This window comes from Coloeus monedula, assembly GCF_965178545.1.
Source record: "Coloeus monedula genome assembly, chromosome: 2".
Taxonomy (NCBI): domain Eukaryota; kingdom Metazoa; phylum Chordata; class Aves; order Passeriformes; family Corvidae; genus Coloeus; species Coloeus monedula.
This window is the reverse complement of record NC_138782.1, coordinates 68,526,929-68,599,017: the sequence shown is the minus strand read 5'-3', so window position 1 is coordinate 68,599,017 and position 72,089 is coordinate 68,526,929. Positions and strand designations below refer to the sequence as shown.

The window sequence follows — 72,089 nt, the reverse complement described above, 5'->3', positions numbered from 1 at the left end:
TAAAAAGACCTGAAAAGCCTCTGTGGGAGTTTGTAAATGTAGACTGCACCAAAATACAGAATGAATATCGTCAACGTTTCAGTGAAATTACAGCTTTACTGTCACCCACAATGTAGAGTGTGGGAAGATCTCTTAGAAATCTGAGGTGATGCAAGATAAAGTTTGAATCTCTGCTCCTCTTAAAAGGTGAGGTTAGAGACATTTTGCTCTAATAGGCCATTTTTTGACCCTTCACTCTATTTAAGTCTAGCTATGCCAAATCATTGTCTCACTGCTTATCCTGTTAACTTAGACTGTGACTTTTGCTTTCTGTAGTCTGCCTGACTTTTTTGACCACTCCAGTTTACTGGACAGGGATGAAAATATCTGTAGCACAAGGGAAAACATGTAAGTGTGGAAGCTTCTATAGGAGTAGGTAGAAGCAAATGTCTTAAGAATTTTAAGAAGCACACATTGCTGTAGCACACATGGCAGATAGGAATATGAAAGGTTCTTTCCCCTTTTCTAGAACAGAAGAGAATGGGAAGTCCTTCTTTCATAAGCAGAAGGATGCCCACAGACCTCTTCCTAGTGCTCTCTCATCCTGAATGAACCTGACCTGGTACAGGAGATCAGCAAGTCTTTAAGAGATTGTTTTGTTGCCTGTTCTGAATTTTGTGCTGTTCAGTTGTCTCACTTTAGTTGGAGCTAAGAGTACCATTTTGGTCAACTGGGAACATCACAAGATGACATGACTTTTGACAAACTCTAGCAGTCTTTGAAGTAGGTCGTGTATAATGTAGGTAATTTCCCAAACTGTTCTTAATGCATATGCTAAGCAAACAATCGGAACAAAATTGAGGTAACCCATCAGGTTCAGATTAGCCTTCTTGCAAGAATGTTAACAGAGGGAATTTTTGTGATGTCTAAGGCTCTTTATTGTAGTGGTATAGCAAAAGGTAGCACTTTCCTTTCTTTGGATGCTATTTACCATCAAAAAATCTAGGAATAATCTGAAGGGTAAATAGTTAGGCTACTTATAAATGGTGGTAGGAATATATGCCAACATTGCAGTTTACAAAGGATAGTATTTGCATATAAATCCAAAGAACAGTTTACATAAAAATTTTTAAAAGGCCGATTCATCAAAAATCAATTACAAAAATGCATTAGGATTAAATAGAATCTAAATGTTATGGCTGGACTTAAGTGGCTTGATTATACTCTTAAATATCTGGCATTGAGTTTCCATAGTCCTAATAAACTGAATTTCTATTTCTTCCAAAAATTGTTTCTACTGTTTATCCCATTTGAATAAATATTAGTGCTTGGACTGGCTGGCAGGGGGAGAGAGGCAAAACTCTTCCACTGAAGTCACTACTGGTGAAAGATCTGAGAAGCATCTGCCTTCTGGACCATGACACGTGCCTGGGTGAGGAACTGTGTCTTCAGCAATAGCTAAAGCTGGTCTGCTCACCATCTCCCAGGAAGAAAAAATTTAAGGTTCTCTTAGTGCAGTCTTATGTTAAAATATTTTTAATGAAAGATTATGGATTTCATCAGTTTTTCTGATGTGGGTGTTCTGGTTTTTCCTCATCTCTTCTCATAATCTTGTTCTAAGGCCACCCATTCTTCTTCATGCATGCTCGTGGAATATCCTGAGTAATAGAGGATCATTGTTACCTTGCCAATAGCTCTTCATCTTTTTGGATTATGTGTCTTTCACTTTAACCACAAAGTGTTTTTCTGAGCTAAAACCTTCTCTTCAGTGTTAACTTATGAATGAAAGAAACTGTATTTTATAGGTCTGTGATTTACATTCTTTCTTTTTCTCATAACTGGTGTACTTACTGCTTCTTGCCACCAAAGCAAAAGCTTTCCTCTTTGTCTCCTTTGCTTTTTTGCTTTCAGTTTTGCTTGAATTTGCACTAGGAATAGGAAAGTGGGAGAGGTACTTGTGAATCCTTGCAGCTCTCATCAGAGCTCCACGAAGGGGCTGCCAACTGTGTTATTCACTTCTCTCTGCTGTCCCAGGTTCTTCTTCCTCCCTCTTCCTTGACCCAGCTTCCTTTGGTCATCTCTCTTCCTTTCCCTATCAGTTTCTCCATGAGGTACATAGCCCAGAGTTGCTATTCTCCTTTATGCCTCCACCATTCTCCTCCCTGTCCTCCTCCCTTACTGTTATTATTTTTTTCTCTCCACTTGTTAGGCATAGAAAGGTCAGGACCTTGTCCTCTGGGCTTTCTTGAAATTTGGATGCTAGCCATAAGTTCATTTCACTGTGGAAGAATGTTAGAGTCTATTTAAGTCAGTGGAAAGAGTCCAATAATTTCAGGGAGGTTTCGGTACTGGCCATGAGACCATGGCTGTGTCGGTCAGAATTTCTTTCTGTAGCAGCCTTATCCAGGAATCCAGGGGAATGCCATGGCTCACCCTCATTCTCCAAAACACTTGCTCACTGTTATAGTCAGTGGTAACTATAGCAGCAGTGAGAAACTCTTTCTTAACCTGTTTCTTGAGCTATTGGAAGTATTACTTTTTCAGTGATTGTCATATTATGAATTTTTGCTCCCTTTCCACAAAAATCCCCTTTTTTTAAATTAGAAAGTGGCCAGCTGATTCATACAATCCATCTGCACTTTTACAATGATGCCTCATGTACCAAATCTTCCTGTGGTATGCAATTTCCTTAGTTTTTAATAAAGAAAACCAGAAAATGCTTATTCTTAATTTTTACTGATACTTACCCAATTGTTTCCAGTTTTACTTTCTCCGTATCATATGGAGGTTAACATTTTTAAAGAAGTATCTGTGTCTGGTTACATTGCCCTTTAGTCAACCCCGTGCTAAGTTTGAGGTATTCAACAATTTTAATTGTATCTAATAATTAGTCCCAACATTCTGACCATTTCTGTAACTCTTCACTGAACTTCTTAATTTTTAATTTAAATTTATTAAATTTATTTCTATTATTTTATTATATTAAATTTATTTCTATTCTTTATTATTATTTCTACTCCTTGAAAGTAGTTTAAAAATTCTCGACCTATTAGCCAAATAGTCCTATTCAAAGTTCAATATTTGACTGGTAAATTTGTGTAACAAGGTGGGCATGATGTATTAATATTTTTTTAATGAGCTATTGAAGAAATTACTTCACTTATCTTGGAACTCCTAATTTTCTTCTTGGCACATAATATATGTGCCATAATATGCACACCTGAGTATTCATGAGTTCTTGGCTTAAGTTACACAAGATTTTTCCTTTGTAATTTTTTTTTTTTTTTGACAATTACTTCTGACCTCAAGATGCAATTTTTCCAGCCTTTAAGACAAAATCAGAATATCCTCTGGAGTCCTTTATTTTTTTCTGATAATTAGAATTTTGTGTGTTTTTAAATCCTTGGGGTTTATATGCTGGATCTGTGCTTTAAAGTTATGTCAATGAAGATAGTATGAAATCTGCACAAGTTGATCCACAAATTACATTTTGTTGGTTGATATTTATAATCCTTTCCTTTCATTTTACTGTGATTTCTCAGCTGCAGAATTTTTTTTTCTAATTTCTTATCCCTGCCAACTTAGATGTTCAAAGTAATTTAGTTTATTTTTAAAAAATCAGCATGATCCTTCATCATGGAGAAAAAGAGATCACTGCAACATTGATAATTTTGCTATTTTAGACAGTCAAAGAATGGTAGTATGAGGCAGATAAACCATTTGTTCAGTGTTGTCTATGAATTGGAGCCATAGATGACAGAAGACAATTGCTCATGTCGAAACCAAATCCTCAAATAATTTATCATATCTAATTTAGAATCCAAGAGAATTGTAAAGAGGATGAGACAAAGGAGATAATAAAACATTTTGGAGAGATCTCTGATGTTATCTTGTTCAGGCAAGCAAATGGTAAATTGTCCCATCTGCTTCTAAATTTCAGGCTTGGATGGAATTCCTGAATTAAAAGAAAAAACCCAAAAACCCCAACAAGCCCCCCCCCTCAACAAAACAAAAACCAACCAACCAAAAAAAACCCAGCAAAAGTAGACTGATTAAAAATGAATGTCCAAATACTAGCAAAAAGTAGTAGATTGGGTCATAGAATAATAGACTAGCCTAAGTTGGAAAAGATAGGAAGTTCATCTGCATAAAACTTTTGTGTGAAAGGGAGCCCTAGTGACATTATCTAGCACCCTGTCCACCTACAATGATGGAGACTATCAAATAACTGGGAGATTGTTCCAATTCACTGTGAAAAAATAATTTCTTGTATCAAGATGAAACCTGTCCTTATGGAGCTTGAGCCCATTGTCCCTCATCCTCTCCATGTGGGTGTGATCACTTGCAAAGTGACCTTCTGTCTGCTTTGTAACTGCCCTTTAAATACTAGAAAATTGTGATGAGGTCACCCTTGAGTCTTCTGATGACAGAAAAGGCCGAATTCCTTCAGTTTTCCTTGTAAGTCAGGTTCTTCAGCAATTGAATCATCTTTGTGGCTCTCCTTTGGACTCTTTCTAGTCTTTGAACGTCTTTTTTTGAATCAAGGAGTTGAAAACTAGACACAGTGTTTGAAGCACATCCTCATGTTTGTTGGCTAATACCACTGCAGATAACCTTCAGAGATGTAATTAAGAGTTACACTCCTTTTACTATCTTGAAACTCAGCTAAATCTTGGCTTTTATATACTTTGCATTAATAGTACTTTTGCAACTTTTTCTACAAGACTCTTTACACACACACACATATATATATATGTGTATATATATAGTTTGCAGGAGGATTTTGAGAAGGAGGAGTACTTACAGTTGATGAAATATTTCTTCTTTGTCCTGTTAATTTCTGGTAAGCCTCTGCTGAGATGTAAATGCCCTGATACTGCCATTTTCCTTCTTTAACACATGGACCACAAGGGAAGACTGTGATAGCAAGCTGAAATATTCACAGACCATGAAACTTTGGCTGGGCTGATTCAGAAGCCAATGCAGAAGACTGTTATTCTTTCTAATGGAATCGATATGCAATGCCAAAATACACAGTTAAGACTGGAATTAGCTCTATCTCCAAATCTGCTGCAGTACCCCCAAAATTTGTGTGTTTCCCTGAAGAATGATATAGAGAGCAAGGTGGGGGAGAAGAAAATCTGAGTTCTTGTTAATTGTCTCCCAGACAGACCAGGCAATTGCAATCCCCATTTCATCATGTTAAACTACATGGCTGTGGAGAAGGGAAAGAAGGAAATAAAGTTATGGCAAAACTATTTTGGGCAGTGACACAACCTAGAAGTATCTCAGAACTTAGCAACTAGATATATGTTACAGATCCTTCCCTTTCACTATTGCCAGAGCCTCAGTCATTCACTAGGGCTGCAGTGCCCAGGTGCTGTCTAAACACAGAAAGGGCAGTCCCTGTCAGTTTACAATCACAGAATAAAAATAATAGGAGTACGCAAGAAGCAATATGCTAAAAAAATATGTATTTTCCGAGTCAGAATTTGGAAATGTCAAATGAACTTTTCTTTCAATACCAGCTTTCAGACATCTTAGTAGGCACTCATATACTGGGATTGGGCATATACCCCAAACACAGGTTTTAATACACATAGTAATGTATTTTCTAACTTACTTGGTGTTTAACTTTTCAAACCATAACTCATGTTTCTTTAACAACAGAAAGTTAAAAGTATGCAAATAAACGTATCATTCTAATAATAAATGAAAATAAAGGCATTGTTTTATACTGAATTCAAATGAATTAATTATGGTCATCACTTGTGTGCTGGGGTGATGTTATGAGGCCGCTTTATTCCTTAACCATCCCCTCAATGCCCAAGGACGCTGTTTCTTTAGGATGGGCCCAAGGGGGCTCTGGGGGGGCTCGGCAGGGCTCAGAGGGAGTGTGCCGGGAGCGCTGTGCTGCTTTGTGGGTTTCCTTTGTGTTCCAGCTGGGAAAAGGTTCTGTTGGCTTTTTCTTGCTCTTCTTTTCCCTTTCCTTGCCCTTGCCCTTGCCTCACTGCCTCCCTTCCCTCCTCACCGGTCCATGGGGTGGCCCCAGTGGGCCCACAGGGTAGCCCTGGCTGGTCCGAGCCCACATGTCTGTTCCCTCTCCGGGAATTTGTTGTATTTTGAAGTTTTTTTTTTGTTCTACCCTATTTTGTTTGGTGTTAATAAATAGCTTGTTTTTTTCCACTTTCACTTGCTGTGACCCACTTGTCACATTGACAGAGGAAAAGGGGAGGCCCTTTTCCCTTCAGAGGAGACACTCACTCCGGAGTGTTTCCTCCTGAAGTTTTGTCTCCAAAACTGAGACATAAATTTGTCTTCTGGATAAAAATACTTCCCTCACCTATGTTCATAGATTTCAGTTTTGATGGGATTTTAAAAGCCAAGCCTTAAATTCTGCTGTTAAGCAATGGACAAAAGATCTTAGGAAAGAAGTAGAATTTAATGAATTGGACTCTTGAAGATATCAACTTTAAATGAAGTTCACTAAATGTATCCACTCTGAAGATTTCAAATCCATCTAGAAGTAGAGAAGGAAATGCAAAACCATCTATTTTACATGGAATTTGGAATAATTTCTACCAGTTAGAGTAGTCTCCAGAACGCTGATCCCAGGGAAAACCATGGAGCAAGTCCTCTTGAAGGACATTTTGGGGCAGGGGAAGAAGGAAGTGATTGGCAAGAGACAGCATGGATTTTCCAGGTAGTGATCAATCATACCTTACCAAGCTGACAGCAGTGGATGCTGTTTACCTTGACTTTAGCAAGGCTTCCAACAGAGTCTCCTACAAAATTCTTGGAACTAAGTTGAGTCATTACGCTGTGAATGGGTGGACAGATAGTTGGTTAAAAAGCAGTTGGATGGTTGGGCTCAAAGGACAGAGAGTAATTAGAGGATTGTGTTTACCTGGTGGCAGTGGAAGGCCACCAGTGTCTCTGACCTGGGACCTGTTGTTTGACATCACAGGAGCACCCCAGCCTGACCTCAGCACTGAGCCTTCTGTAGCAGGGCTGCAGCAAGGACCTCCCAAGCATTATTATCATATAGCTGTTGTGTAAATGTCAGTGTCTGCATTCTGTAAAGGATATGTTTAGAAATTATACTTTTTTTTCCTTTTGAAAGACTGTTCTAATAATGTAAGTAAATTTTTAAATTGCTTACAGTCTTACAGTAGGCACCAGGCATGACTGAGCTCTCTTGAGGCTGAACAATATGTTACTTACACCTAAACATTTAATCTGGTGTAGAATCTAAAGAGTTCTTAAAAATGAGGATTTGATTTTAAAGGTCAGAGAAAAAGAAAACAAAATCAAAGTAGGAGGAATAGATCTATTTACTAATAAAAGAGACTTACTAAGTGGCAACCCTGCTTCCTAGGATTTGAACTTATTTGCCAGAATGAGCTCTGAATCAGAAAAAATCATTGTGAAGCCAGCTGAACACAAAAAGCCAAATTCAGCACTCAGATGTATTCACACAGCTATCATTTACTGGAACAGGATTGGCTCAGAGCATGGAAGTGAATAAGCCTTTGCCAAGCAAAGAAAAACTGAGACAAATTTCAGAAACCACATCATAGGAACATTTCCCCATTGTGCCTGTGGTTGTGGTCTGGTGGTCTGCTGAAGTGAGGGAGAAGAGAAAAGCATGAAATCGGACAGGAAAATGTGTCTGCAGGCACCAAGCAGCAAGAGGGCTGCAGCATAGTGGCAAGGTGCCTCACCGACTGTAACTCCTTCTTAAAAAGCTGAAACTACATTTTAAAAAAGTTTATTAATTCTTTACAGTCATTTGAAGAATTATGGGTGGATGTGCTATGTAAAAGTGATACTCTGCTTGTTGAATCATAGATATGTTCCTCCTGATCAGGCATTTTGCTTTACTGTACTGTTTTTTCCTCTCCGCATGTGTGACAATTGGTAACTTGTGTTACAGGAAGTCAATCAATAGACCTGTTTTCATTACATTACTGAAGGTTGCTTTAAATGGTTTTATTAACAGTAAGGAAAATGAAACTAACTTAACATGAAAATATAACTTTCTGTGTGATCAATTAAAAGTTATTTAAAACATTTTGAAGATTATTGAACTGAATTAGGCTGTATAAATTCAGAAAGGCCAAAAAACCACAAAGTCTAAATTTGCTTAGATCTTCAGGACAAAATACTAAATCTAAAACAGTTATTTATCTAATGAGTGTTTGATTCAGGTTTTGGGGGGACAGTGGAGAATAATTTTGAGAGAAATTCTTATTCTGTAGAATTACTAAATTACTACTAGACAAGCCGGAGTTAATTTCATTCACATTCCTGCCTTTTTTTTTTCCTAGGCTGCAAAAGATTTTTCTGGTATTTACAGTGGGACCAGATAGTTGAAAAAGCTTCTCTTAGTAGTGCTCCTGAGCAGACTTACAGATAGCACTTAACAAGTGTAATGGACCTGAGGAGATGGTGCTGCAGTGTAAGCCATTTCAGTACAATCAACAGAGAATTCCTTTCCTTGCTACTTTTTCAGTGGGGAAAAGCCCAGGGTCAGCAATGTGAGTTTTAAACTGTGGAACTTCATTATTTATTCAAAGGATAAATGAATCCATTCACAATCTAAATCCTCTCTGCTCTGTAGATGCAAGGTTTCTGCAATAGGAAGCTGGTCCCAGGAAACCAAAACAGGATCCCTGCCTACCCAGCAGGGGCTGGAATGTTTGTCCTTTGGTATCGAGCTCTGCCTAACAAAGTGCACAGTACAGCGAACATCATACAGTCTGCATGCCAACGCCTGTGGCCACTGATCTGGCTACAGATAGAAGTCCTTGGACCCACACTAATTATTCATGTCCCAAGTAGGAGATTACCAGTAAGAGCAACAGCAGTTCTATCTAGTAATATAATGATGTGATGGTGGCAGAAATACTTAAGAAGAAATAGGTGTTTCCATTACTTTAGGCTTTTGCTTCAGCCCAGCACCATAGTGCCTCATATTCTGAGCCCTGCTGAACATTCAGCTTGTGTCGGACTCCTACAAAGAACAGAAACCCACAGCCCACTGAAGAAAGCAAGCAGGCAGCTGTACAGGGCCCAGTGAGCCATATGAACCTCTGACAGCTCAGATAGACCGAACATTTGAGCTGGCCATAAAGTTCCCGCTTTTCCACCAACGAGGACAGTGTTTGGCCAGTGCTGCATACTTGTTAAAGACTGGCTGTACACTTTGCTATGTGTGCTGTGTCTGTATAGGTAATTTAATGAAAAGTCACAGCATCCTCTCTTTCTCCTTTGTCTACTGATGATACATTTCTGTCCCATGTTACAACTTCCATTGTAATGATACAAAAAAATTAGAAGCATGAAAAATTGATGGGGCTGTGTTAAAAACCTGGCATATTCAGATATGTTATGTTTAATAAAATGCGATGTGAAAAAAACTCTTTTTCTTTGCTAATGAAAAAGAACTGTACAGATACTGTAGTTATGGTTTGGTCTGCTCCAACACAGATCCTTGATGGTCTTTTGTATGCTTCCCTCATTTTTGCATTGTGCTTCTAGCTAAGATTTCCTTTAAATTCTGAGTTTTTGGCATTGTTTAGTGCTATTGTAACACTTGAGGAACACTCAGCCCTTGCTGAACCCTGAGCATGTCTTTGGAGGGCAGAGAGAACAAAAAATGAATTATAGCTACACAGTGATTTCTCAATGCATTTTAATACAAGACTGGATACAAAGAAAACAGAATCTATGGCTTGAGTGGCAGGAAAGAAGCGGTTGCATCAAGGATAAAGGAAAGGCAGGGAGGCTAGATATGTGCTTGAATTGAGAGGTTATTTCTGCCACATGGATTTTGCAGTGGTTGCTGGAGGCTTGAAACAAAACACCACCTGAATTTGGTTATTTAAAGTGATAGTGGCAGCTCCTTTAATGCAACAAAACACACTGTGTTTCTTGTGTAAATTTTGATCACTGTGTAAGTGACTTGACTAACTTCAGTGAGGTAGCATATGGAAGAAAGTTCCACTAGGAGGAGAAAGAGAAGGGCCATTCAGAGCTCCCTCCGAGTGGTTATTCAGAGTGACACACTGTGAGAATGTTAAAAGGTGGAGATGTAGGTTTTCAGAAAAGATAGTTGATTTTTGGGGTGTCTTAAGTATTTTTCAGAAAACTTTGGTGGGACATGCTTTTTAGGAAACGCTGTGTATTCATGCCCCATGCAGCTCCTTTGTGTCTCCTTTGCACACATCACTCGACTGCCAGACCCTGCTGAAAATCTCAGGCTACCTTCTTGCATCAGTTCTAGATGATGAGAGAAGCCTCCCAAAACTAATTAAGAGAGCCACTTTAGCATCACAAGAATCCTCTGTGAATAAAATATTCCAACTTCTGTTTGTGTACCCTTCCTCTCCAGCTAATGCATCTGTTCGGTGTGTGCCAGTTTATCCTGTAGTGCTTGTCCATAACAGCAGGAAATTGAAATTTGAAATTCCTATATAAGAAAGCTGAATAAAGAGTTTGCATTCTTCCAGTTCAACTACTTTTGAAAATAAACCCAGGAAATTGAAATTTGAAATTCCTATATAAGAAAGCTGAATAAAGAGTTTGCATTCTTCCAGTTCAACTACTTTTGAAAATAAACTCTCAGTATAAGGATGCCAGAAAGCACAGTAAAACCTGCAGCCTCTTGCAGACTCAGAGCAGATACTTTGGCTGGAGTAAGAGCTAGGATTTTTGGCAGAAAGAGAGAGAAGGACCAACATGAAAAACCAGGAGAAAAAGAGAAAAAGGGTTGGGGAAACTACAGTGAAAGAGGTAAGCTGAAGACAGAGTCACAATGAAATTAAAGTTGGCATTAGAAATATATAATGACATTATTTTCCCAGTAGTGCAAAGCTGTGAGCCTGCTGATGGAATAAACTCAGTGCTTAATGCCATCTGCTCTTGCTGATGGAAACAGTGTCTTGCTGGATGTAGAGGGTGGAACATTCCTGAACATGTTAATGCTATAAGCTCTTCATAGATTAGCATGGTCTGTTGCAGAAATGCTTGAACTAGAGCAGGAAACAACTCATCGCAGCAACTTTACAAGAGTCCTTGATGGTCTGCTGCAGATCTACTGCACGCAAGTGAGCAACTGACACAGCAGTGCTCTGAGAACACTGAAAAATCTTATCTGCAAGCATAGATCCTAATTGTGCCTGCAGGCAACATACTCAATTTACAAAGCTGAAAGCCCTTTGAAAGTTGGCCCTTAAGGTCATACCCTCTCTCCTAAAGTCTGTCAAGGAATTTTCCCCTACAAAATATTCCAGGAGGGTTTTGTAGTGCATGCTTGCCTTGTCTTGTTCTCTTTTTGATATGGCAGAAACAGCAACCTTTGTGAGAGTTCATATAATCAGATTTGCATTTTGTTTAGCCAGACTCACTGCTGCTATTTTGAAAATAACTCTCAATATAGTTTTATACTCCAATTCATTATCACAGTATTTGGTCATCTTTCGGCTAAAAAACAACAGCAAAGAAGTTCCTGCAGGAATTCAGAATCCTTGGTATTCTCTTTTCTTTGGCATTTTTCTTTTCTGTGTGATTTTTAACTTTTGAGATTCTTTTGATTTGGTTTACTGATTTTTTTTCTTCAGATTCCTGCAATACAAGTTGGGGGTGGCATGGATTAATATTTATTAGTACAAAGCAGTGTGGTTCTTAGATGAAACAAGGAATCTTTTCTGTTTAAGGTTTTGCTGTATTTCCTGAAAAAAGTGAGGTTAAAATACTTTCTAATTTTTTTTTTTCTTTCACCATTACTAGATTCCTTCAGTGAGGAATGCTTTGTCCCCATACTGTCACAAACTTTTTCCTGTGCTTTTCAGCTTGGGACTGGTATAAATCAGCTTTCTCCATAGTAGACATTTTACCCTATAAATTTTTGCATACACGTAGCATCTCTCTTCAAATGTGTCACACTGTTAGTATTGATGTTTTTCAATTTAATATTTTCCCATAACTTTCTCAACCTTCAAAGTTCTTTAATTTACCTATTTTAACTCCGAAAACTCACTGATTTGCATTCTTCTTTTATTTTTATTAAGTATCCTACTGGGTAAATCTGAAGTCATTTAGAACTGTAAATCGCAAACCTGATAAAGGCAAAACAATTTGTTTACAGTATTTGCATTAACAAAAATTGTTCAGTGGAACTGGATTATAAACCATCTAGTTTATACAATAGTGAAGTCAGTTCTTTTAGATTATTCCAAGGGCCTAAGAATAACAAACAAGGCAAAAACTAATTCTTTAACTGAGCGGCTGCTAGCTAAAAGAATAAACAAAACAAAATCAGAAAGGATTTAGTAGCATGGTGGTAAATGGATAGAAGGCATGTAGGCAATCCAAAATTTTTTTATTTGTCTCCCTGTTTTTGCTTATTTTACACCACTGAGTTAGTCCATTGAAATTCATGCTTCATTTATAATATTCTAAATGATCGGTGAATCTGGCTAAAATGACATTCAAAATCTTTGTAAGTACCAATCACGTAAACGGGAGCCCAGAGGAAACACAAACTGAATTGCCTAGGGTGAGGACCATGTTAAGAAATGGAGTCATAGACTCCATGTTAAAGTTCTCTTCTGCCAGGCCTCCTTTGGAATGTAACTGCTTACCTCTTTTCCCTGACAGACTGCAAGTGACAGAAGTGCTCCACTGTTCAGGGCCTCTTGCAGCAACTGCCAGCGTTTGCTTCAGCACTGTCTACATATGGGTCATTAATTTCCACATCATCAGTGTTGAGAATGAAAGTACAATTGACAATTGATTAAAACATTCCGTTTAGTGAACTCAAAGGAATCTCATAAAGTTGCTTCCATCCCTGTCTGGGCCCTCAGCAGTTGGGTGTGGGCAGATGTTGATCTGTTGGCATGTGAAACACCCTGCTGTGCAGAACTGGGCAGTGCAAAACCATCGTACTTGGTGTTTGTGAGTTTTCATTGGCAATAAGGACTGTAATGTACCCTGCAGATGTAGGGAACATGAGCTGGACCAATGTAAAAATAACAATGGGAAAATGATCCATCTGTTAACAAAATCCAATTCTTATCGTAGAGCAATTCTCAGGAAAATTCCTGGGTTAAGTGTGGCCTTCTTTTGCTATATTACAATACATTATTGTGGGTAATTGTTTTGAAAGCTTTTGTGGGACAATAAGCATCAAACTCAGTTATCTATAAATGGCATTTAGTCTGAGATATTCTTGGGCACACTGTGTCGTATCCAGATGTTCCAGAGTAGTGTAGGCCTCGTGTTTGTCCTGTGTCACATCTGCCAGACACATGCGAGTGTCTGAAATGCCCTAAGGCATCCCAAATGGCAGTAGGTGTCTGTTTTAGTCTGCTGCATCAATCCTGTTGTGTTACTTTCAGGTGAGCTCAAACTGAAGCTGGATTTAAGCCAACTAACTTAGGAACTAACTTCAGTTGAAGGAAAGTCTTGTCAAAGGGCTGAGCATCTCCTATATTTCTATTCTATCTTTCTCATAGTCTCATGAATAGCCTAAGTGCACCAAATGGCCCTAGTCACCTGTAAATATAGGCAGTCTCACCATGTGCAATTAATGCAATTAAATTTTATCCTTAACATCTACTTAATTTCTGTTTAGGCTCCTACATCCTGTGCATGAAACCATACCTGTCACTGAAGTCTACCGTGTTAGTTCAGTCTATTTGCTTTTCACCAATACACTCATCCCTCTTAACTCTGAGGCACTTAACGCGGAATTTAATTACGGTGTGGGATCAGAGTGGTGAACACAGAAATCAAACAAATGAAAATGAAAGACAATCAATTTCTACTCTTTATTTTTTAAATAAAATACAGTGGTTTATGATTTCTGATGGGAGGATCAATTTAGCCTTGGCAGTGTCTTATTTTAACGAATAAAACCCCTGCTGTCATACAAGCTTTTTCCTCCAAGTTACATCTCTGTTAGAATCTGCTGTTCTTATCAATTTTGAATTTTCCCAGGTAAACTCAAATTAGAACCCATAGTTTTTGTTTTCCAGGAATAAAAAAAAAAAAAAAAGCTATTTTCCTATATTAGGAAAATACTTCTTCATAAGTGACAGGAAAAAGAGGTGTGGATGTTTGGCATATTAGCATCTGACTGCAGTAATATTTTAAAATACAAATGCACAAGGTAGAAATGTGATACTTGTCAGGTTCCTACTACAAAAGCATATTTCAAAGCTGCACAGTTCAAGTCACCTTGAAGAATTCTTTACCCAGCCCCAGGAAGAGCTCCAGTTCAGTGCCCATCAAAAGGGTGTGAGTTTCATAGCGGGAACACAGACCTTAGTTCCAGGACTCTCAAAGACAAATGGAGTAAGAGCTTTAGAATTTGTCAATAGGAACAATTTTATAATATTGTAGTGAAAAATTAGGAACTGATTTCATTCCATGTTTTACTGAGGTAAATTTGATTGTTACTATGGACCAGTGAGCCACTCGAGCTTGATAATTGGGCACCATACTGCTTTGGTCAAGGTCCCTGAGCTGTGTCAAGGATGGTCCACAAGAGGTATTCCATAAGAATAAATCCATGCCCTGCAGCTGCTAGAAGAGGTAGGATCAGCAGGAAGAGTTAGTGGTGGCTGGAAGGGTCAGACGAGCAGATGGATATCTCTGATATGAAATCATAGTGCTTTGGTGGCACACTCCTTCAGTGCAGCTCCCCCTTACTAAGATTCCTGGTGTCCAGATAGAAATTTATACTCTTGATGATAGAAAATTACCATATAGACAAAGAAACTATTTGTAAAGAAATATTATCTTATCCCTCAGTTTTTGTCACCTTTTTGCTCCTAATTCATTCTCCGTAACAAAGATTACCAGCCTTTCTCAGCAAAGCAGTCTCTTGTCTTGAAGTCATCCCACTGAAACTCTATAGGAGTTCCTGGGCAGAAAGATGTTATTCATTTCAATAAATAATTTAGAAGATGAGGGGTGCTTGTGGAGCAGTCTGCATCTCCCAACAATCATTGAGACAGCAGCATATGCGGCAATTTGACTGTGACATTAAAACTGTGTGCCCTGGGCTCTCAGGCAGGTGACATTGCTAGACTGATATTGCCCAGCTTCTGACAATTTTCCAGCTTGTGCAGCTGTTGAGAACATATGGGCCTTAATGTTTCTGTGCTTAGTGAGTCTTCCTCTTGCTTTCTCTTACATAAACACACACAGACCACAGCCTGCCTCTACTGAGCACACTGAATATTAAAATAGCAGATTTGTTTTCAGAACAAGAAAGTAATGGATTCAACTCTTAATTATTGAATAGCTGTGTTGTCTTCTAACAAATCTGAAACTACTGCCAGTTCTGTGATCTACTACTTTGATACTGGCAAAGATCTTATTTGTGAGTGCATTCAGCTGCATACTTATGAGAGTCTGAAAACCCAGAGCTAAAGAACAACTTGCTTCTTCCTGATTATACTGAACATTTTACAGATATGAAAACATTGCATTTTAGTTGACGACCAGAATTTAGCTAGAAACGTACATGCTGCAAATTTCAGTGCTAATTAAACAGAATTTTTACAGCAAGAGAAAGTAATATATCCTATTCTTACAAATATGGGTTCAGTCCAATCTGTCTTTTTAATTGCACTGCAACAGATTATTAAATTATTCAAATAAATAATAGAAAAAAACTTCAACTAAAATCCTGCTGAAGGGGAAAGTGCCTTGTATAAAAATGGCTTCATATTATTTTGTTCTGCATTCTGATAAATACATAGCCATCAACATCCTTGCTTCAGTATGACAGAATTGTTCACAATAATAGCTAGCTATTTGGGTCTCAATATGAATACATATTTAAAATGTTGATAAAATTGCCATCATATTTTTAAATGGACAGACCATGATAAACTAAATTACCCTGCAGCATTATTTAATAATTCAGCAAATTTAAATCTTGATAATTTTAGTAATTAAACTCCAAAATGAAGCACATGCATAAACCAGCTATTTCCTCATGCCCCAATTCAAGACAAAAAGAAAATTCAAGTCTTTTGGCAAATTATGCTTTGGATGGAAGAACAATATCTAACAGCTATTGAATGCTAGTCCTTCAATAGCCAAGCTATTTTGAGAACCACCTGAGAGGTGTTTTGTTGACAACTGGAGGAAAAGTTGGGAATAAGGCAACCAGATCCTAGAATCACATAGAGAATAACTGCTAGGAAAAACCCTGTCTCCACACAAATGGGGGTTTTGATCTCTGAAAGTGAAAAAAAAAAATTTTGAACTCGTGGTACTAAGATATGGGAATAAGATATGAACCTGTTGATTGTTTTGGCAAATCACGCTAGTGCACTCACCTGTGCAAAAGCTCAGCCTTGGAAGCAATTACTGCTTAACAATATGGAGCACCAGAAGGGCTAACCTACGGAAGAAATTAGATCAGGGATAACTGGAAGACTTGAGGACCTTCAGCTTTGGGAGAAAGCATTGAGACCTGCAGACTGGAATATCATTCCATATTTAGTTATGTGGTTATCTTATTCTCCTTTCACCTTGAAATAAAAGTTTGCACCTTCTTACAAGATGTCAATTGTTTTTCTAACTGGGATTTTTAAGGCAGGCTATCCATCCCAGATACAGTAGATACCATGTGTACCACAGAAATTTTACATTTAAAAAAGCTGAATCTGTCTTTTAATACAACCTCGTTCATAGCCATGTCTTTCTTCGATACATGGCCAGGGGTGGTATGTGTCAAATAGAACCCTGGTTTACAAAGAGAATAGTTTCAAAAAAGGAAACGAAATGAGCTAGAATAAGATCCAGCAAAACTTTAATGGTGCAGCATTGCATATGTGCACTCCACAGCTTTGTACAAAATCCATAATGGAGGTACACTTCTTACTGAGTATATCCAAACATTAAATCTCACATAAATGAGACTTTTAGAAATTATCTTTCAAAGTAAGCCCTTACAACTGAGATAATTCCCATTTCCTACATTTATCCATTGTTTGCTCCACCCTGCACCGTGATTTAAAGTCTAAGTTATTTCAGTACTAAATCTGATTTTGAGAACTTTGTTAATGCAGGAAAGTCCTTAAAACTGAGCAGGGCACACTGCTTATTATGAAAGCAAATATAAAACAAGGTAAAAAGACAAACAAACACCCAAACTGAAAAGGCAAATTGAAAATCTATGTCAGTGTAATGATCACGGTAAAACAAATGTCTCAATGAGGTTGTTTCAAGAACAAATCAGATTACATATATAAAGCATAACCCATATTGAAGCATTAATCATATCACTATCTCTTTTGTACCATTAATATTTTGTACAGACCCATGTGCATTTTTCTTCCATAAAAAACCCTTACACATGTGAAGGATGTACCACTGTTAAGAGCAACTCCATGTTGAGAGTTCCTTCCAGCTACTGCAAATTATCAAATATATCTTCTAAAGAGAGTTTACTAGAAACGTCTGTAGCAAGACTGAATAAGTTTGTGCATACCCATCACGCAGTGCATGGCTTTCAATAAGGAGTTTTCATTTCTATGTGATATGTTTCTTTTTCAGATTGTTTCATCTTCTTTGATTTGAGGTTTAAAAATCACCCACGCCTGTGGCAATATCTCTTTGTACTGTTCACTTCATTGAGATTGATCTTCACAGCCTTCAAAGAGGACACAAGAAGTGGACATCTTTGATTTTCCTATATGTCAGCTCTCCCCAATACAATGAAGGAGAAGACCCCAGTCGTTGAAATGCAAAATCAGAACATTTAGAGCTGGAAATAGCTTTCATTATGTCCTATCATCTATGGTTTTGCTGTATCAGAACTGTTGTCTTTTGAGGGTTTGTGTCTCAGTTAGTTATAAACAACTCAGGCCATACAAAGACTGAGAACGAAAGGAAGTTTCCATTCCCTGGCAGTTGGAAAATATTTTCCTTCATTCAAGAGCATCTTTCTACCTTTTATTTTCATTTTTTGTATTTTCTCACCTTCCCTGCACCAAACCAAATAATCAGGCAAACAAGAGAATCACAAACTTTACCATTATCCTTCATTTCTATTTGTATTACTGGCTTAGAGTTTAGATTGCACTGTTCTGTCTACTATCTCCTGCTGTAGTTTACATTTCCTTCAGGACAGCCATACAGGATAAGTCTTATTATCAGTGATTTTTGCTGAAAGTCGAATATTAGAAACAAATTAATATGGGTATGTACATGTCTTTTTTTTAGGGGTGAACAAGCGGAGTACACATGTTCTGGAAGGTCCTTTGTGGGTTTAAGAAGTCAATCAATATAGCAACCACAACTGTAGTGTACAAATAACTCATGTTGGAAATAAGAGTTAGAATTACGTGTTACAGGAGCATTCCCGAGACATTCCTAAAATACATTAATGTAAATATTTAAATGGATAGTTTTGAGCAATGGACACTTTTGTAATTATCAAACTGTGCCTGGAAATACCATGTAAATATGGCAAATGTCTAAATTAATTAGATATTCTGTTTACTATGGTTATAATTTACTATTGCATGACTTCTACAACAACTTAAGATTAATGGAAGTCTTAACTTTTTGGTGGAATTCTTGACTTTTTGTTAATTTATTTACCCCAACATTAACTTGTATCTACAGTACAAGTGGAGGGCCTCCTGTGCTTCGATTATCCTATAAAGAGCAGTAAGAAAGCATTTGAACTCCTGCTGCTTACATTCACCAGTGACTCCACATATTACCCAAGGTTATTTACCTTGCAGAGCTTGTTTTGGTTTTTTCTCCCAAGCACATACAGTGGCCTTTCTAGAAGTGAGTGATAACAACAACATCAGCATCAGATGGGAACTTGCCCTCAAGTATCATTACTAGTTGACACTTTTTTCTATTAACTTACTGTAAAGGAATTTCAATGCTTCTAGAGATAATTAGATCTCAAGCGATCTAGGTACTCTTTTTGTTTCTGCAGGTAAACATAATCTCCAGAGAAAAGCACTAAGGATTGACATACAGTCTCTGAAATTGAAATTGTTGTTAAAACAATTGCTCTAACGTATTTTCCAGAAGGAATTGACCAAATCAATTACAAGTAATCACTCACTTCATGTGCAGCTCACTGACACTTTTAATGAAAACTGTCTGTGTTGTAGGTTTATTGACAAAAGTATGCAACATATTGTTCCCAGAAGAACCAGAACACTTTAATAGAGTAATATGAATGTCAGAAAAGAACAAAGAAGACAATTAATGACAATTAATTAGTTGTACTAATAGACCTTGAAAACCCTGGGGTACTACTCAAAGCACTACACCATGTAAATTGTAAATGTGTCCTGGGGTGCATCAGGCACAGCAACACCAGCTAGGCAAGGGAGGGGTTCTCCCACTCTGCTCTGCACTGGGATGGCCTCACCTCAAGTGCTGGGGGCAGCTTTGGGTGCCACAATACAAAAAAGAGATTAAACCATTAGAGAGCATCCTTGAGGGGAAGCCATATGAAGAGTGGCTGAGGTCACTTGGTCTGTTCAGCCTGGAGAAGAGGAGACTGAGGGGAGACCTCATTGCAGTTACAACTTCCTCATGAGGGGAGGAGGAAGGGCAGGCACTGATCTCTTCTCTGTGGTAACCAGTGGCAGGACCGAAGAGAATGGATTTGAGTTGTGTCAGGGGAGGTTTAGGTTGGATATCAGGAAAAGGTTCTTCACCCAGAGGGTGGTTGGGCACTGGAACAGGCTCCCCAGGGAAGTGGTCACAACACCAAGCATCACAGAGCTCAAGAAGTGTTTGGACAATGCTCTCTGGCACATGGTGTGACTCTTGGAGTTGGTGCTGTTCAGGGTTGGGAGTTGGACTTGATGATCCTTGAGGGTCCTTTCCAACTCAGCTTATTTTGTGATTTGTGACATGCAGAAGTCCTGGTACACGAGTTAAAAACAAGGACTAACTTTGTGAGATGCACTGTATTTGTTGAAAGCTGGTTGATTTTGTAGATGATCCAAGCTGATAGATAGCAAAGCAAGCATTCCATCAACTTTTCTTTTACTGGAAAAACAGAATGAAAGAAAACATTGTTGATCAGTTTGTCAAAGTCTGAAAATGTTACGACAAGTTTATATTATAGGCCATGATATAAAAGACTTTGAAATGTATTTCAAGAATCATTACTTTCAGATGGAAACCCTTGAGAACTCAGTAGTTTCTAATTCTCAGATATTTATTCCTGAACTAAGAATGGCTATAGTGAACAAAGACTCCTGATATCTGAGTGAAACTTTTTTTAACATTTACTCAATCCGTGCATTCCTGAACTGAACAAACAAACAAAAAAAAGTGTATTCTTTAATATATGTTTTTTAAAGTGTATACATCAGGATACGTATAGTGTGCTGAAGGTATCAGGAATCAACGAACAGAAAGGCTGCGGAGTGCCTTTCTGATAAGGAAGCGGCATCCCATGGAGGGGAATCACTGCTGCCACCGGTCTACAGCCTTCCTTTGGCCTCTAACCTGCCTCGCTCCCGCCCATCCTTGATCCAGCCCCCGCATTGCCCCCTGTCCCCGATCCAGCCCCGCTCCAGCGGCGCGGAGGGGCCGGAGGTCTCCCCTGTCTCGCACCGCCCCCTGGCGGGACCTGCGGGAAACGCGGACGTTTCCTGCCTGGCCCCGGGTCCCCCGGCCAAACTTCTGCCTCCTTCTTGTTCGAAATCTTAGTTTCGCATAAAATAAAAATTTCCATCTTTAAATTATTTAGTATCATAATATAGACATCAATAAAACTTTTTAATATTCAAAAAAAAATCTTTATTTTGATCGTTTCATTGTGGTTTCATGTATTTTTTTTCCTAAGTATAGAGCTTCTTTTGTATTTAGATGTAGGGCAAATCTGAATAGGGACAATATGAAAATTCATATGTTATGTCCTTCAATGTCTTCGAGGTTAATGTGCTGTGTTGGCAGATTATACTTCTTTCTAGACACCAAAACTTCAAACCCTAGTTAGGATTGGGATGTCAAAACAGTCCTTCGGGCTTTTTGCCCAGCAGCAGTTATTCTTCTTGGCACAATGCGAAAATTGTGTCTAATATCTCTCTGCAACCTTGGTCTGCAGAGCTGCTTAGAAATATGAGCTTGTCGTAAAGCCAGTAATTAACAGGGACAGAAAGAAAGGTTATGCCTCAGCATAACATTTGGAATTAAGTCAAAGATTTTTTGTTTAAAGACACACAATGTTTCTGGTGCTGAATTATGTTTTAGGTCTTTCTGTCCTGCTGTAATAGCCTGGAAGCTCCAAGTCAGCAACTGCCATGTCTGGAGGCACCTCATTTTCTGAGAAGTCATTAATTGCTTCCTGCTGTGACTGCTGAGGGGCATGCTTGTCTTGAGGGCATGAAGCTGCTTGGTGCCTCAGTCTGTGTAAGGAAAACATCTTTCTAAGCTGAAACAGGAATTTGAATAGGTTGTGTTTGTGGTGATCATCCGTGTGGCCACACTGATCAGTCCTGTGGTGTAAGGATCCCTTTTATGGATTTGATCTGCAAAGATCCTTGCTATGCTTCTATCCTGAATATCTTTAGTCTCTTCAAGCGGAAAAAAAAGTCAATGATGCTATCATTTTTGTTCATACTTTTGTTGCTTTTGTTTTCATCCCTGAGTTGAATACAATCAATCACAGTTTTATGGGAATAAACCTTCCTTGTGACAATTTATAGGACAAAAGAAGCTATATTCTTTTCCCAGATCTCAGGAGTTTACAAAGGAGCCAAAAGACATTTCACACATTTTTAAGTGTGTATTATTGCCTTAATATGTTTCCCTAGATTTCATGAGTATTCAGAATAATTGCATGCAATACATACTCAATTCTCAGTTGCCTGTCTTATAATAAATCTGCACATATCTACACCAGCAGAGCAAAACACTTATTTTAAAACTCACAATGTGTTGTTACAGCAGAGACCAGTGGTAGAACTGAGCTGTTTTATGGCGGTATATATAGCACCAGGGGTCCCGACACATGCACTTCTCAGATGCAGTCTGTGGGTCAAGCAGATTGCATATCAAGGACTTTTACAATTTCACACTGAGACTTCTACATTTCCATTTCAAAGGCTGGTAGAGACCCTATTTGTTCTTGATGTACAATTCCTTCTTGAAATCAAATGATATTGAGGGCAGGGAACAAAAGTTGAGTAAGTAACGAAGAGCTACTTATGTCCCATGGAAAAGCAAAAAAAAAAAGTGCAAGTGCTTCAGTATCACTTGACTCTACATGAATTCATAAAAGGATCTGTGTTTTATATAGTCATTCATGAAGTAATCCAAAGAGTTTTTACTTCTGTTTTAGCTTTTAACTTGTAGCTTATAGTATGTGCGTCCCTGTCCTGTACCAAAGATTAGCCCTCATTTTCTGGCTTAGTTGGCTGATCAGCAGGATCTTCCTTTATCAGTAAACATTTTCAGCAGTATCTTCTACAGATATCAGCTTAACTGGCTTCATACCCATGACTGCTTTCCAGGTTTAAGAAAAATAATTTACTCAGAGGAGTATAAACAGTGAATAAAGAAGTTCATCCAAATAAAGAAGTTAATCCAAAATGTAATAGCCACTCACAATTTCCACAGAATAGTGTGCAGTGGGTGGCCAAAGGGGTTCCCAGACTCATGTACATTTTATCTACTTGTGCTGTGATCGTCTGAAATTGACAGAAATAAATGTACTTTCTTTAACACTATGTTATGGATACTTATCCCATCTTTAGGGCTATTTTTGAAAAAGATATTAAGAAAAAAAAGGTTTTTTTCTCAATTATTTCTCAGGTTGTTGAACTTTTCAATTCTTTTTCATATAATCATAGAATGGTTTGGGTTGGAAGGGACCATAAAAATCATCTAGTTCCAACCCCATAGAATTATTAAGGTTGGAAGAGACCTTTATTGAGTCCAACCATAAATCCAGCACTGGCAAGTCCACTGCTAAACCATAGCCCTAGGTGCCATATTTTTGAAAAATAATGCAGCTTTCTAAACAGGAATAAAGGATGCATCGGTTTTTCTTCACTTGCTCTCAGTTTTTATAGTTAGAGCAGTGCCTTTGAAAGCTAAAGATAATTGTTTTGAACTTTACGGTCTCAGCAAGGCTTGCAAGCAAGTTTACCACTTTGGGACCAAGTGTTCTGATCACTAAATAATTAGCAAAAATCTCAGCAGCAGCAGAAGCAGAATCACAAGTAGCCTCATCCAGGAAAACAGGATGATGTGAGGAACTCCACATGGCAGCTCATCCTGGGCTGCTTCAGATAATATGGGGCGAAATGGGGCCTCTCTGGGGAGGGCAGTGGGACCACCTCCAGTATCTTGGGGTTTCTGGCCAGAGCAAGGATGGGAATGGGCTCTGGGCAGCACAGTGTGGGGTGGCTGTGGAGCGTATAGAGCACCACAGGTGCTTCCTGAGCTCTGCAGGAATCTGTGCTTTTCCAGAGTTTGGTAATCACTGAAGAAAGGCAGCTGGACCAGCAATTGTGTGCCTCAGTTCTCCATGTCTGTACTAGGACCTAAATTCTGTATTCATTCTCATCCTCACTGCTAACACTAAGTCACCCTTAAAATGGATTTATATAAGAACAATTTTTTTTCGTAGGAAATAACACCTTACAGGCATTGTCTGCCAACTTTCACTTAGATTTTAGACATAATAATTTGCCAGATATAACCTTGGTTGTGAAAATACTTATTTAATTCTTACATTCCATCTTCTAAAAATATCCTGTACATATGGAAAAGTCTGAGATTATTAGTACCCATTTGGGGTTTTATTGTGATCAAGTGTGCAAGAACTATGCTTTTGGGTTATACACCAGTGTTAGTTTTTAGGGCAGGTATTTGAGAGTTGTTTATTTTGAATGCAGCCTCAGAAAGTTGTAAAGCTGCTGGGTTTTACAATTCAAATTTGACATGTAAAAGATCACCCTTAGTTTAATGCTCAGTACATTACAACTCATTTTTCTCACATTATTGAACATGCTTTTAGCATGCTTTTGATACGATGTACTTTGTATTAAAATTTTATAGCAGAAAGCTATTGTTATCTGTGATGTTTTCCCTTATGCACCTATGTTCATGTTTGCTGAACAGTGCTGGCAATAACTAATGAGCAGTTCCCAGCCTAAATTGTAGAGTCAGGGATTCTTATGTTCTTTATGCATCATTTGTATGTGTCATTAAATTACTGATACACTGTGTAACCTGACTACATTTCTTTTTTTCTGTTCAGTTAATCTAAAAATTTATGGGAAATTAAATAAATGAATGTACACACATTTAAATTCAAAGCAGATTTCTGGACTTGATGTTTTTTACTGCCTAAGAAAATGACTCATGGATTATACTAGAAGATCCCCTTCTGGGAAAATCTTATAACAGAAACTGCTAATTTCAGTAGATTAATTTTCCAGTTGTTTTCCCAAAGCTTTTCTTATGGGAACCTCTTAATTAGTAGTATATTTAAAATCATTTTGTGTTTTTACCAGCAGTAAACCCTATTAATAATTTTTACTTGCTTTTATGTAGAATTCCTTGACGTTTAGTTCTTTGCAGACCCTTTCATGTCTACAACACTGTTAATCCTGCAGGCTGCCAAAAGAAAGAGGCAGTTGTGCTACTCAAGTGATTCTGACCAACATATATGCAGCTGTACAGCAAATGGCAACAGAGTGGTGTAGGGGGAATGAGTGGGAAACCTTGAAATGTTCATGTCCTCAAACACCCCTGTGGTGCTATCAAGAACCCCAGTGAGTGCACCTCTGCCTTTCAGCCAGGAACATCTCACTCGACTCTGCCTCTGTTTTTCAGAAATTTTTTGAAATATTGTACTGCAGGCCCATTCTCTTAGATGACATTAAATTTCTCTTTTCTGCAGGTAAAGCCCCTCTTAAAGTGAGAGGAAAGATAAACCTTGGTTTCTTTAGCAGTCGTGTGGAGAGAAGACTAAACTGACCAGCATAGGCTGTCTGCAGGTGAGTGAGCAGTCACTCAGTGAAATGTGAATGAACCCACATGTCAATCTAAAAATAATTGTATCTACAGGAAAAGGCTGCCCAAAAGCATTCTCTAATCTTGTGAAGAATAAAAAATCCCCGAACAGTTACATTTATAACGTGATTAAACACATTTTATTCAAATGCATGACATAATAAGAGAGCTTATAAATAATTTATTCTAGTTTCTTTCTATGTAGGAATTGATCTAAAACAGGGACTTTTTTTCTAAATATCAATGTGTAGACTGACAATAAAAAAATGTTCATTTTGATGTTCTAGATAAAAAGTCCTTTTTAGTTATTCAGTGCTTATTTAAATATTGAACCACCTCAGTTTAATTGACTGTAACCAATGATATTGCCTAGCCAAATGCAAAAATATTGTTCTGTTAGTAAAACATAGTGCCTCACATTAGTAAATTCACTCAAATGGTGAGTGAATATGGAATTATTTAAATAAGATCAAAAATCAAAATTAAACAAAACTTGAGTAAATTCTGAGAACAGGATTAAAAAGGAACAGTTTCTTGAGGAGAAGAGAACATTTCCTCTTTGCTCTTCTGAAAGTAGCCAAACTTTCTGTCCCTCAGTTCAGCCACATGTGGAAAACTCATCAATCTCTACAAGATTTCTAAGACTTCCACAGAAAGGCAGTTGCTGCTTGTAAATCCTGGATAAAAATATTAGAATTATGTCAAAACAGCTCACTTATTGTAAATACCCAAAGGACAATGATTATTGCACAGCTGATTTTTTTTTTTGTTTGGTAATAAAGAATTTTTTTTTTCATCAATAAAAGTACAAAAGTATTTTCAGCTGGGTAGTAATTTTGGGGAGTTACTTACTCTGGTTTTCTTTCATTTGTAGAGATTGCTGTTTTGTAGTTTGGTTGTACAGCCTTTATTTGTATTGCTGGATAATACTTCATGTGTGCAGATTTATTGCCTTCTGTGAGATTACCCATAAGACTAAGTACCAGACAATGTCAATACATATTCGGAAATTTTCTTTTCTTCCACTGTTAATATATTAATTCATTTCCAGACCTCCTGAAGAAATTAAAGACAGTTTTGTGAAAGACAATATTACTTTCACTCTATGTTACTCTATGGTTTGAAAACATGAAATGGCCATACTTGTTTTAAAAATCTCCCATCCTTTGGGACCAAAGGACTTGGAAGCCCCACCACCATCAATATAGAGAAACAAAAGCTCACAAAATACTGTAAGACCATTTCAGTGTTGGATTTTTGAATGTGAAATGAAAAATAAACAAAAAGATTACCTGGCATTCAAGATCCAGTGTAATTCATGTTTATTTTCACTGTGTACAGAAGGTGGAGCCAAATTCATAAGGATCTGGGAACTCATACTTCAGTCTTTCTTTGAATACTTTTCTAGAGTCTTTCTTGAGGGGCAACTTGTTCAGAGGACATATTGATTGGAATCAGTTACAATGTTGGGATAAATCCTTTTAAGACCAACTTTTCTGGTGTTAAGCTGTCTGTAATGAGGTTTAGAAGTTTCTTGGCACAGCTGAAGAGCATCTGAGCCTTCATGTATTATCCTTCTCTCTTTCTCCATCAGTGATACAGGAGTGAATTTATATTTCTAAAGGTAGCATGTGAAAGGGAGCAACCTGAGTATCTCCATGAAGTTGTGGTGAGACCTTAGTGGTACAAAGTGGCAAGCACTGACCAGCACAAAGAACAGAAAGGAAACAATCACCCCAAGCTTTGAACACTTTACTTTCCTTCTCTGTGATCCTTATAAATTTTAGAAGGAAATTCCCACTTAGTTGTTTGCACTGCTAGCCGATATTCCAAAATGCAACTAGAGAAAAAATCAGAATAATTTGGGTCTTAAAGGATGGACCCTGACATCAAGAAATTTTGCTTCTAATTCTGGTTGAGCCATTATCTGTCTGTGACTCAGAAGAGCTGCTGATATTCTCCATGACAAACTTTCCAAGTCCGTAAAAGAAGTTACTATAACGTAACTCCTTCTATGATAATATTTATAAAACACTCTGAGATTGTAGACAGATGACTGTACAACAGTGCAATATATTTCTGGAGAATGGTGACCATTCTCTAGGGTGGGCTCTGACGCAATGGCGTCTGTCATAGAGAACTTCCCACTTTCATTTTAAGTGCTTCAGTCTTGATGTTTTATTCCAGCAGGGTGTCTTTAAAAACAGCAATTATTTTCTTTTTCAGGCAGTAAGAGTAGAATCTATCTTACGCTGACTAAGCATCCTTTTCCCCTGGGGGAAAATTCTAGCTGTGAATTAAATGAATCTGAGAGACCAGTTTCAACAAGGAATGGCAAGTGAACTCACTAAGTGACAGTCTTGTGATTATCCTCTTTTTATTATTTTAATCCTTAAAATGATCAGAAAATATTCTTATAGGCTGCGCACTGTGCCACCCAAGTGGGACCAGATACCGCCCTGAAGGATGACAATTGCCTTTAATTGTCTGTTTTGAACAAGCAATGACCCTTTGAAACTCAGGGCAGGGGGTGGATACGGCTGTGTTTCACAGACTCAAGGGTGCGCTGGGTGCATCAGTGGGCTCCAACACAGTCACCCCAGCTGAAAGAATGTGCAAGCACTGTGGTCAGCTACTTCAAAGCTGAGTTGTATTTCTATGTGATGTAAATTCCTTAAACAAGCAAAAAAAACCCCACTGGGTGCTAAAAAAAAGCATTAGTCTGCACATTTATGTGCTTAGGTAATCATGAAATACCACATTATTGTTCCTTGGATGTTCTGAAAAGCTTTACCTCCATAGGGCATGAAACAGGGCCACGCATTATTCACAAGTCTGTCTTTAAAGCCAAATGTGTGAGAAGGGACATCAGTGAAAACCTGCTGAAGCTTATGTGCCATCCAGGGATGTGGGTGACTGCACAGCTGCCTTGAAAGCACCCAAGAAAATCTGCACTGCCTGTGTATGTTAATCTCCATTCACCATATGTGCAGCTCATTTTACTCAGTCTGTGGATTCTTCTCCCAAATTGCACAGGATGAGGACAGTGCTGTGCATGGGAGTACTGGGAAGTGAATTTTTCAAGCAAATTGAAAACAAGTGAAAGCATGTGATTCATTTTAAGAGCTCCACAAACTACAGACATGCTTAATTGGAAGTAGACCATGAACCCCACTGGTATCCATGGAAGATTTGGTAATGGTAAAAGGACTGGATAGCCTTCCAAATGAAACATTCACTACAGCTTTTCTAGTGAATCAGTTTGCTCAAATATTATTGAGAGATTATTTGGAGGAAATATGAGGAAAAAAGGTTTTTATAAAATGCTGCACTTGTGTTCAGGTAATAAATACAAAGAAAACAGTGGACTGAGTTCTGTATTAACCACGAATATGTGCCAAAAGATGGAAATACTAAATAATCCAAATTTTTGTTCCCTTTGGTAAGTCTGTATAGAAAAGCAGCAGCAGTACTGTGGGCTCTGAACAATTTCACTGATTTAGCTGAAGATTCAGCAGAGAGTAGACAGAAGCACTGTGGAAGTCATCCTGAGGTTCAGCCCCAGAGATGCACTTGACAGAGTCTGGGCTCCAGCATTGCACCCGGGTTGTGGTGCAACTGTGTCTTTACAGATTATGCTGCAGCCTGCCAAAACAAAGGCAAATGTGTTCTGGAGTCCTTGCACTGCCAAGACAGTGCTGTTTGCTCCAAAATGCAAAATTTCAGTGGATGGCAAGAGAGTTCTCAGAGAGTTCAAGGCCCCAAAATGTTCATTTCTTTTATGTGAAAAGAATCTGTCTTCTACAATGCAAGGCTTCAAACCTAACTGTGATCTTCTTACCCATCTCTTAGTCCATAATTATGAACAGATTTGCAAATACCTCAGATCTGACACCCCCATGCTTTCCCGTGGAACACAGTTTCAGCTGAAGAGGGGTTGTGTGTGAGTACATTTGTTCCATCTGAAACAGTGGTTTCCATTGCAAGGCAATTGAATGTTAGGTTTTCTTGTAACCTTGTGAAATGGTAGATCATTGCATCACCTGAAGCTGAATATATTCTGGTAATAGGCTGCAAAATATGATCATGGAGACATTTCCAAACTCTAAGAGACCTTTCTGAATGATTCTTATTGGGACAAATAATAATCCTTCCTAATTCTGCACAGTATCGTGGTGGAGACTTGTAAAACTTTCCCTTTTTCATGTAGATAATGCCATAGCAAAACTAAGTCCTCCGCTTAATATGGCTGCAAAACTATTCTTCCCTTGTTACTAACGTACACATTTTAGTTTTCCAAACTGGATTTTAAGATTGCTGGGCTTCTCTCAAATACTGTTCTTTGTTTGGTTGGCTTTTTTTTTTTTTTTTTTTTTTATTTAAGTGGAGAAATACTTTATCCTTCCTTCAAAACCATAATGTTTGCAAAATCACAAAGCCTATACTGGAAGATAATGGGAAACTGCAACATCAGGCAAGCTGGACCCTGTGATCTTGCCAGCTTTGACAGGGAATGATAGCTTTGTATTCTTGCATGTTATAATTCAAGGGTTTATTCCTGGCATAATTCTGCTTTCCTAAGGGGCAATTTTTTCAGCACCAACATATACAACATCCCAAATGTCCTCAATGTCTCAGCATTGACACACGTAGTTACGTTGACAGGGTTTTATAGTTTTCTCCAGAATAACCAGTGCTTTACAGACAGTAGCAGGAGCCCTGTGTGTACTCTGCTCACTGTCTATACCACAGTCATGAAGACAGTGAAGCACTGTGGTTTGTATATTACAATTTATCCATTCTCAAGAAGAAGGGCCCACAGCCTGTGAGGCACAAGGCCCCATTTCTCCCTTAATGTGATGAGAAAAGGCAACCTAAAAACTACCTTCAGAAAACAAAGTTTCTTTCTGCCATATGGCTTGGACAAATGTAAAAACAAGAGAAAAAAAAGTCAAAACTAACAGCCACTATCAAAGAAAAGAGAGGAAACTAAGCAAAGCAGTTGTCTCCGTCTGCAAGTGGAAGAAGGGGAATGGAAGGTGTGCACTGTAGTGTACTAGCTCTGTTTGTCACACAGGAGGCAGTGTGGCCTGCTATTAACTGCTCCCGAGCAAGAACCAGGATGGGTGTGTTTAGTTCCTAGCTTCAAAGCTCCCTGCTGAGTATATTTCTACAAAGATCCTGTCTTCCTTTTCTGGAGAGTTCTGGGTGAAAAGCAGTAGGGAAGAGCTGTGAAAAAATAAGCAGTAATATCTAGGTTGTGTTGCGGAATGTAACTTTCAGTATTTCAAAAAGAAACTGTAAAGAGGACCCTTATCTAGGAATCTCTCCATGACCATTACTGGACTTCTCTCCTTCAAAGAGCAAAAAATACTTATCCTGGGCTACTGAGCCCAGAAATAGCTCTTGAGAATAACATGAGTTGAAACCCCAATGAGACTGGTACCACCCCAAATGTGAAACTTCATGGAGAACTATCTGACCAGGAACACTTCTAGAGAAGCTCTTAAGAAGTCCCACAGAGCAGCTAATACCCCAGGACATGAACAAGGACAAGACCAGTTCCTGATGGCGTTTGAATTCTATATGTGAGGAGCTTAACACAGAGAAATAAATTAATCTCTGTTCTACAGACAAGGCATTTTTCAAGGGGAATTTAACCAGGGTCTAGGCAGGAGCAAAGCCAAACAAGTTTTGTTTCAATTGTATAGATCAGTTTTGAAGCATGCTTTTATTCTGTAGAATATGTTCAAAAATTATCAAGAACATTTCTTCCCACTATTGAAGCCTGATTCACTGTACTATGCTTTATTTTCTGAAGTTTCCTGGAAAGAGTTTCCTGGAATGTGAGATAATTCCTTCATTTCTCCCATGGGATGGACACAAGCACACATGCACACACAAATAATAGTAAAAAAATATGTGATGTGTATCTACTGTGGAAACAAACACGCTGCTCCTGGTGTGTACTTTCATGTGTGCACGTAAAGGAAATTGACCTCAGTAAACAAGGCTGTGTTCACAACAAAAAGAGTAGAGAGGTCTTGGGAGGGCTTCCTCTCCTGAGTGGTGGCTAGGAGACAGCAGCCCCAGCATCCAGAAGGTCCACAGTGGTTACCCACTCATCCCTTTCCCTGCAGTGAAACTCCTGGTGCACACCAGAGAGCCAGCTTGCCTCATCTGTGTCAGGCGAGCCCAGATCCGGTCACCGTGCCACCCAGGTGCTGGCTGCTTACTGCCCATGCATTTTTTTTTGTTACATCAGCAAGAGTGGATTTCCACGCTCTCTTTCATGTCTTTCCCTGTGCCTCCAATCCGCCCCCTCCTCCTCCCTCAGCTCCGTGCTCTCCGCCCGCAGAGCCCCTCCTCCCGGGCTGCCTCCCCTCCCTCTCCCCTCCTCTCGCACAGTCACAGGCTTGAAAACTTGTTATAAGCTCTCCCAGTGTTCCAAGTTAGAAAAAACTTTTACGAGGTATCAGCACTTTTCTTTCATTAGTGGGGAAGGAAGGATGAAAAATACAAAACAGCAGTAGACTTTTAAAGTTTAAATAGACAGGTCTGAGTGCCTGAGCGTGCTCTTCCATTTTAGTTTAACCCTCCAAAGAAGTACACTGATCCATTTTCACTGCTGATCAGCAAGGGTAAGTTGAAAGTTTTCCTTTTTTTATCATTTTGTGTATCCCTTTTTCTTTTCTGAAAACACTTCTTTTCTTTTCTTTTTTCTTTTCCCCCCTCCCCACCCTAAGAATTCTGTGTTATTGCTTTGAGGGTTGAACTCGTTTAAAAACACACATCACTAAACAGCGTACATTCTCTTAAAGTGCTAAGTTCCAGCTTGGAGGAATTCTTTGCTTCCTTTTGTCATATTTCTATACATTTCCAGAAGTGCTACACTTTTACAACTTGTAACCTTGTTCCGCCGAAGGAGGAACTGCGCCGAAGTTGTTAGTGCTGGACTGAGCTGCAGACTTGTTGCTGCAGCAAGCGATCGCTCCCCTCCGCTGCTCTCGGACTAACACAGCTCCTTTAAAGAGAAAGCCGAGGTGCGCTTCGCTCTCCTCTGTTGTACCAAAATTGCATCAGAAGTTGGTAACAGGGAGATCTTGCCCAGAATGCGTCCCATTCCTTCCCCACACGTTTTGCTTTCATATGGAAATCCTGATTGATGCCTGATAGCTTGAGCAGAGCAAGGTTCTTAATTAGATGCCTTATTAAATGCTGCAGCTTCTGAAGTGGTGACTTTCACGTGGTCTTCCTGATAGGTTTTTTTCCCCTTTTCTTTTAAAATAGATGTGATAAAATCCAGACATGGGTTATGGATTTTTAACCTGGTTTGTATATAGTTACTCTGTTTTAGCAACCTCAGTGAGGGATTTTAGCGAAGGAATGTGGGATATCATGATATGCCTTACCACGTTGGCAATGTCTGTGAAAGCCTTGGGTAGATATAAACGAAAGTTGTCTAGGAAGGACTGTACATAATCCCTATATGACACATTCCCTCTATGTTACCTTGAAGACCTAATTGCCAAAATGCAGAGAAAAAAATACTTGAGCAGCATCTCTTGGAGAACTAAAAACCTTTTTATGTTGCGAGACTTGGAGTGATTCCTTGTAACAGTTGTTGCCTGCTGCTCGCCAGTAGTTAAAAAGCAGCACGAGGAAGGAGAAAAAAGAGCCTTCAGCTGAAAGACAGACGAAGCACAGAATCTATCTTATCGAGTAACACATGAACAACAATATTGTGTGCTTATAAGTGTCCTCATATTTTGCCTTGAGATAACCAGCAAGCCTCATGAAGCAGCATATTTCCTCTGAGGATTTCTTTTTCATTTTTGTACATGATGCTTATGACAAAAAACCCTGATAATGAGGACAAAAATGGGATATGGACACCTTTTGCCTGATGGCCCTGTGTGCACGCGCGTGTGTGTGCGCATAGGGAGCGAGTTAGAGGACTTGCATGAAGCTTTCATCCTGCCATTTTTAACATCTGGACAGCACACTGCGCGGCAGAATTTAAGCCTCTAGTCTCTGGGATGTTTACTGAAGTGTTTCCTTCAGAAACTTCAAAGCGAAACACTGGTGCTGACCCACAATACCTAACAAGCATTTGAACGGGAGAAAGGCGAGCAGCAGGCTGGGTTCAGGACAGGGAAGAGAGGGATGGACACAAGGGATTTCATTTGCGACATGAAGCTGAATGCTTATACACACAGGAGCACAGACAGATTCAACACTCTAAAGTTATCTCAGCTCTCATGTTATGCAAGCCCAAGAGATTACTTTTATTTGTCTCTGCGATGAACCAAGGCCAAGGATTCCTGTGGGTATGGGGAAGGTTAGAGGACATTGAGCAATGCATCTGTTTCACTAGAAAGGTTGCTCTCTTTCCCCCAGTCTCTGGTATCTCCTTCCCATGTTACTCACTGAATTTGTCTCATGTAGAGGCACCTGGGCTGTTGTTTGTGCCATTTATGTGTTTAGACATCCAGATTTCAAGATCCTCAAGCAGGAACATTAGAGGGCCTGAGGCCCCCTCAGGGAATTCAGCATTCCTTCCCTTAATTCCAAAGTGAGTCAGGAGAAGGATGAATCTGGGCATTAACACAGAGGGTAAACCTGGCTTGTACAACTAGAGAATGTCTAAGAAAATGATTACAATTGCTTTTGCAAATATTGTTTATAGTTAAATGAGGTGGGGAGGGTACAGCATGGGAGAGCCAGAGGTTATGGGGTAGATCTGGTAGAGACTGACCATCAGCAGTACTGGCAGACAAAGGAAAAGTCACACTTGTGACACTTTAGTTTCTGCGACCATTTTGTGCGTAACCTTTGTCCAGTGGATGAAATGAACTGAAGCTCATCTGCAGACCTATATATGAACTACACCTTCTCAAGGGAATGTCTGCAAGGCATTCACTTATTTTTGTAAGATTTCGAAAAACTAGCTTTCCCTATTCCAACAGGTCTAAACCCAATGAGTTGTACATCGACTGCTTTTTCTGTGATGCATGTTACTTTTGGAAAATTCTCAAGCTGATTTATGTTCAGGGTCCAGAGCCTTCTCTTTTGTAGTCTATGTGTGTGTGAGCACAAATAAAAAGATAGAAAAGGTTGGAAAACCAAAGCTTTGGCTGGTTTCTCAATTACTTCAGCTGCATCATCCCATTTTAGAACCCACTCTAACCCTTACTGCTCTTCCATCCACTAGCATCTGACCTTCTAACACTGTAGTCAGACCTGGGACATTACCACAGCACTGAGTTTGCATTATCCTTCTTGGAAAATATGAACCAGATGACATGATGAATGCCGCCCATAAAAAATAGTTCTAGAATTTCTTAATTGTGGCTTACAAATCAAATGTCTTATATATGTGGTCATCCTAAACCCATGCAGATGAATGCTGTTAGATCTCCTGCTGGTCTATGGATTTTTTTCCTGTCTTTACCCATACACAGTAGGACCTGAAATAAATCAATCTTTTAAAGACTGGTATATTTTAATGTTAGGCCAGCGTTATTCTGCCTCAGAGAAGGTTATGATCCTGTAAATTATTAATCAATAGGAACTCATGAAACGCACATACTCATCATCAGCCATATCCTTAAATTCCTGAAGTACTGAATTTGTATCATTCAAACAGGCCAGCCTGTGTCATTCAGTGGACTCATTTAAGGTAATTGGAGGTGTTAAAACAAGCTAAAGTCCAGAATGCTAAAGAGCTAATTTTAAAGGTTATCTGCCAACCATTTCAAGCTACTTACAAAGCTAGAATACTTAAGTACCTGTTTGACACAAAACCTCTTTTTTTACCTGGTAAACAGATTTGTAATCAGTTAATAAAACTGGTCTTTCAGTGCCCTGAAAGTAAACAAGTTAGATCCGGTGAATGAATTTTCTCTACAACAAAGCAAAGTACTGTGTTTCATAAAGCAATGGAATCCACTTAAGAAAAGGAATAATATATTTGTGCCACCACAAGGTTATCTGATTAACAGTACAATGTTTTGAATTGATGTGGGGTTTTTTATCACTGGCAAAGGCTAGTATGTAACTGATCTCTTTTTTTAAAAAGTTGCTTTTCAGAACTATGTATGAGTAATTCAAGCATGGAATGTTTCCTCCTGGAGTTTATATTGCCAGCGGACTCAAATGAAACTTAGCAATTTTGCATGCTGAAGCAAATTAAAAAATAGGTAGTAAATTCTCCAAATATTGCAGGTGTGGGATTAAGTAGGTCAAAACTGAAGTAAATAATATTGCATTAATGAACCAGAGAGGAGCATAATTAGAAAACAAACAACACGTAACTGCCTAGAAATAACATATCGTCTGTTTTCTTAATCAGGCTTTAAATCTGAAATAACATTTAGACAGTAAAAAAATACTGAGTTGAGTCTGAGGAAAGTCTGTTAACCCAATAGTTTCTAATCACTGGAAAGCTGACTAATTAAATCAAGAAGCTGTTACTTGAAAAAGGTTCTTTCTGTCCACTTGCACTTCTAGGACATGGAGCAAATAGCTTTCCTTTAAAACAAACTTCACGTGTTGTATAGTTACAGGCTGTTCTCTGTTTTAACAATCCCAGCCTGAGGAAGAACGTGGTCACATTTCATTCCAGCCTTTCCAGGGACCTCTGCACTTCTCTGCCTGACTCCTTCTCTGCCGCTCCAGCCCAAAAAGACAAACTCACTTTTTCTGGGAAGGATGAAAGCTGAGGATGGCTGAGAGGATGTGTCAGAGACAAACATGCTCTGTGTGCTCCTCCCAGAAGAGACTTCCAGTTTTAAAAGTTTGAAGCAGGCTTGATCCTTTGATGGGGCTTTATTCATGAGGAGAGCTAATTACATGAGGAAGGGTCAACAGGCTGCAGTGGGTGAACTTCAGAGCCAGCTGTTTAGGCAGATGGAGGAAATGGCCCTGGGATATTTTTCAGGGGTTCAAAGATAATTGGCATTTCAGAGCTATCAGAGCGAGTACTTTTAACGCTCGTCTCCCATTACTCTCTCAGACTCGGTGGCAGGAATGGTGTGTTTTTATTTGGCATCTATTGTTATGTTTGAGTTTGCCAGATTTATTATCTTCTGTTTCCAATGACTCACCACTTCTTGAAAGCAAGTCTCCTTGGTGCTAAAATTTCCTATTTTGTGAATTATCCAAAAAGCGCTTTTTCTATAAAGGGCCTTCACTAGGGAATATGTCCATGATGCAGTGGTGAGGAAATCATTTGGACATTATCAAAACTGTTAATACCAGGAAGGGATTACTCAGCATCCATGGAACAAATATCTATGCCCAGCAGCATTCCCATTAAAAGGGAAACTTCATGATTATTTTTCCTTTTAAGTTCCTGATTTCACATGCTTTTTCATGTGAGGCAAGTTAAAATGTAAGTTTTTATAAGATTGCCATTCTCCAGTTGATAAAAATCTATAGTGAAATTTGTTTTTCCTAGGAATCTAGAACATCAAGCAAACCATTTCATTTCTTAATTTATATCACCATGCATATTTCCAGATATCCTGAGAAGCTGCCTGTGTCCAGAAACATGCACTTTAAAACTCAAGTCAGGAAAGACAGTTTAAACTTGCAGTGTTCAACACTTGGAATGCAAACTGCAAGCCAGAAGTCGCCTTACAAACAGCTTATTTACCTTTTTTTTTCTTGCTAAATCTTTTCCTTTCAAAACAAAGAAGGAACTTAAATACAAAAAGATGCAAATACAAACCTGAAACTCCAATGAATTAAGCAAATCACAGATAAACAGGAAACCAGTTCCTCCAATATGGTAACATGATCTTAGCTGTGTTTCATGTATTTACTATTTTCAGTTCCTTCATAAAACTATAGGTAAAGAATTCTTACTTTGATGTTTGTGACACAAATACTAATGTACAAGTTTAATTTAGACAGCTAACATTTTTTCTGAAGTTGAGTAGAGTATAAACTTGGCATCATTAGGAACTATACTCTTAAATGTGTTACACTCTATGAAGTGATAGGCAAGAACTCAGTTTAATATTGCTGTGTAGGAAAAACTGCGTGTATTTTGCAAAGGTAGAATTTTGTGTATGTGACCCTAATAACTTTAGGTTACCTATTGTATTTAGGTTATACTGTGGTTTGCTTTTTTGTTATCTGAAAGAGTGAACATAAAAATTACATTGAATGATAAAATCCACACTGAAACTGAGAAATCTTTCATATATTCCTAGAATATTTAGGCAGTGCTACTACTTAGTTCTACGCCCTGCTTCAGCTGTGTGTCACAGCTGTTTTCCACCTGAGGCAGATGTAGGTCATTGAACTGAGGCTGCCACCAAGGAAGCTGAGCCAACCACAGTGGTCACTGAGGGTAGTCATGGACTTCTTGAAAACTGGACTGAAATTAGGAACTTTTTCCATTGTGCTCTGAGACATTATATGTTACTTTCTCTTTTCAGTTTCTCTAACTTTCCACTTCACCTGCAGACTAACTAAAACTCCAGTTTCTCTTCAGATCATGTAAAACACATTAATTATCACAAAGGTGACACCACTGCTCTATTAGCATTGATCAGTGATTTAGTGTATCAAAGGTATTAAAGCTGTGCCTTAACCCTTGCTGTTTTTTTTCCTTTGTGTCCTTGTTTAGCTAGCATCCTGTGAAGATGGGTGATTGGAGTGCCTTGGGAAAACTTCTTGACAAGGTTCAAGCCTATTCTACTGCAGGAGGGAAAGTGTGGCTGTCTGTCCTGTTCATTTTCCGAATCTTGCTATTGGGAACAGCGGTAGAATCTGCTTGGGGAGATGAACAGTCTGCATTCCGGTGTAACACTCAACAGCCTGGTTGCGAGAACGTCTGCTATGACAAGTCCTTTCCCATCTCCCATGTACGCTTTTGGGTTCTGCAGATCATATTTGTGTCTGTACCTACCCTTTTGTACCTGGCACACGTGTTCTACGTAATGAGGAAAGAAGAGAAGCTGAACAAAAGAGAAGAAGAGCTTAAGGTAGTTGCAAATGATGGTGTGAATGTGGATATGCATCTCAAGCAAATAGAAATTAAGAAATTCAAGTATGGGATTGAAGAGCATGGCAAAGTGAAGATGCGTGGGGGACTGCTCCGTACTTATATCATCAGCATCCTGTTTAAATCTGTCTTCGAGGTGGCTTTCTTGCTGATACAGTGGTACATTTACGGGTTTAGCCTGAATGCCATCTACACCTGTGAGCGAGACCCATGCCCACACAGAGTGGACTGTTTCCTCTCCCGTCCAACTGAGAAAACCATCTTCATCCTCTTCATGCTGGTGGTGTCCTTGGTGTCTCTTGCCTTGAACATCATTGAGCTTTTTTACGTGTTCTTCAAGGGCGTCAAGGATCGTGTGAAAGGGAAAACCGACCCTTACTCCCACAGTGGTGCCATGAGCCCTTCCAAGGACTGTGGCTCCCCCAAATACGCTTATTACAATGGCTGCTCATCGCCGACCGCCCCTCTGTCTCCCATGTCTCCCCCAGGGTACAAGCTCGTTACTGGAGACAGGAACAATTCCTCCTGTCGTAACTACAATAAGCAAGCCAGCGAGCAAAACTGGGCCAACTACAGCGCGGAGCAGAACAGAATGGGGCAGGCTGGTAGCACCATCTCCAACTCGCACGCCCAGCCCTTCGACTTCTCTGATGAGCACCAGAACACGAAAAAACTGGCGTCAGGACATGAGCTGCAGCCCCTCACCATTGTGGACCAGAGGCCTCCCAGCAGAGCCAGCAGCCGAGCCAGCAGCAGGCCTCGACCTGATGACCTGGAGATCTAAGCTTCTTGCTCCAGTACTTGCTCAACTATGAAACGACGTGCATTGGAAGATGCCGTCAGTGCTGATCTTGTTCCAGTGGAGGTGGTACTTAACAGTCTCAAGCAGGAGATTTTAACAATCATTAAAAAAAAAAGTAAAACAAACAAGCAAACAAACTTTTAAAATACTTGCTGGTTCTTTGGGGGGTGTGGGGTTGGTGTGGGGTGGTACAGTACACATTGATATTTAATGTAGCTGGTTTAAAGAATTTAAATACTAAAAAAAAGGAAAAAAGATAGGTAGTACTAAGGTAAAGGGCTGTTTTTCTAGAAAGGCTGTAAATATCTGAGTGTATGTGTATGTGTGTACTATCATGTTTGTTTCTAAAGAATCTTCCGTAATACTAAAACCCAATAATAACTGAACTCACATTTGTCAGGGTGAAGTGCTACCTGAAGATGAAAACATTTTTCCTATTCAACATGCAAAAAAGTCCAGGATTGCCTCTGATCATTTCCCTGTCAAGAACATTCCATTCTTAGAAAGTGCACTTTGAAGGTAAACTTTCCTACGTGGTCCTCCGGGTTGTCGGAAGGCTCCTGTGAGGACAACTTACAGTCTTTGAGTCGTTCAATTCAAATTTCAGGCATGGCCCACCAAGGAATACTTCAGTCACCTGCTCTTCCAGCCCTTCATGCAGGTGTACTTTGTGATGTGCGTAAACAGGACGGCTCCACACAGGTGGAACCCGCAACGACACAGTCTTGCCCACAGCGATGCTTGTGTCCTGCTACTCATGTAGAGTGTCTTTAGTATTATATAAAACACAGTTTGCTGCCACTTGCAGATTTAAGCATCAAGACAAGCAAGCAACTGCCTTTAGTGAATTTTATCACACCTTTATGTGTACTAAGAGTGTACGTATGTGTGTGGATGTGGAGGTAAAGGTATACACAAAACACCCTCAGAAGCATAGGCTGACAAATAAACGCACACAGGTTACTTGCAGTTGACACTTTCTCATGGATATTGTGAACATGTGGGCCACTATGGTGTTTACATTCTCTGGTTCCTTCAATGTAAGTGAAGCACATGTCGTTATATTTTTTTAATTCTATAAAATATTTTCCATGTATCCTAAATGGATGCTCTTTTAAAAATAAAAAAAATCTAAAGGGCCTAATCCTGGATGTCTTGCTCTGGAAAATCACTCTTTAAAGTTGTTGGGAGTTTTGCCTCAACAAAGTCTGCAGGATCAAGCCCAAGATGTAGCGAACCATGTTCTTGCTGGCATGAATGATTTTCTTTTGTAGAAGTTAGGGGTGGAAAAGACCCATTAGGTCATCTAGCCAATCTCCCTGATAGGTAATAATGATGCTTGAATGATAGAAGATGTAGTACTGTAAGCAAGCTTTAGTCTTTTATGTGAGAAACTTAGAAGAAGTGCTTTGTGCTGGATTAATAATAAAATATGCCTACATGGCTTTTGCAGTAACTGGTATTTTTCTTGTTCTAAATATTCATATTTACTGGACTGCAATGCCCACTGAGTTTGACAGTTAGGTCTTTCTAGATGGCTCTAGCAACTTTAGTGTTTACAGTTAGATTATGTTTGAAATGCAAGTGAAGTTGAAAGGATTTTTAAAGAGTACAATTCTAGCTAATTTATTTGAAACATATGCTAAAGAAATCTACCAGTTTCTTCAAATGCATAGCCTCTTAGCTGAACACAGATTGACCAAGGAAATACATAGCTTGATTTCATTTTGCAGCAACACAGATAAATTGTTTCATTTAATACATTATATTAATTTGTTTGACATTCCATGTTAAACTACTGTTGTCTTCAACTTCATTGCATGTACGCAACCATAGTTTGTCGGATCATGTTGTCTGGAGAACATTAGTCAATAAAGTTTTAATTTAGTATAAATACATTTTCTAATTGTCTTTTACTGTTTCATATGTCCGTATATATCTTTAGTTTCAATCTGATAATCCAAACTCATTCCTCCCTTGTTCATTTTTCCCCAGTCACTCTGCATTTCAGAAGCATCCTTTCTTTAATCCATCTGGATTTACTTTGAACCGAAATTCCATAGAGCCACATTCAGATACCCTCACAACAACTGGAAAAACAAGCATTGTCTCTGCCACTCCTGAAACAAAGTAATGTCCAGCATGAAAAAATCTTGCCATGAGTCTCAGAAAATGTATCTTTATTTGCAAACTATTATAAAAATGACAGTACTAAAATACTGTCACATAACTTTTCAAGCAATTTTTATTTATGACTTAGAATTAACATTATGAAATCATTGCATCTAGTTTACATTTCCGCATGTAGTCAAATTGCTCAAGTGACAATTTCAATTTCTGGAATTAAAACCTCATTTCTTCAAACTCAATCGGAGAAAAGTACTGATTTTGATAAGGCTGACACTTAGCATATTGCCTCTTCTCCTTCACCTTTTAGGTCCCCATCCCTAATAAAGTCATAGAGTGCTTGGCTTTTCAGCACTGGACTCTAAATGTAAGGTGGTTCAGCTCCTTTTTTTTATTTGAAAAATCAAAATATAATGGTCATGCAATTATCATAAAAGTTTCTACTTTCAATTTGCTTGCTATTTTAAGTCCAAATTCTTTCCCTTCTTATTAGTAAAGATGGGGAAAAAACAGGGTAGTGGAAGTGGATTTACAACTCTGAGAGATACTACACAAGCACCAGCACACGGAACAACTCCTTGAAGTTTTTCTTAAATAATAACAATGAGTCATATTTAAGCTGGCTTGTCCTAGTCCATCAGTACAAACTGAAGGACATTCCAAACATTTTGTGAGGATCATGCCCTTGGAAAGGTGGATGGACATTGAAGCATTCAGAGAAAGGCTCACCCTGAGATAAAATGTAGTGTCTCCTAGACAGGCTGGTTGTCAGGTATATCCCATGGGGCATCTTGCACAACTGAAATAATTTAGTACTTCAGTGCCAAGGCTCTCTGAGTGATTTTTTTGGTGGTAATGCATGTGTGTGCGTGTTTAGGGTAAAGACATTCCAGAGGCTCTTTCTCCCACCTAGATTTGTTTCTGTGGACTGCAGTTATTACACACTTCAAAGTAATCACAATTTTGTGTGTCATTCATCTAGTTCTTTATGTGCTTTCTCCCAATGCATCCCTGCAGCAGCATTTGTTTTGTCTGCAGATGACACAAAATAAGCTGTGATACAATGCTAGCACTCAGCCTTTGTAAAAGGATATGTTAGAAACTGATTTCAAACTGGAAAAGATGCAAAAATGCACATTTCTGAAGGTAATTAAAAATATAAACCCCAAATTCTCATCCTGTTAATTATTTTAAAACTCTGTTTATGTTTTGTGTAGTAGTATTTTGCAAAAAAGGCAAATCATCTTAAGGCCTCCACCCTGTCCCAGTAATTTGAAATGTTTTTAAAGAGTAAAGTTAGAAGGAAAATTTACAGACAGCCTAAAATCTATATGCATATCATGTAATTTCAAGATGTTTTAAATACAGCGAGCACACACTGAAGGTTATTTCCCAACTTAGAAATTCAATTTCCATGTTTAAAGTGGAAACTACAGTAATAGTTTGAGAACTGGAACAAGTTATGTGAGCGTACCTGTCGCACCCACTGAAATCCATCATTTTTAAACAATGCACTTGTGTCACTGGTCCAGAACCACATTTCCCACATCTGTCTGCAGCACTCCTGTGTTACTCAGCAGTAGCACCCTGGCTCAGCTGTGCACTATCACCATGCTGCCTTTCCCTCAGACTTTCTCTACAGCTTGTTATTGATTAAAACAGAGAAAAAAAAAAATAGTGATGTAGGGAGTAGAATTTTTCAAGTCAGATGTAGGAGTTCTGGAGTTACCTTGTCTGGTTATTCCAGAGTTCTGAGTATGTCAGATCAAAACCTCCTCCAGTTTTGGTGGTGGCTGTTTCTATTCTGCTGAGACAGAACTACTTTTAATTCTTCTTGTAATTCTTCCGTGATTACCACTTCTCCCTTTCCAAGAATTTAAACAAAATAGGGTAGAAAATAGGATTTATCTTCCCCCTGTAGATTTTTTTATTTCTATTTACTCCTAATCCAAACTTAGAAGGACTGAGCATTCTTCTGAGCTTGACATACATTTTTAATGCACTGTATTATTCAAATAGTCAGATTTACCATAACCTCCTTGAAGATGTCTTGTCTTTTATGCTGTTCACTCCAGCCATTTGCAGTTAGACCTGCCAGAGGATTCAGATGACAGAGGTGGGGTGCATGGCCCTTGAGGATTTCTCTGCCAAAAAATCCAATCCTTTGATGATGCAGAGTACTCCTTACATTACTTTTATTTCTACTGTCAACATAGACAATAAGGTCAGAAACCTAAGTCATGTCTGAGAAATCACTACCTAGATGTGTTATCTGCCTCAGTTCTGTGAAACTATTTGAGTGTCCTCCATTTTATTTTAGCTTATTCTAGCATAATAGCTCCAGAAACATGGGGCTGTAGAATGAGCTCCTAAAAGAGATGACTGCATTTCCCTGACTTAAATCATGTTTTTTTGACTGTGCCCAAGGACATATTCACACCCAGACCCTGTCAGTCCTGGAAAGTTTGTCAGCTGTAAATTACATGATGCTAGCCCATCACTAGATTGAAACAGGAAGAGCTTATTGGTTTCCGTTCCTATTTAATAGGTATTTCGATAGACACCAAAAAAAAAAAAAAAAAAAAGCTTGTCTTAAACGCTTCCTAACCTGCAGCACTACCGAAGACCCCGTGAAGCAATACAGATGATGTGGATGTAAACATGTTAAGCATTATCAATGGATGCTACGAGTATAAACAGTTTAAACAGATCCAGCTGGTCAGTGATCTGGTAAAACCAGCCTCCTCTGAAACGGCTGCCCTCACTCTTTCCGCCTGGTAACCAAAATGCTGCATCCGGCTTCCTAGTTTGCTGGCATTTGCAATGCAGAAACACCTTGGACAAAGACAGACACGTTTTTACGGTGATAGTTTTGCGTTTAACTCCTTTTAAGTGCTGGAGAAGCTGAGTGCTGGGAGCTGGAGGCAGAGAATCTGGGACAGCCTATACTGGGTTAGTAATACACTGTCAGGGGAGTCGCTGGTGAAAAGTAATGGCTTTCTGGGGATTGTGGCCTCTCCCATCACTTAAAAAGGCCTCTGCTGCTGTGTTGAGGAAATTTGTGTAACAAAATGAGACGTGTGAGCTTAGACCAGTATAAAAGGGAAAATGTTCAGACATTTAAATTGCTCCTTGAAACAAGCCTAGACCACAGTTACATGCTTCCCATTAGAACTGACAGAAAATGCTCGTATGAGTTCCAGGATTTCAGTCCTTTAAATCAGTGCTAAAATTCTTTTCAACATCAAACATAAACAGATTGGACCCAGAAAGATATATTATGACATTTAATTTTCATTTCTATAACTGCAGGGGGAAAGCTGACGAGTATAAGCAACCAAATCTTGGATGGTGTCTACTTAAATATGTATAATCATGCTATTTCCTCACACTGTCTTTTTACTGTAACTCAGTCTAGAGGCAAATTTATGAAAAGTAGTCTAAAGGTTTGTGTTTTTTACAAAGAGACATGAATTTTGTAGATGTAATGAAATAAATTTACATGATGTCCATGTCAAATTTATGCAGTATTACATAAGGAAGTGTGGGGTACTACATAACATGCATCTAACTCTTCTGGGTTAGGCAGCTGAGGAATGAAATCTTCACTTTGTCCCTCCTTATCCTTGTTAGAAAGCTTTTCACATCCCAAAGACCTGAGCAGTTTCTCTGGGAGCTTTGCTTGGGTAGGGGTCTTTTCATCCTCCTCCTTCTTTTTCCATCTATAGTATAAGTTCCATAGTGAAAAACAGAAGTGGCCCCAAATATAAATTCAATCACAGTTGATAACAAAACATTGCCATCAGGGAATAAGTAGTAGTTCTCTTTTGCACTTCTGCAACTAACTGAATAGGAGAGCAAGACAGAAAATAGTTTAAGGCATTAGAAAGTCCTCTGGATACTTCAGCATCTTAAAACCACTGGTCCTTGCTGAAACAGGCCTTTTCAGCCTCAGCTTCTGCTGAGTCACAGAGGTTGTTGCCTTTGAAGGCTGAAGTACTTTGGCCCAAAATTGAAGTTGTTCTGGAAAAGTTCAGACCTTCCCTAATGACCAAATTTGCATGCTATTCTCGGTAGTATTTACATATAATAGGACACCCTCCACAGGAAGGCTTCTTCAAAACACAGGCTCTGCTTACACTGTGAATTTCCCTATTCAAAGGGGAATATTCAAAATTATCTACTTCAAAGTGTTTCACTGGGAGTACTCTGCCATATATTTGGGAGACTCATCATAGTTGTTTGAAAGCTGAATATATAGCCGGCTGTAAGATTGCCACCTGGGTTTTGTGTGTGGAGGCAAAGTATTACTCAGGCAAGAATCCTACCTGGCCTGACCTGGCATACTTCTGTTGAGGACAAGGAGTTTCTGTTGAGTGATGTGAGATGAAAACCCTTCTCTGAGCTTTACTTAGTTCCTTCTTTTATTCAAGTCCCTGTAGGGTTTTTTTTTTTTTTTTCCTTCAGAGCACACAGAGGATCCAGCCGTGAATCCATGAGCCTGTGTAACTTGCTGAGGTCTAGGATAATCTCTGAGGAATTTCTTCTGGCTCCATTGTGGTTGTTCCAGCTCTGTGGACTTTGGATAGACTGTAGTGCTCAATCCCTCAATGGTAGGGTAGTTGGTGATGGCAAAGGGTGTGTGAGTAGAGAAAGTGGGTCTGGATTGTTTCCCATAGGATTTCCTATAGAATCAAGGCAAACTCATCAATCATCCTTCCTTGTCCTGAAAAGTCAAGCTGCAAAGGTGTGAAAGGATTTCTGCCTTCTGACAGAGGCTTCAACTTTGTGCAGTAGCATCCTCTTAATCTCTGTCATCTTCTCCACTCCTCCCATGCAGCCATCTTCTCTCACCACCTATTTCTTTTCTGCATATTGCTTATACCACAAATGTTTAGTGTTTTGTACTAAAAAAGCTCTCCATATGATTATTTTTTCCTTGTGTCATGTGCTGGGACCACTCAAATACCTTAGAATAACCAGCTCCATTAAATATCTATTAATTAACAAGCTGATGTATACGCTATTTCATTTATTTAGAATGAATGCTAACTACTACACGTTTTGGCTGACAGCTTAGGATGTAATTTTGCATCTCACCTCATAGGAGCCCACATCTGCTTCGATCACTTTCTTTTTCATAGAATTTTACAATTAAGGAAGACAGCAGAGGAACTCAGAATTCTAGTTATCTACCTTAACCAGGTGCAGTGAAAGTGTGAGGACATGGAGTTTGTCCAAATCTTCCTCCCACCTTAGTCCCAAAGGGACTCAGATCTACTCTCCCACTAATGGTTATGTATGCTGTATAAATTATAATACCTGGAGTTGCACTGATACAGTGCCTTTCATCTTCAAAGCACTTTGAGAACCCTATATAATTAGTTTGCTATGGAGTCATCACAGATGATACTGCATGAACTCCAGTACTGTGAGAGTCCAAGAGGGAATCTGAATAGCCACAGAGACTATACATAACCTCTATATCACTACTAAAAGAAATTGAAAATGCTGAGCAAGGGTATTTTAACACTTCACGCAGGAGGAGGATCCACAACTACCAGGAAGCCAGTCTCCCTATGATAAGGAAACAGGAATGTTTTCCTTGCTGGTAATCTACTACTTCAGATCTCTAAACACATTCTAAACACATTTTACCTTGAACTATGTCTCAGTCAAGCTGGCAGAAGATCACAGGTAGATTATCTCATTGCATGGAGTCTTCATCTTCATGCAACTAGAATATATCCATTTTTTTAATTTAAAAAGTTTTGATTTGGTGAATCCAGAAGGGATGCAGATATAATAACATTAAATAGGTTTTACAAACTTTAGTGAGACTCCAGGGGGACAATTTATCTAGAGTACGTTGTTGGCAATTGACAGTCCAACTGAGTACAATTTTAATATAAATTTTTTTTATTTAAAGTACTATTTCATAGTACTTTTTCAAGTATTTCCAGCAAGCTTACAACAGGTCCTTGTCTATGTCCAGGAACTTGCTCTTTAAATCAACTTGACATTTGCTGGAGATTATCATCCCAACATAAATTTGTAAACAGCTTTTTTAAAACTACACCATTAAGAAAGGAAAAAAAAAAAAAAAAGCCATAAGAGTTCATTCAAACTGGTGAGAATAAGAATGCAGAGGAACTGAGCATTTTTTGTATAAAGGATACTTGGAGTATCTCTGAACATTACTAATTTTAATTTGCCTCAGCCTTGTACACTGCCTAGCATGTATTTCCTCAGCACAAAGCCTAATGTGCTTTGTTTGCCCTTTCCAAATAAATTTTTCTTATGGAAGATTCCATAGGACAAAAGGATACCGTTTTACATCATTGTATATATTAATGATCAAATGAAGACTAATCTTGAGACTAGATTTCCAAAGTTGTGGTCAGGCAGAGCTACTGGACAGGCAGAAGCAACTCTGCTTCCCATGCAGTTAATGAGCATGTGCACTCACATGTCTTGGTTTTTGCTCCATTTTAAGATCACTGTTTCTTTTTTAAAAATTGGTGTTCTTCCCTGTTATATTTAAATATCACACAAAACCATAAACATAACCATATGTCAGAATGAGTGCTTTACTGATGAATGATGGTTTGGACTCAGTCTCTTTGCTTTTATTTTTACTGCTTATTCCATTAGTTTTAATTGAAATGTATTCTCTGTGTGTGTTAGATTCATATTATTTTTAGCTGCTCCTGGACTTCTTAAGGAAAACCCAGCACACTATCTCAAGAGTATGAGAGGTACCTCCTAAAGCTTCCTTTTCTCTCTCCCATGGTGCATCAGGAGAGCCTCATCAACACGGCCACTATATAACAACTATAACATCCACATATCTTCAAACGAAAGAATGTTTTGGAAAAGCAGCAAAGCAAGAAAAAGGGCTGGGGAAGAGCAGTGAGATAAATGATTTGAGTAGTCCTTCCAGATTTCAAGCAATCACAGCTGTTTCCTTTCTGTAGCAAGAGAAGTGACCCTTCCACACCAGCTATTTTTACCGTGGTGGAGCTGCAGGTCTCGGAGCGGGAGGAAGGAAAGGGAGTGACAAGGTACAGCTACATGAGAGGTGGTATAGGAAAAAAAGTTGACAGACGGAAAACGGATGTTTCCAAAGAAAGAGTTGCACTAAAGTAGATGTTCTGTGATCTTCCCATATGCAACAATAAAGGAACTTTGAGATTACAGTGGGGAAGGTGTTGGAGGTGAGAAACTCAGAGCTTAAGAGACTCCAGGAATGCATGGAGTTTCTCTTGGCCTGACTGCACTCTTTTGAAACACATGCTGAATACATATCTCGGCAGATAAATGTGGTTTGCTTCACAATTCTGCCAGGTAGTATATAGCCACACTGTCCACTTCAATGGTATGAGGAGGAAGCTCATCCTCCTTGTTTTTTTGCAGATTCAGACTTCTCATTTTCAAAGCCATATGTACAGCTGTGCTTTCACACTCTCATTCCCTGTTGAACCCTTGTTTGGACCTACATTTTTATTATTTATCTGACACTGCTTCCTTTCTTTTTACCTCTACTTAGTGGTCAGGTATACTCTGCTTGTCTGAGCATGGTACATCTATTTAGGTGCACAGCCAGCCCTATGGCTTGGGGCAGTATTTCCACATCCTAGTGACTCTGTGGCTGATTCAGTGTGTCCAGCAGAGAAGGTGATGTTACTAAGCAGGTCTGAGTGCCACAGCAGTGTGGCTGCCACGCTTCTGGAGCTGTCACACCCTGCTGCGCTGAGTCACTGGCCCAGGCTGGTGCTGGCTCAAGGACGGGAAATCTCAGAGAAGAGCAGCAGGCTGCTGTGCACAGCAGAACTGCCCAGCATTTTCTTCCACACTGTTTCTTCTCTTAGGTTTTAATTAGGCTTTTGGATCCCACCTGACCTCTGCCACATCTTGCCTTATTTTCCATTGCTCTGGGCCATATTCTGACAAGCTTTTCAAACTGTGAGCTTTTCAGGCATTCCCTATCAAATGTAAATAGAGCATTTGCAGAAGCATGCAAACTGAGTAGGTGATCTGTTGATGGTTGGATGTTTTGAGCAAAGGAGGAGCATTCATTTTGCAGCTTTTTTAGAATGAGAGTGTCAGAAATGATTGTTTTGGCACCCGTGTATTCTCCGACTCTTTAATAAATTACAAGTGAATGAACTGGATGTATCATGTAGATTTTTGCAGGCACCATGAATGTACATATTTCTTATAGATTTTTTTTTTTACTTCCTTTATTCACTCCTGAAAAACTTAAAATTGATACACACTTTCTAAAGTTTTTAATGAAATATATATAATTTGTTGTAGTGACCTGATGTCACATATGCTATTTAACATATGAATTGGGACTTATCTGAGCCAATAGCAGTGACCACAAGTCACTGGAAGAAGGCTCAGGAAATCTCAAGTCTGTGACTGAATGACCTTTACTGTTAGATTTCCTTTCTGAAAAATGGCAATTGTACTCACTTCCCTTGTCTGCCCTATATAGATAAATTGTAAGGTTTGGGGACAAGGAGATTACTAGTGTTATACAGAACTAGGCTCATCTAAGACATGGGGAGGGCTCACCTTTGGAGACCAGACACAGTCATTGCCCTGGTCTGTCCACCAGGTCCTCAGGGCAGGAAGATGTGGTCCACCGATCAGTCAAGTCCTGCAGAGATTTCATGTGCATATCAGCATTCTAAAGCCAGTTCTAGTCAGTAATAATTTAAACCAAATTTCACTACAACCCAGTGGCTTAGGAGCAGATGCATGAGTTTTTCTGTTCTCTGTGTAGTGCAGGTGAAGTAGGCAGCTGAGCACCTTGTCTGCCAACCCTAGTGACAGCACCATCATTTGTCTGTCCAAAGCACAGAAACCGAAATTCAACTACCAAAAAAACCTGGTATGCTTGAGTACAGTTGGTCAGAAAGTTTTGTGTTTGCCATAGGCATTTAGTTTTGCAGGAGCAAAAATGAAAGAGGAATTCAGTGGAATGCTGACTGAAAATTTTAGTGAAAAATAGCACAATCATTAAGGAAAGCATTACCAGGTCTTTGTGGTAGCTGCTGTCTGGAATAAGCTCTCCTGGCTGGGTTCCAGGCTGCTTTAAAGGCCTCATGATGCACCATGGCCAGGCCTCTTGTCTGTTCTCATGGTGCATCCTGTAAAATCCAAAATAAGTTGCACCAGACAGAATATTATTTTCCATTTGTAAAAATTCACAAATACTCAAAACCCAAACTAATCATGGAACCCAACATGTAAAATGCCTTGCTATTTTTTTAATGAAATTTTCTCATTAATTTACATGTCTTAATCAAGAATGATAACAGTTTCATGTTTAAGGCTGATGACTGAAAGCAAGTAGAAAACAGCACAAGGTGAAACAATTTGAGAGAAACTGTCTTTGCCATCTGGATTCATGACATCTTTTCTTGCTGAGGTTTTACTGTGGCACAGACAAACAAAACTCAGCATCAAAAGCTACAAACAAAACTAAAAGATGAAATCCTTTTTAATATTGCTTCATTTTTAACCAGCTGCTTCACAGGTGTAGAAATATTGTGCACAGTGGTTTTCATGCTGGGTGCCAGGCTCACCACAGGTAGCTCAATGAGAATCTTGTATCTCTGTAGAGAATCTGATTGGAGGGAAAGCAGGTGGCTGAAGTGCAAAGAGAAGGAAACAGGTCTAACTCCTGCGGGGAACTCCAGCTGCAGGGAGGGGAGACTCGGTGGTAATGCTTACGTGCCTGAAAGCTTGCCAGTGCTGGTTGTCTGGTTGCTCTTGCACTTGATGAATCGGCTCTCAGAGTCCCTCCTGCACATACCTTTTCTGACGCTTTGAGTTAGTGCTACCTCAGTCTATTTTTAACAGCTATATTTTCCATGATTAGATTTTAATGCTATTTATTTATTTAAACTGAACCAAACAATTCCACATAAGCTGAACATCACTCTTGGCCACGCAGAGGATTCTAAATCGAGTTTAAATTACATTCCTTGAATGGTAGAAAAAGCTGGGTCATGTGCCGAAGCTTATGATAAATAACCAAGTCGTTCTTTCACAGACTGCAAAAACTTTATTAAGGAAAAATAAACAGGTTAAAGGTCTTTCAATGGCTCCCCTGTCTATGCATAGCAATTTCCCCTCGCTTTTTCCCTCTTCGCTGCTAGTTGAATACAAATTGCTTAGTCTCATCCTCTGCCATAATTGAGGTAGGTCCTCTAAGTTTTCACTGAAGTTAAAGGGAGTGAATGGCTTGGGATAATTAGACTCAGTGTCTCAGTCAGTTTCTTGCAAATACCTGGGAGTATGAAGTTTTTAGGTCCCTCCCTCCTGCATAGATAGCAAAGGCAGGTATGAAAATTTGACATCTCTCAAAAACACCTTTTCAAAGACAAAGAGATCATCTCCACAAATCTGTGGCATAGCTGTTTCTGAGTCTTTGTGCTAGGCTTCCAAGCCTTCCTGGTAGTAAGAGAGAGTGTGCTTCCCAGTTGCATCCATGTTAATAAAATAAATCACTTGTGTTAAAATTAGCAGTAAGCGAACTGTTTCAGTTAAAACAAGAATTGTCCTGGATTGGTGCCAATCCTCAAACTAAATTCAGGCCAATTTTATTTTAAAGTTTTAAAAGTAATAAAAAGTAGTAAGCATGCAATGTATATATAGACATACACACAGAGAATAGCTCAGGGATTAGAAAAAGATGTATTTCACATCTGGAGCCCCAGTTTTGCATATGCATGCAAGCAACTCTGCTCATGTGAATTATCCCCTGGTACCATGCACTATTTCCTGTCTAATCAGGCAGCAATATACACAAAAGGCTTTAGTGCATGAGGGTGCTATAACCTGCAGAACATCACCCTTTGTGCATGTGGTGAAGAAAGACGACACTTGTTAATAGGACAAAGCTGGCACCAATTAAGCCACGTCCAGCACATCGACTCCACTTTCTGGAAGCAGAGTCATCCCCAAATGTTGCGTTAAGAAGTAAAGCCAGCCCTGCCTGCAGCAGGATGTGGCTTCCAAATATCGCGCATTGCGTATAATTTATTGTGTAAATTGAAGCGGGGGGATGAAGGGTGGCAGGGATGAGGCTTCACTGGGCTGTGGCCTCAGAGAGGAAGATCGATTTGGTTTACATGGGGAGCATGGGGGTTATTTTGAGGAGTTGGGGGAAGGGAGTGTTGTCCATGTACATTATTTCACACATCATAAACTTCATTTCCTGGGGATTTTTTTAGCAGCCCAGAAACAGATCGTTCCCATGTGAGGTTTAACAGCACCAAACTGTGAACATAAGGCTTGGGGCTTTTGTTTGGATTCTTTTGTTTTCATCTTCAACTTTCATCTTCGATGGCTGCAGGGGGTATTTACTCCTGCAATCTTGTGCAGGTGCAATAGTCACATGTGAGGGTGTGAGGATGCCTATCTTAATTTTAAACTGACTGCCTAAACTTTAATGAAAATAATTTTGTTGCTTAGGCAGCTTTGACCTGGCCTGTGCAGAGACACAGAGTGCCAGCTAGGACACCCAGACATCTTCACTCCTGTATGATTTATCTTCCTAGGAACAGGTCAACAGGAATATTGCACAGGGTGTATCATGGCCTCCCAGGAAAATGCACATTTTTTACAGGCTCATAAGCACTTCTACAACAATTGTCTTTTATTTCCACAAAACTTTTGGCTCTCCACAGTTCTTGTTTAGATATATCTTCTAGAAAGGAAACACAACTTACAGCCACCTTCTTTCAAATTCACCATGAACATCCTTCACACGTTCCTGTTCTTCTAAGACTAGCACTGTGTATCTAGGTGTGGGTGAGCAATGGAGCTTGCTAGAAGGGGCCCCTACAGATACAGTTCTAGCTGTTGGATTTGTGTGATGTCTTGAAAGTGCCAACACAGACAAAAAGTTGCTTTCGTGGCTGTAAGGAAAAGCTGGATGAATTACTTGAGGTTCATGCAAATCAGTTTTGTACCAGCTGTACAGGAATGAGGACACTCAGAGATGAGCTCCCAATGGTAAAAGAACAGGAACATTTAGATCTGCTTTGGGTCTGGATGATGTCTTGATATCCTGTGGTTTACATCCTAGTAAATCAGACTGCCAGATTATTCTAAACATCAGTATTATCTGCCTTTGTACTCTTACAGCTCTGAAACTGTCAATACTATGAAGCAGCTTCTTCTTGAACAGCTCTCACCCTGCTTTATTATGTGCAATGTATGTTGAACATAGGACTTCTTTTGTCTAAAATGTCATGAAACACAATAAAACTGCAAGAGACCAATTTGTAAAATAAAACTAAAATCCTGCCTGAGGACCTCCCTGGAACAAGCTGAGTTACAACACTTCAAATGCATATTAATTGGGCCATATGCTCTAGTATTTAAGCTAAGGCATGCATTTGTTTGGCCAGAGTGTTCAGGCGATACTTAAGGTTGAAGCTATCATGCGTCTGATGAAATTTATGATCAGATGATGGAAATGTTTACCTTACAATCAACTTGAAAGACTGTCCTGCACAGAAGTGACACACAGGAGTTTGTTGTTGGGCAGCTCTGTGAAATCAGCTGCAGTGTCTGCACGTGTTTTGTTACCCCCAAGTCCCTTGCAAAAGACTGACAGACTTCTCAGGCATTGCCCAGAAGAAAGGGTGGTAAAACATTCATCTTGCTTGATGCAGGCATGCAGAGGAAGGTGACTTCCAGGAGCCTGCCAGCCACAGGCTGTCATGCTGCCTCTCCGATGGGCTCTGTGGAAGTCATAGTCTTTCAGTCCCTGAACAACATCATTGATCCCCTGTCTTGCTGTTTCATGGTCTGTAGGACTCCCCCACAGTGGCAGTGGGACAACGTGAGCTGCATTTGTTTGGTCTTGTGCAACGAAGATCACACTAGACCAGTGAGAAAGACCACCTGCACCAGACCAGACAAATAAGCCCAAACTGAGCAGTCCATCATGGAAGCCCTTATGCTGCCTGTGAATGAAGGTAGATTGGGGAGTACCAAGGGGATGGCTGTTGCAGCCTGAACCCATGAGCTGCACTCACTCTCCGATCATACTGCTAATCCCACAGTGAGACCATTCATGTACACTCTGTGATGAACGGGCTACCTACTGTATTTGATGTTGTGGACGCATGGGAGAATCAGTGGAAGCAAAACCTATCAGGATCTTTTTCTTTCATCTCTACAAAAGCAGGAATTATAACTATTTATCTTAGGTTCATTAGGTGACTCACTGTGTTATGCATTTAATATATTTCACATGGACAATGTTACATCTCTTTTCAATAAGTAATTTAAAAGAGCTGTTCATGTCATGCAAGACACAAACAGTCTGTCTGTAAGGCAGTATCTTAGATCCTGATCAACTTTGTCACATTTTCTTGTTTTCAAATTCCTCATTTTAAAAATATGAGTCAACATAAATAGCTTTGAATCTTTGTTACCTTATTAACCAATGACAAGTGACTCATAAAATATTTACATAGACAACAGTCTTGTGCTGGTGATGCATTTTCACATTACTTAGTAATTTAAAACATGTCAAACCTTTCCAAATAGTAGAAACAATCCAAACATGAAACCTATGTTGACCTTAAAAGGCTGCTACTTTTTAAGTCAAGCAACAATCATTACCACAGATTATTCACTGTGCATTCTTCATACAACTCTTTATCAGCAATGCCCACAAATATAACTCTAAATGGTAAGAGATAAAGTAGATGGAAAGGGATGATGTTACATCACAGCACAATTTGTAAGGGAGTTTGTGGAAGACCATATGGAAAATGGATAATTTAACATTTCTTAATATTTTAATACTTATTAATACTATTAATTAATATTATTAATACTTATTAATGAGGTAAATAAATTACATGTTTTATAAAGTTACTGATTTGTGTGTTTGACTGAATCTGCATCTGATCATTCTTTGCATCATAAGAGTGTGCATGAGTATGTAAATGAATTTCATGCATGAAATGTATGGTGATGGTGTAAAGAGCATTTAGTGTGTGCTCTTTACGGCATGGATGTACTATAACCTAGGTGACCTAGACTCATTAAAAATACGATCCTCTTTTTTTTTCCCAGGGCGTTCAGTAGAAATGAATTTTGGCTCTCCATGTCACAGTACACAGCCATGGTATGAGCTGGAGCTAGTGAAAGAATAGATAAATTTAACATTCTTATTTATCATGTGGATATTTAGATAATACATGGTATTTTCAGTGTGTTCAGTGGCAAAAGATGGTAGTCCCCATGTTGTATAATAAGTGACATGTGTCTCCTTTGGCAGGCACTTAGTCCATTCAGCCAGCTAACTTCAGGCAGTTCTTTACTTATGAAAAAAAGAAAGAACAATAGCAAAAATTCACAACAGTCTCCTGTTTCTTCCTGTTTCTCAGAACACTTTTCCAGTGTGAGCTGTGCAACTTGGAGAGCTGTTCACTAAAGGCAGTATCTTAATCACACTTTTCCATGCAGACTGGAGCAGGCCAAAGAAACAATAAAAGCTCTGTCATCTACAGGACAGAAAACTTGATCGCACCATGCTTCTAAGGTGACTGGCAAGTACTGAAGATTTTTGGGGCAGCATATGTGACTAATTTCTCTGTTTCTGTACCTCAAGTTTGCTATATATTTTAATGCTGAAAAAAAAAAGTCCTTTACAAACTTTTATTTTTCACTTCTATCTCTGTATTTCACCTGTAGTGATATGGAAATTAAATACAGTAATTTCTAGAGGACACGTAATATTTGAGAGAATGAATCTCAATATATAAAGCTGTAGGGGCTGTGAAAATTTTCACTTTGGATTTTGCTTTTTTTTTCCCCTCTCTTTTCAATATTGTATCATTATTAGTCAGACTTCTACTGTTTTTTGTCTTGACCAAACAGCCCATTGAATAATTGAAGTGTAGGAAAATATTCATATTTGCTTCGAAGTTCTTTTAAAATGAACAGAGACATTGTTATTGGCCCTAACATGTAAAGTTAAACTGTCTATCTTGTGATAAATCAAGTCCACTCACACTGAACCTAATAGAAGGGCAGGGTACTTGATGGCTATAGTGAGAGGGATGAAGGGGATAGTAAGGCATCTGCAATGATTTTTTGAAAATACCATTACTTGGCCCAAGGGCAGAGAGCAACACAGACCCCTCAGGTGGAGGGGTGTCAGTCTCTAGGATGAGACAGGCTAATCCCTCCCTGCAATGGACTTTAATCTTAGTAATACTGTCAATGGTATGTTTCTATTTTTCATTTTATTTTCATGCCTGTCCAAGACAGCATTTTTTACAATGCCGGTAAGTGTTCTGACCTTAGGTTGGAGTTTGGATGATGAGACTAGTAAAGTGTTTAAAGGTCTTTGTTGAATCAAGTCCTTGGAAGAGAAGATATGTGGCCATTCTGATTAAGTTATAAAATTTATGATCTAGAAAATCTCACACTGAAATAAAACCTGCAGAGACATGTATAGTAATGATGGTGTTTAGCAGGAACAGCAGTTATAGAACAGCACAATAGTTTTAGATGCAGAATAAGGTAGAAACATGTTCAGATGAACTTTTTTTAAAGGCTGGAGAACCCTTTCAAATACCTATTAGTCCAACAGTCCTATTCTTCTGAAGCAAAGTCCAGTCTTCCTTACTTTGCTTATCATTCCAAGGCTATTCCATGTGGTTGCTCTTTACTTGGCTTGGATTTGCAAGATATGAGGCAGCTTACAACAGAGTGCAAAGGTGACAGAGCAATGGAACAGGCTACCCAGAAAGACTGAGTGTCCTTCTCTGGAGATATTCAAAACCCACCAGGACATTATCTTGTGAAACCTGCTCTAGGTAAGCCTGCTTTAGCAGGGAGTTGAACTTAGTGATCATCAAAAGTCCTTTCCAACTCCAACCATTCTATGATTCTGTGATTCCATGATTCTGTGGTTCTGTGATTCTTTGAATTGATGGTACACTATTTTATTTCAATGTGGAAAATCATCACATAGGAAGAAGCCTAGTAAGTACCCTTCACAGCAGAGTTATCCATATTATAAATTAAGGAGGCCAAAGGCTGCTTCTTATTGAAGGAGAGTAAGACGTGGTGTGGTGTAACTGGGAGATTCCCATCTGTGGGGAGTCAGAGTGGCGCAAGGAGGGGAAGGTGGGACATAGGGCAAGGAGTTTGGAGCCTGCTGCAACTTCTGTTGGTCATGTGTGATAAATGACTGCAAATTATTATCCCTTGACTTTTCCTCTTGTTACAGGTAGAAATTAAATCCTCCCAATATACACTGAGTGAAACCTGACCCAGTAAAGCAGATGCCATTCTCTCCCAAAATATGTGGGGAGGAGTGTCAGGAGGTTTCCATTACTGCCTGAGTCGTAGATGAATGGATGCTCCCCAAGCCAGTCCCAACCTTCTCTTTCACCTGCCTGATTTCTTCTGTTGAAGGTCTGAAACCTTTCATGCAATCTCCTCACTGTTTTCCAAGTTACCTAAAGAGGATGTGACAGAGGGATAAAACACAGGGTTAAACAACTTGGCCTAGTCCTTTCTGCTACTCCTAGAAATACATATGATAACTTTGCTAAACTTTTTGGAGGTCTGGCAGTGTACAAGGTAAGGCTCAACCAGTCATTCTACCTTTTGCTGTCAGTTCTTGAACTGTGGTGGAGTCTCTTGGAATAAGAACTTTCTGGAGGAGAAGAGTGGTGGCATCAGTGGTTAAAAGCAAAACTCATGTTAAAAGAGGTAGATGAGTAAAACTGACAAGTGACATACTAATGCCAGGATATAAGGCTGAATTACTTTCTTATCTTACTTATACATGATCATTTGATTTTTAGTTATATGTTCACATACCATTTTAAGAGGATCCTTGCCTAGTTCAGTGTACCTGATGTGCTGCACTCACGTAACATACTAAACAATGTTCAGCTGCATTCTCCTTGTTCAATGTGCGGCTGGATGGCTGGATGCCTTATTTACTGCATTCCCTTCTAAAATTAGAATTATTAATTTCCTCACAGACTTTGCTGTGGTGCTTGTGGTGGTATTAGAGACCTTAAAAACTAATTAATGCTTATCTTTGTCAGACTGCTGTGAAATAAACTGGGTTTATTTCCATCTAGAGATGAGGAACCAGAGCCAGACAGAATAAGCTAGAATATTGCCTGGTTTTGAGACTGATTTAAGGTATCTATGACATTATATTTAAGTACTGTATTTATTATGTGTTATACATTATAACAAGAAGTGCATCTACCACCTTCACAAAAATTTCCTGGGAGTGGTTCCACAGTGCAAAAAGTGTTTTCCGATGTTCAGGGGAAACTTCCTGTGTTTCAGTGTGGGCCTTTTGCCCCTGGTCCTGTCACTGGGAACCATTGAAAAGACTTGTCTCCATCCTCTCTGTGCCTTCCCTTCAGGTATTTATGTATATATTGTCAAAACCCTGTGAGCGTTCTCCAAGCTGACAATTCCCAGCTCCTTCAGCCTTTCCTTATAGGAGAGATGCTCTAGACCCTTAATAATTAAGAAGTTCCTGTTTTTCCAGCCTGTTGAGGTCCTTCTGGATGACAGCGTGACCCTCTTATTCATCAGCCATTTCTCACAGTTTTGTGTCATCTGAAAATTTGCTAGGGGTACACTCTGTGACATATCCAGGTAATTAATGAAGACGTCAAATAGGATCAAAACCAATCAACCTGGGGTACCCCTCTAGCTACCAACCTTCAACTGGACTTCATGCCATGGATCACCACCCTCTGGGGCTGTCAGTTTAGGCAGTTTTCACCTCTCTATCTGCTCACCTAGCCCATAATTCATCAGCTTCTCTAGGGAAATCCTATGGGAGACAGTGGCAAAAGCCTTACTGATGTCAAGGTGGAAGATAGCCACTTGCTCTCCCCTGGTCTACCATGTCAGTCATCTCATCTCAGAAGGCTATCAGGTTGTTTGAGTATGACTTGCCATTCATTAATCCATGTTGACTATTGCTGATCACCTTCTTGTCCTAAACATGCCCAGCAATGGTCTCCAGGATCAGCTGCCCCATCGTGTTCCCAGGGATTGAGGCAAAGCCAACCTACCTGTAGTTCCCTGGCTCCTTTTTGATGGTAAGAACAGCATTTGCTTTGCTCCAGTCTCTGGGCACATTTCCCAGTCACTATGATCAATCAAAAATTATCAAGCGTAGATCAAAGACTATTGAGAGTTTTGAACAAGCTTTAACAGATTTTAGCCCTTAGGTAAACACAACATAATTGCCCAATTTAATCTCAGTAGCTCTTTACCCAATGAAGACAAAACTGAAGTTTTTTTACTGTTACAGTTTAAAAAAAATAAAGCAGATTAAAAAAAAAGAGCAGAGAATCTTAATACAACTGCAGAATTGAATTGACTTTTGGCTTTAAATTCCATTGATTTTGATGTACTTGTCATGCTGTCTTGTGCAATTCTGATGACTACAGTACTGATAATAAAAAAACCCCTGGCATTTGCTGTTTAAGCCTGAATATTTGCTTTCAAGTTTGAACAAATCTTGGTGTTTTTATTAAATTAAATTTATTGTGAAAAGAGTGTTGGAGCAGATTGTTTTCCAGGCCCTGCTGATTCTCTATTTATTATCAATATTTGCTGGAAGTAATCTAATTCCTGCTGAGCTGCAACCAGAAAGTTACTTCACTGTCCAAACATTGACAGCAGTTAGAAAAAAAATTCTAGTTTATTCTTGTCTCTTGAGTTTGCCATTTTATTGTAGACCTACATTTGTAATGATAAAATTATTGATCATCTTTTTTTTAATATGAGTAATTGATGACACTTGAAAGATTGATTGTTTTTGTCTAAGGTTTCTTCGGGTTATCTGAACCTTATTTCCTTCATTATAAAAGCAATCTATCTCATGAGATTTCTGTCATTCCTTTCATTTCTTATGACAATAAAAACAAACCTTTTTCTACATGGTTTTGAACACTGGTGTTCTGACTTAATACTGAAAATTAAAAATAAATAATCTTAGCTATTTTGTTGGAAGTCTACATGAAGATCCAGTTTAGACATGTATGATTATACCAAGGAGCTGTGGCAGTGTATATGCATCCCTTAGCAGTACCACATGTGCTGAATTATTACATTCAATCTCAATCATCCTTTCCACTCTTTCAGTGGCTAACTGTTATGACATCCTAATGAAGAATTTTTGAATTTTCTTGAAACTTTGATATAGCCACTGCTCCCTAATCTCTTTGATAGGCAAGATGGTGCCAGAAAGGGGCGTGTCCTATATGGGAGAAAGAACAAAGGGATCAAAGCATACAGTTCAGAGACAGGTGATCATTATCTTTCTCACAAAAAACTACCCACATTTATTTAATGCTTCATGCAACATGCACAATGTAGATAAATATGTAAATTAATATATGGAGAGGCTTCTAACAGACAATCAGAGTAGAATTATAAAATCATTTAGGTTGGAAAAAACCTTTATGATCATCCAGTCCAACCCTTAACTCAGCACTGCCAAGGCCATCACTAAAGCATGTCCCTAAGCACCACATCTACACGTCTTTTAAACACTTTCAGGGATGGTGACTGCACCACTTCTCTGGCTAGCTTCTTCCAGCGCTGAATGACTTTTTCCACAAAAAAATTTTTCCTGACATCTAACCTAAACCTCCACTGCTGCAACTTGAGGCCCTGTCCTCTTGTCCTATCACTTGCTGCTTGGGAGAAGAGACCAACCCCCACTTCCCTATAACCTCCTTTCAGGTAGTTAGTGATGAGGTAGACAGTGATGAGGTCTCCCCTGAGCCTTCTTTCCTCCAGGCAAATGTATTTTGTGTTTGATTCCTAGGTATCTTCACTGATTCTCAAGTGTAAATTTGCCTTTCTGACTTGAAAATACTCTCCTCTACACCACCTGAAAGGATAAATGCAATACTGTTATTTTTCTGGGGAAAACCCCCGACAAAACTGAACAAACAACCTTGAATTCTGCTTACAGTGTCTTTTTCTCTGGCTTATTTGGCCAATTCGCAGCTATTCGGGAAGGTAGTTACACAAATTTTAGCCACTGTTATGTAGAGTCATACCAAAAACTTCTTCCTTACAACTGTAAGAGCTATGTTTAAAAAGTTAGCATCCAGTCAGCAAAGATAAACTGTGCATGTGGTTTAGTTGACTAAGCTCACAAAAGAAATAATGAAGAGTCATAAAAAGGCCGTAAAAACCATAAGGTCATAAAACCATCAAAATTGTGAATATATTATCAGAAATGTTTCATAACTACTTAAAGAGTAGCTAGATGGTATGAACTACTAATAAATTTACTTTGCTATGAATAGATCCATAAATTTGACTGATGAACCTCAAAGGAGTGTTATGAGCTTCACGACATCACTCCTTTGAGTGAGTAGTACTTTATTTCAAAAGTACATAACTTAGTGGAATTGTACAGACTGAACAGTTTATTCAGTAGAAGTTAGAGTACCAAAATCTGACCATTCATGAATTAGGGTCATATCAAGCCTCCCTTTGACCTCAGTGGGATTTTTGCCATTTGCTTCAATGAAGGTAGGATCAAGCTATCAATGCTTTAAAATGGTTCAATAGGCAGTGTTATTGAAATGCAAATGTTCTCTTAATCTGAACTTCCCATCTCCCCATTCAGAGTTGTTTGTAGAGAGTTTTATTATGGGCTCTTACTCTGGGACCTGTGCTAGACAAACATTTTTATATACTCATTAGAGAAATAATCTGCAGTACAGGGAAATACAACTTCAAATTTTGTAAGTATAACTCTAAACAAATTTAATGAGTTTGGTTTGAAAAGCAACCAAGCCTTGCTGTACCACCAACACTGAGCAAAGGTGAAGTTAACTCTGCTGTTGAGCAGAGTATGTTCACTTAACACTTAGTGTGAATTGACATGGTTGGTGTCACGAAAATCTATCAGGTTGACAATTGCCAGGAGGCACTACTTGCTACGGTTTCATATAACACTTAAAACCACTGGAGCTGCAAAAGGCTGGTGTAGTGAAAACAGAAGTTTGAGCCCATGTATTTGATATAACCTAATGCTAGCTCAGTTTCATTCTTTGTGGATCAAATGTCATCAACACAAATGAGTGGATAAACCAATAAAGGCTCCATTTTATTAAAATCAAACCATGCCTGTCTTCCTCCTGCCTACCACAAACCTCCTTCCTATTGCAAATGCCTGGCTTTCTCTTCCTCCTCACCAGCAATAGTAATTACTAACACCAAACCAGTTTTACTGGGGAGTAGACATAACCTGTTCAGCTTGCTTGAGATCTTGAAAAGCAGTCTAGAGCTTTCAGCTGCAGCCAGCAGGCCAGCCTGCCTACTTGTTCTAGGCCCAGTCAGGAGTGGACACACACACGGTTGGTTGCTTGCATAGCCAGAAAATACACACCTTCTGACTGGTGGCTTTGAGGCAAAGTGTTGCCTCTCAGCCTCTAAGGGGGACAGATGTCAGCATAACTCTCATTGGGTAAAGACCAAAGGAGTTATTTTGTGAGAGATGTGTTATACAGACCTACCTTGGGTATTTCCCAGTGCTCTTTGAATACAGTAGCCAACATAAAAGAAAACAAAACAACACCTCCCCTCCTGCCCCACCCAGGAAAACCAACAACCCCCCCCCCACCACACACACCCCCCCAGCATACTACCTACCAAAAAAATTTAAAATCCAGTTGCAAGCCCTTCATGGTGTAGTGATGGAAGAAAAGAGCTAAATGGATTAGTCAAACTCTATTTTTTTTCCTACTAGGTATCGATTCAATCTCATCACTGAGACATAAGAGGGGCACTGCTCCTCGAGTCAGAGTCTGTTATTGCATATGGCAATTGTTACAAATTTAACCTTTGTTCTGCATATGTAGTAAGCTAATTTAAAAGACAGCTTGTTCATTGTTATTAAAGCACTAATAATAATATCTCTTATTTCCCTATCAGTAGTATTCTAATTACCAAGGACAAATGGCAGGTCACAGTGCCACCTACACATTTTTCAGGGACCAGAGGTTGCATCCTTACTGTAATATAAAAGACACAAACTTGATTACTCTCCCTTAACTATTCATATTATATAGGTTTTAACCTACTTTCTGGCATGGGTTTGGACTTGCTCCTCAGATGCACAACTTGGGAAGAAGTATGGCCAATCACCTGCTATTGATTGCTGAATGGCTGAGACTACCGTGTCCAAGGTTGGTAGGGAGGCAGAAGAACCAAACAGAAAGTATGAAAAGCGTAAATTCAGATGTATTCTTGAGAACGGAGAATGATCCCTAAATAGTTTCATTTACTTGTCTAGATTTAGAGTATAAAATCCCACTGTCATTAGACTTGTAATTCCCGTTAGAACAAGTCTTGGTCTTTCAATACCAATAATTTTCTGTAAAGATGAAGCAGATACAGAGGTCAGAAGAACTTTCACAGGGTTATTTAAGCAAACATATTCATGCTACTTATACCTTCTTTCTGTACTTGTGGCCACAAGTCATTTTGTGCAGGTGAAGAGGACTGTAAGTTCATGAGAGCGATTTAGTTACTCTGGTGGATGCAGAAGATCCTGAATGGCACTGGGCCACAGTGAGGTTTAGGAGACAGATGACATTTCATGCTCTTCAATTCAGTACACATTATCAAACTGGAAGAATTGCTGGGGGACCTTTGGGTGTACTGAGCACTTTTCCAGGTGATCCATATATACCTGTATGTTTGCACCTATGATTATAGACAAATGTCTTTCACCATCATTTCTTTTAGATGCTAGTTGAAGTAATTTTCCTAGTAGCACAACTCTTCCTAAGATCCAGAATGAGTCCATGGGCCTGAGAGGAGTGCTGCTTCCACCCTTATTAAAACACTGCTTGCAAGCACTGCAAGACCTTTGCTTGTCTTGGAAAACTCCCCATTGAGTAACTTTGCTGAGCAGGATTAGTCCTGTTTAGTTTATGAGATCCAGCATGATCACAGCTGTGATGAAGTTGCACCTAGCCAAGAGAACAAAGCAACCACGTCTTGCATATATGGCTATTTGGTAAAAAAAGAAAAAGAGAAAGAAAAAGAAAAAGAAAAAAAGAGAAAAAGAAAAAGAGAAAAAATTTAAAAAGTTAACTAATTGAGGAGGGGGTTTTTTTAGGGTTTTTTTCCCCTCTTTATAATTAACTACACTTTGTTCATCATTTTGAGGGGATTTATTTTTAACTTTGGTTGAAACTCTTTTGTACAGAAGTCTCTGTTATATGAATTCCAGGTTTTGTTAGCAATGGATTAAGTTGTGGGAGACTCTGACCTTGTGATACTACCATGTTTCTGCTAAACAAAGTCCGGTATGCCAAACAAAGATGTAGCAAGTAGTTACGAAATGGCACGGCTATTACACATGCTTTTGATTCTCATTGTCTGGTGTTTATTTTGGGATAATTCTGTTTTGAGAGTGGAAAAACCAGACTGTAAATAAAAGGGAGGCCTACGATAAATGCATTATGCTAGACCCTTCTCAAAAGACTAATGGAGGGCTCTTCAGTGAGTGCCTAAGAAATAGGAAAGTTATTTTCAATAGTGAAAGAAAAAGGTAAGAATATTCTGGGACACAATGACAAGTCAGAAAAATAGTTATTCACCCACTTGCGCAAAGCCTGAGTAATTTACTGTTGCAGCTCACAGTCTGTGTTGTTTCCCTCCTATGTAAGGTTTCTAGGTCACCGCTTCTGGTGTTGTTCTAAACCACGCAGCTCCACTCCCAACATACTGCCCTCCTGCTGGACAGTGGGAGAATCTCTATTGCAACTTCCAGGAGATGTTGAGTTTGCCAGTACTGCATTTCCACATTTCCACTCCTGACTTCTCTCCTATATTACCCCACAAATGAAACCAGATGATAGGAAAGGAAAGAAGAGGGAAGGGAACAGGTCTGACTGAAGGTCAAATTAATCCAAAGACCTAAAAGAGTGCAATAACAATAATCCAAACTCATAGTCCAAGACACACTAATGCCATTTTAAGATGAAACTTTTGTTAGTGACGTGGATTCAGCCCTTAGTCCCAGAAAACATAATCTAAGTTATCTACTTGTAGTTTTATAGCTCTATAAATCTCTAAGGCCAAATTCTGTCCTTCTGCACATGCAGGACTCCATTTATTTCATGGGGAGTTGCACTTGTATATCAGAGGGTAAAATCTGGTTATGTTTTCTAGATAGCAATAGGAAAAAGGGGAGGTCTTCCACTTTTAAAAACATTTACTGTATCCTAGCAATGTGCAGCGATGCTATGCAAGTCTGACAACAGACAAATGGTATTGAGAGATATTAAACCTTTCAGAAGACAATGTGATAAGCTTTGGGATTCTGTAGGTAGGGCAAGTTCCAAACATTGATTCTAGGCACAAAGCAACTAAGGTAATATAGAAGGAAATATCTTAAACCCCTGTGTTGAGGTTGATGCAAACCTCAAGAAAATCTGACTGTCCAGAAATATAAACAGACAGGAGAATTAGTAGAAGAAAAAAATTTTTTCTCAAGGTTTTGTAACTCAAAAAATTTTATCTACTTTTTTTTTTTTTTTTTTATCATGTGTAGGCTGCATTTGCAAAATCGTAGCCTGAGACTGTTGCTTTACAGCTTGGAGCTTAAGTGATTTTAAAGTTCTTAAAAGGAACAACTAAACTCTCTCCGTAAGCAAATTAAGTATGAATCAGCTGTTTAATTCTCCAGGATAAAAAATTAAAGCAACAGGAAGAAATGTACTAAATGAACAGCTTTATGATCTTGTTTGCTACAAAGTATAGCTAATTAGAGAAAACATTGTGAATTTAAACTTTGCTGGAATGAGAAATTGTTATTCACAAAGGCACAGTATGGCTGTGCATGTAGCCTGCCACTATTTATGATGCCAAGTTGACTCTTGAATAGGTTGTGCAATTACCAGAGGAGGTGAGAGAGATGGGAGTCTGAAGATGACAAACACTGCTGGCTTCCATAATCTCAACTTCTTTCAGCCATATATACAGAAACATGAATTACAAACAGAGCAAATGGAAAATGGCACTGCTGAAAGCTTTTCTATGGAAACCTTGAAACAATTTCATTTCCATCTTCTAAAATTTCATAGGATGTATTCTTAGTCTTCATAACAAGGTTCTGCCTCTTCAGCGTTACCTTCTTCCAGTTATGAGAATTACCATTTGATCAGTATTTATTGTTGTTCATTAGGTGCTCTACCAAAATCTTTGAAATGAAGTGTCTCCCAAAAGAATGTACTAAGAGGTATGAATGAAAATTTGGGAACTATCAGACAGGGAAAGACTTATTTATACTCCTGTAAATGCAGCATCTTGATACATCTTCATGTTTTGTTACCTTGCATACTTCTGACTTGACAGCATCATGCTCTGGAGCTTGGCTGTAGAGATGAAGGGAAGGAACAGAATTTCCAGAGAGAATAGCACCATATCCAGCTGTGGTGGCAGGACACTCTGCTTGACCCTTTGAGCAGAGCTGATGCAACTTTTGAAACAATTTCAACTCCTGTCCCTATTGAAGAGTCCAACAATCATAAATGAAGATTGAGAGGAACCTGAACCAGGTTTTTTTACATAGCTCAGCAATGGATTTAGCACAACTTTTTGAGAAGGATTAGATGCTAGTATTTTAAAGGGCATTTACAAAATATTTGTCAAAAAAAAAATTCTCATATCCAACTGTCTTAATATAATGACCAAATAATTTAAAATGTACACTTAAAAAAATTAAAAAGACTTGCAGTTTTAAAGCCTTCTTTATTGTAAAATCACTTAGGAGAGATAAGAAAAAGTTCTTTTATGGAAACCTTAAAGATATTGTTCCTCTAGCTGCTGTACATTTGGGTTCTTGAAGAGGAGATAAAGGCATGGCTCTTCATTTGCAGATATTTTTACGTCTACTAAATGACTGGTTTGAAGCCATTATGGTTGAGGCCCTATCTCATGACAAGTCCTTACTGCTGCCTTCTGCTGCGAGGGAGAGCAATATTTGAGGCCTTTTTCTACTTAAGTTTCTTTCCTTTTCATGAGTTTACCAGTGAATTGGGTCATTCTCTGTGCCCAGTGATTTTGTGGTAACTTGTTGGTTTAGACTCCTCCAGAATGATATCTTTAATATACTTATGAAACTTCTTCACCAGTAAAATATGTGGGCTAAGCCCAAAACCAACACTAGCACATCTGGGGTGTCTATACTTTCTGGCATCACTTCCCAGTACAGCCACACAGTAATTAAATATCTAGCTGATATCATAGCCAGTCTGGATAGCAGTTTTATCAGATGTTAAATAGCAGGAAAACATACAAAAATAGCAATGGCAAGCTCTGCTTTATATGATAACCTCAGAATGCATCATACAAAATAAGACATTATTAGCTCTTACTGCTGGTTGAAACAACATTCCCATTTATGTGGTAGTGAAGTCACTAAACTGATAGCAGTGGAGTCCTACTAATTGATTTCTGTGAATTCCCTGACACACTCTGAATATAGCTATTGAATATAGCTATACTGAGGTGTTGAATATAGCTGTTCCCAAAGGAAGCCATGATGGATTGGGATTGTAGGTCAGCAGGGTGACATTTTCTTCATCCAGTGACCAAGGGAATGAGCTATATCTAACAATGCCAAGTCAGGGACTGTGGTTTCTTTTGCCCTCATATTTCTCACTTAAATCTGTGTCTCATGGTCCTTTTCTAAATTGCTACTCATCACAGCCAGTCTAATTGTTATCCTCCTTATCAGTGACACTGGTACAGCTGAACAAGATTAATCACAAGTCATTTAATCAAACCAGATCCTCTAATTTCTGTTTGCATTTTGGGTTTTTTTGATAAGAATTATCTGCATCAGTTCACTACTCCACCACTGTGTCCTGTCCAGTTGCACATGTAGCACCCCACAGTGCCCAATGTCTCTGGACAGCAAATTCTTCAGCTGTGTCATGGTTCTGCCACTTCCTTTTCATGTAAATCTGCTGTACCTCCATCTGCCACCTGTGGAACAGGGTTAATTAAATCTGCCTCGTATACTGGGGCTGCTGGGTAGGGCTTAATTCCCTGGGTGTGTCTCTAGTGCTGCTTTATTTTGGATGAGACTTTTGAAGTGGACTTTCCATCTGCTCTGATTACCTCACTTTGGTTCATCTTGGAGCAAGTCTTGCCATATGCTTCTTGGGTCCTTGCTTGTGTTCAGCTAGGGGACACACTCCAGCTCCACATCTGATGCTGTTCAATCAACAGAATGGAATTAAGCAAGTCCAAACTGAAACCTTCAAAATATTTAGCATAGGGGATATTGAGTCTCTGGTACTAACTGTTTTGATCTGCAGTTCCATTCCTATTGTGCCATAAGATATACTGAAAGCATAGACATTATAACTGATGGTTGCCTTTGTGATCCTTAAATGAAGAGAACTGCAAAAGTATGAGGTTTTGTGTGCATTTCAGAGAATAAATGCAGCCTTTGTGTTTTAATCCCAAATTTTGGCTTTATTTCACTGTACTATTTTAGTGGGACATTCCATAGTTTATATAAGAAAGTTTACCTTAGAAGATCTAATAGCAAATGGAACCTGCTTCTGCACTTATGTAAATAAAATCTATTCATGCTGAGCTCATTCTGGTCCATGGACATTAACCAGCAATGTTTATTTTTTTATACCTGGCAAATTTCCCTGAAATTTTCATTTTGAATAGATTCAGAAGGTTAACACCAGTAGTTTATTTTGATACACACTATATACACATCCTCAGATACTAAGCTACATTTTGGGGTTACAGTAAAGTTAGTTTTTAAGTCCTCCACAACAATATTCCCCTTACCCCATCATAGGCTTGAAATGAAAATATAAATGCCAGCAAAAGAACTCTTGTACACGTCATTCCCTCACAGCACTTCTGTGGTTTAGAGCACACCGTTTTTATTGATGCTATCTTGTGGATGATTCTTATTCCACTCTTGTCTTTCACTGATTAAATTCTGATTGTCTCTGCAGTATTACTTTCAATATAAAGAAGCATATGAATAATGAGGCCTAGAGAAATATTTTTTGCTACTTGCTCGAGTCCTTGGTTTTTCTTTTGTCCTGTACAAACCTGGTTTTTCTTCTGTTTACCATCACTACTGACAACACTGCAGAAACCCCTTTTTGAGTGGCAGCAAAGTATCACTCAGTTTCGCGCACATTGTCTTATAGGCCAGCTATGCTCAGTTAGCTCTCGTACTGATAAAAGTCTCTCCATGTCTCTTCGCCAACAGGAGGTGCTGAGGAATGATGCAACAAATATCTTTTCACTGAGATAGTTGGGTTCCCTCTGTGCTCAACACAAAGATTTTCACTAAATTGTGAGCTGGATCTAAGCCTTGTCACATCAAAGTGAGGATTTTAGTTCTATTTTTAGGATGGCATTTGGCTAGAGTAGGGTCATTCTTCTTTTGCTCTTGTTTTTATTAAATAACCTTTAAGACAAGTGAGCAGGAACATTCAACCCAAAGTAATGCTTTTTGCTACTCCAAGAGGGAGCAGTGTCAATGCACGGCATTTATTAAAGGCTTGGCTCTTCTTGATCTGCTTGGAATAAATGACAATATATTACAATGCTAGAGGTGGGATAACCAATAAAGAGAGGAAATATTTCTAATCCTTAAACTAACTAGCAAGATAAACTACAATCACAGCTTTAGATTTTTAGATTATATATTATGTTAAACAGTGATCAAAGAAAATCCAAAGGAGATAAGCAAATATAGAAGGATTTTCTTGTTGTCAAGTTAGTGACTACTGGTTATCATTCACCCCTAAAAATTCCCCTCTGCATTTGTTAAGATTAGTCCTAACATAACTGAAATGACTACTGGACCCTTGAAACATGAATCCTCTTCTCACTCCACTTGCAACTTGCGTGTAGTGGCTAAGTATCTTCAGTACTCTTCTAGGGAACAATTAGTAAGGGCTGGAAAATACACATTATTTCTCATGTCACTGTATTCCTTCAATTTCCTGGAGGTTTCAGTTCTCAGTGAGTGATGCGGACACCTTTCTTCCAGTAAGGTCTAGGACACCAGATAATCACTCAACACAAACACTTTATTAACAAGAGCAGGCAGGCATATGCACCTTGGAATACTTAATCAGCTAGCCAAAAGCAATCACTGAACCAGCAATGAGTAGTTTAAACAAAATATGGAATATCATGGAAGACACCAGGGTGGGAGAATATATACTGTAATTTCCATCCATAAATATGGGAGCCTAATAAATTATAAATGCCTAGAAAGATAATCCTGTTACCGAATAAATCCTACAATAATACAGTGTATAATCACTTTGTGAACACTTTGAACATTTTTACAGTGATAAAAAAGTGTTGCATGGATTTATCAGGAACAAGTCTATCTCATTTATCTTTGACAGATTAATTGGCCAAGGGGATAAGGATGAAGAATAGACTTGTTCGATCTCAATTTTAAGAAAGTTTTCCACAGTCTTCCACACTTTTCTCAAAAGGAAACTGGAAAAATGCAGTTGATTTCACCAAAAGATACACAGGGACAGATGTCACTTGTTGGTCTAGTTCTAACCATTATTTTCATGAATGACTTCATATATGAAGCAGTGGATCCTCAAGTTACACCAGCAGATAGGAAGTGCCTGCAAGTGCCAGCACTTCAGAGAACTGTGTTAGAGCCTGGAGAGAAAATCTGATACAAGTGGTACAAATTAAAAAAAAAGAAGTGTATTTTGCCACAGATATCAACTGCATGAATACAAAATGGGAAATGTTTATGTGGGATGCAGGACAATAAATAAACGTGAAGACTATACAGCCCCTAAGCTAAGTAAGAGTAAGCTGCACTATATGGCTGAGGAAAGATGAATCTCACTGCAGAGCATGCTAGTTAGAGTGCCTTATGTTCTGTTTTACTCTGCTGGCACTGGGGAGACTCAGTTTGAGTGCTTTGTCCTGTTTTAGGCACCACATTATAAAACTATAGATAGATATATAGAAACAAACTGGAGAGAGTTCAGAGGAGAAGAAGAATGATAAGTAGTATGGAAAACACACTGCATGAGGAAAGGTCAAGAGAACTGGTACTGTTTAGTCTAGAAAAAGAAGATTAGAACAATGTGACAGTAGCTTTCCTGTATACAGAGCTAACTGTTCACCATGTCCATGACAGGCAGACAAGGAGGTGGTAATTTAATTTGCAGCAAAAAGTTTTGCTGCCCTATTGGGAAAAAGCTGTATCTTGGAAGGCAGTAATATGGTAGATTAAGCAGGTCTCCAACAGAGCTTGTGGAATCCACTGCACAGGACAGATTTGTGCAGGGGTGAGGTGTCTCTCCAGCATGGTCCAAGGGACTGAGGATGCCTGAAAGCAGAGAGAACATTTGTCTGACTGTGTATTCATGTTTCTGTCGTTCAGCTTTCTAACAAGAAAAGAAATTCCCACTGGACTTCAACTTGTGACAAAGAGTTTAAGTATTTCTCTGGTCTTTAAGGGATATTTATTTATCCAGTTTCCATTATTTCAGTGTCTTCTCTTATTGCTCAGACTGCTCCTCAAAACTCATAGCAACATGTATGTTACTATCACTATTTCACTTGGAGCTTATTGCTCACACTCCCATTTCGTGTAATGTGAAAAAACATTCTCACATTTAGGAGTATGCAATATCCTGATAACAGTTTAAAAGGAAAATATTTACATTAGTCTGGCTGTGATAATGTGAGTAAATATTTAGCTGACTATTTAGTAGCTGGGTAGTCAAGAAATGCCATACAACCCAAAACCAGATGAACAACAAGAAGATTCAGTTCCATTCACTCCTTTCCTGGCTCCAGAAATAGGTACTAGCACAGAAGTAGAGACTTTGCTACTTTCCACATGTCTGGACATGCCAGTGTCTCAACTCATCTTACTTCAAATGCCACTTTAAAATACATCTGTGCTGTAATGCATAAAAGGAACCTGCTGTGCAATAACATCTTATGTAAATTGTGACTTGTGGTTGTTGCTACAGCTCCACTAAGCAT

At 38.9% G+C, this 72,089-nt stretch overlaps 1 protein-coding gene across 1 annotated transcript; it reads left to right on the top strand.

Moving 5' to 3' along the window:
* Positions 1 to 31,327: 31,327 nt before the first annotated feature.
* On the top strand, positions 31,328 to 40,725 carry GJA1 (gap junction protein alpha 1). The gene is made up of 2 exons (XM_082302557.1): positions 31,328 to 31,664; positions 37,664 to 40,725. The coding sequence occupies exon 2, from the start codon at positions 37,680 to 37,682 to the stop codon at positions 38,823 to 38,825; it is 1,146 nt and encodes a 381-aa protein (XP_082158683.1). The 5' UTR covers positions 31,328 to 31,664; positions 37,664 to 37,679; the 3' UTR covers positions 38,826 to 40,725.
* The last annotated feature ends 31,364 nt before the right edge of the window (positions 40,726 to 72,089 follow it).

Excerpts from the sequence above, each read along its gene's own strand:
- GJA1 (XM_082302557.1), top strand. The coding sequence starts at position 37,680 with ATGGGTGATTGGAGTGCCTTGGGAAAACTTCTTGACAAGGTTCAAGCC.